At 45.3% G+C, this 72,089-nt stretch overlaps 1 protein-coding gene across 1 annotated transcript; it reads right to left on the minus strand.

Moving 5' to 3' along the window:
* Positions 1-16,438: 16,438 nt before the first annotated feature.
* LOC132591512 (uncharacterized protein K02A2.6-like) lies at positions 16,439-21,367 on the minus strand. Its single transcript, XM_060270318.1, has one exon. The coding sequence runs from the start codon at positions 20,877-20,879 to the stop codon at positions 16,809-16,811; it is 4,071 nt and encodes a 1,356-aa protein (XP_060126301.1). The 5' UTR covers positions 20,880-21,367; the 3' UTR covers positions 16,439-16,808.
* Between the last annotated feature and the right edge of the window lie 50,722 nt (positions 21,368-72,089).

Raw genomic sequence — 72,089 nt, forward strand, 5'->3', positions numbered from 1 at the left:
GTGGGGTTAAGCGGCCCTTTCGAGGGGCAAGAAGAGACTCCCAGCAGGAGCAGAAGGGAGCCTCTCCTCAAGCAACCTGCTATGTTAAGTGGGGTCTTATGGACCCTAGTTCGTACTCCCATTAAGCTGCCCACCTTGAGGGCATGGCTATGCAGGTACTCTGACATGGTTGCTGCTTCATATTTGTGGCTTGGATTTTCTGAAGGCTTTCATATCCCAGTGGCATTCCCGCCTAGGGCTTTGAAAGTCAAAAATCAGAAATTAGTAAGAGAGATGCCTGATGTTGTAAGGCAGGAAGGAACTGGCTTTGGGTAGGATAGCTGGCCCATTTGAGCGCCTTCCCTACCTGGATTTGCACCTTCCCCCTTTGTTTTTTTTTAAAATATATTTTTATTAATTTTTCCAATTAAAACCAATTATATCACATTCATTATTTCAAATTATACACATATATATCAATCAAACCGAATGTTATGCCAAATCATCTAGAAATTTTTTTTTGGGTTCCCATGCTTCAAGAAATTGGGGATTCCTCGCAACCGTCCACTGCCGTCTTTTTTCTAAAGTTCAAATCGTCTCTCCGAGTTCATAATAATCCAGATCTTTCCCTTACAGTCAAATAGATGTTTTCCTCTTTCAACCGATTATTTCCCAGCTGCTGAGATAAATGTCAAACAAAGTTTCACAAATCTTCTTTCTCCTGAGTGAGTTAATCAGTCCAGCCTCCCCATAAATCTTCTTGGTCTGGAGCGTCCCTATTGCGTCGACTCTCAACACGAAGCAGCGCCATCTTAAAAAAACTCAAATCACTTTCGTTTTCTCTCATAGATTAACGATCTTTATAAAATTTACAGCTTTTCCAGGCAGAAGAACCAAACCTCACACCATGCATAGACTCTTGGTAAATTAATGGATCTCCTTGCCCTATAGCTGAACTTAGCTTCAGGTCGCTGCTCCAATTCAAAGTGCGTCACAACTCATAAATCCTCCGAACGCGTCCAGGCACTCCTCCCATCCAACTAGAGGGGGGCTTTTCTCGTCAGCAACTCCTCATCTTCAAAAAATATGCTCAATAACAACAGTTTATAAAGTTCAACTCACACAGTCTTTTGGTTCTCTTTCACTCCAAACAAGCCAGGACATCACGTCTGGGAAGGTACGAAGTAACTCATATGAAAAAAAATAAAAAAGACTCGCTTCCCTTATCGCTCCGTCCCCATCAATTCTTCTTCCAGATGAAATACAGCCTTTAACTCCTCACCCTCAGCAGCAACGATTTCTCGGCAGTAAACAGCGCTTCTGCCCCTCCTTCTGAAGTATGTCCATAGATTTAAGCCTAATTATCTTCTTTAATCATGGAAATCCCCGCCATGCAGATTAGCGTCCGGGAGTCCTGGCCCTCGTAAGTGCTTCAGCCCAAGCTCCCCCCACTCCATAAACAGTCGGAGTGGGTCTGGGGGCATCGCGGGCCAGCGGCCCCTCTCCGTAACCCCCGGAGAGGGTAGGGGGTTGCCATTTACTCCCCTAGCAACCGCCAAATTCCTTACGAAGGTCAGAGGGATGGAAAACAGGTCCGCCATTCCTGCAGGCGGAAACCGGAACCTCTGCACCTTCCCCCTTTGGGTGTGGTGCCTATAAAGGCCCCCGGGGAATTTTGCCTAATTCATAATTTATCTTACCCACAGGGTTCATCAGTAAATGATGTTATCCCTCCTGAGTTGTGTTCTGTCAAGTATGCCACCTTTGACCAAGCAGTTAAGTTGATCAGGAGTTTTCAGAAAGGTGCACTTTTGGCAAAGCTGCCTTTTGCTTACTTCCTGTTCATCTACATGATCTTAAGTTGCTTGGGTTCCAGTTAGATGGAGCTTATTATGTGGATAAGGCTTTGCCTATGGGCTGCTCTATATCCTGTGCAGCCTTTGAAGCCTTCAGTACAATTTTGGACTGGGCTTTGCATACCAAGACAGGTTTTAGGAGCGTGACCCATTTCCTTGATGACTTTTATTAAGTTCCACAACTGATTTGGATGAATGCTTGCTATTATTGCACACTTTTAATGACCTAACTGAGGAGTTAGGTGTTCCCTTGGCGTCTGATAAAACTGAAGGCCCAGTAACAAGGTTGTCTTACCTTGGAATTCAGTTGGATACTGTGGCTTTAACTCCCGCTTTGCCTGAACTAAAATTGGTGGCTTTGCAAGACATCATTATGGAATTTTTGCCACGGGAAAAAGTTACCTTGAGGCAGATTCATTCCCTGTTGGGCCATTTGAATTGCGCGTGCAGGATGGTTGCCCCTGGTCGCCACTTTTGTGCATGCTTAGCAAGTCTTTCTGCAGGCCTGCGGTCACCCCATCATCGGGTGCGGTTGCCTAGCGAGGTCAGGGCAGACCTCAAGATGTGGCTTGAATTCCTGAGGGAGTTCAATGGCATATCCTTGTGGCAGGATACTTTGAATCTGCAATTCAATTTCCAGGTCCATTCGGATGCTGCTGGTTCCTTGGGTTTTGGGCTTTATTTCCATGGCCGTTGGTGTGCTCAGAGGTGGCCTGAGCATTGGCAGGGTACAGCCATTACCCATGATTTAACCTTTCTTGAGTTTCCCCCCATTGTAGTGGCAGTGCACATCTGGACCATGGAGTTCAAGGACCGGCGGGTCTGTTTCTGGTCCAATAATCAGGCCGTGGTGAGCATTTTGGCAAAGCAGTCATCCCACTCCAGTAGAGTCTTTGCCCTGTTACGCATGTTTGTGCTGCGGTGCCTCAAGTTTAATATTGTATTTTCTGGTTACAGGTAGGTAGCCGTGTTGGTCTGGATCGAAGTAAAATAAAAAAATTCCTTCAGTAGCACCTTAAAGACCAACTAAGTTTTTATTTTGGTATGAGCTTTCGTGTGCATGCACACTTCTTCAGATTGTGCATGCACACGAAAGCTCATACCAAAATAAAAACTTAGTTGGTCTTTAAGGTGCTACTGAAGGAATTTTTTTATTGTATTTTCTGCCCGTTTTATTCCTGGCGCTAATAATGATATTGCTGATGCCCTATCCCATTTTCAGATGGAGCGCTTCAGATCCCTGGCTCTGGATGCTCAGCAGCTTCCGGAATATTTCCCGGTTCAGCTTTGGAACCTTGGCAGCAGCTAGTCTTTCAGGGAGTAGTAGCATCTGTTTCTCCTTCCACATTGAGGTCTTATAAGAAGGCCTGGATGGACTTTTTAGCTTTTAGAGCACAGCTTTTGACAAGCGACAGTACAGGGTCGCCATCCACACAGCAGGTGTTGCAGTATTTGGCTCACCTGCGGTTTATGGGTCATGCTGTGAAGTCCATCTGAATTCAGTCTTTTGCCATTTCATTTTTCTGTAAGTCCCTCTATTCTAGAGACCCTTGTGTAAAGTTTGTGGTGTGCAAGGCTCTTGAGGGCTGGGCCAGGTTGCAGCCACCAAAGTCGCCAGGTAGGAGGTCGGTCACATTTGATATTTTATGCGCTGTGCACAGCAAGTTGAGACTAGTTTGCTGGTCTATTGATGATGTGAGACTCTTTCGGCAGCCTTTTCGATTGCATTTTTTGGTGCCCTGCATGTGGGTGAAGAGGTTCTGGATTCGGGACAAGGAAGGGCTCCCAGGGGCTTGCTTTTGCAGGACGTTCAGCTGTCTGATGCTGAGCTGGTGCTCACTATTTGAAATTCCAAAATGGACCAGTTGGGCAGAGGTGCCTTGATGAGGCTGCCTGTCACTGGCAAGCCCAGCCCTTGTCCAGTGAAAAATGCCAAGAAAAAATTGTCACTTTGCCCACCTGGGATTGCCCCCTTCCTGGTCCATGAGGATGGGTCCCTGTTAAAGAGGCATCAATTTGTTGCAGTGATGTGTAAGGCAATGGCAGCATGTGGCCTGCTAGTGAGTTTGCACCTCATTCCTTCTGTACTGGGGCAGCTACATTGGGGCCTGTCCATCGACAGGATTAAGGATCTGGGCCGCTGGAAATCTGAAGCATACAAGGGTTATGTTTGCATGCGGCACTGAGGTGCAGTTGCTAATGTTGTTTTGTTCATTCCTAGATCCGCCTACCTTGCACATCTGGATAGTCGGGCACAGCATTGTCCACTGGCCAGCAGGAGGGCGGCAGAGTCTGGATTCGGATGCAGGCTCGGACTCCCCGACCACGTGTGCATCTCCTGGGTGTCCAGATGAGGAATGCGTTGGGAGGAGCTTCTCTCGACGGTGCGGGCGAAGCTGTCTGCAGAAGGCACACCTGCGGCGATCATGGTGCAGCTGGGCAAGAACGATTTGCCGGAAGCTCTCGGCTTGAGCCTGCGGACATGAATGCAGGAGGACTTGGAAGAGTTGAAGGCAGCTCTTCCCGGACTCAAATTTTTTTGGTCGCAGCTGTGCAGAGACGTTTGTGACACATTAAAGAAAAGTTCCCTTCTATAAGGAGAGCCATGGAAATAAACAACCAATTATAACATTACTTAGGACCCCCCCCCCATTTCACATAGGGAGGTATATCCTAATACTATCCACCGCAGGCTTAGCAGAAGTCAACCATTTGTTAAATTCATGGAGATCTGAGTCCATTTGACTTAACAACCACATTATGTCATTCTCTCTAAGTATGGCTTCTTTGGCAGAGCTCCATTACTTTCAAGCTCAGGTTGAACTTTTGAACCCCAGATGCAACAGGCAATGTAGAATTACTCTTTTTCAGCTGGCAAAGATGAAGACACAAGTCTCCATCAGCATTGTCCTGGGTGTCAGCCTTTCAGGAAAAAAAAATTGTTGAAAAGATGGAGGGGAGGGAATTGGACAGGAGATGGTTAATGTGAGAGCAGGCCTATTATTAAGCAGAGGGAAGCGGGTGTTGTGACAAGTCAGCAAATTTTATTTTATTTATAGCTTGGCTGGCTGATAGGGTTGCCATATGCCCTCTTTTTCCAGGTCACCTATTTTTCATTGGTAGAATCTTCGTAGCATTAGTTAAAAGTAGAAGTCGGCAAATGTGTCCTCTTTTTTGCTCTTCAAAACATGGCAACCCTGCAGGTAAGTATCTTAGGCCGCAAAATGTTGGGTTAAGGGAACTTAGGTTAAGGGAACCAGGAGACTGCCTTAATGGTCCTGGGCAAGGAGCATATGTATCTCCTTTGTTAGGTAAATTACAGATAAATTTCCTACAATGACTAAGAAACAACTGGAGACCTTTATCAATGGCAAAATGACTGACCTATCTCCCCCTCCCATGTCTACCCCTTAGCCAAGAATAGGGCACCTGCTTAATTCACTTACCTTACCCTTCCGGTTCAGCGGCATTGCAGGCTGGTGTTGCCTCCTCTCACTTGGATCTGATGTGGCTCAGGCTGCTGGGGACTGGCCTGTTGGGGTGGGGTGGGGTTGCCAACAGCTCTCCTCAGCAGCTAGGAATTCCGATTCAAGTCTGCCTGCAGAATTGGCAAATGGCAGGCAGGCTCCTCCTTGGAGTAGGCTTGAAGGACCAGATAAGTTTCCTTCTGGTCCGCTCTCAGGATACTTAAGGTGGCCTGCCCTACCCTGAGCACCAGGGTTTTTCCTGTCAGATCTCCCACCCCTTTTGTTATGCTGTTTGGTACTTCTGACCAGGGCCGTCTCAAGCATGTTGGGCGCCCTGGCGCCGTGGTGCGGAGATCGCTCCGACGCCCCCGCCCTAGTGGGCGGGCACTGTGTGCAGCGCGACGCCCCCTGCGGGCCCAGTGCTCTGGCGCCCCGCGCCACCCAGCCTACCCCTAGAGCCGGCCCTGCTTCTGACCTTGCTATGGTATTGTTGGTCACCTTATTTAGGGCCAGGCAGGAATTTGTCCACCAAGCAAATTGGCTCTGGTCTTGCTGATCAGAAGGTTGGTGGTTTGAATCCCTGTGACGGGGTGAGCTCCCATTGCTTTGTCCCAGCTCCTGCCAACCTAGCAGTTCGAAAGCATGTCAAAGTGCAAGTAGATAAATAGGAACCACTACAGCGGGAAGGTAAACGGCATTTCCATGTGCTGCTCTGGTTTGCCAGAAGCGGCTTTGTCATGCTGGCCACATGACCTGGAAGCTATACGCCGGCTCCCTCGGCCAATAATGCGAGATGAGCGCGCAACCCCAGAGTCGGTCACGACTGGACCTAATGGTCAGGGGTCTCTTTACTTTTTTAAAACCTTAGTTTTGGTTGGAGGGTGGGCATTGTAGTCTCTGCCTGCCCCCTCCAGGTGTAGGATATCCTGTTAAATGGATCTAGGAGGTGTTGCTTCCGTCCACATGCCCAGGCGGGGGCTCAGGCCACAGCACTCCTCAAGGCAGCAATCCCCGTGGGGTTTTCCCCTATTTGATGTGAGTCTTAGGAATTCCCCGCTGCTGGGTTGACCCTTGACGTCACTTCCGGCAGCTGGGCTGGAAGTAAATGGTTGCCTAATACCTATGTCAAACCTCTTACATCTCTAGACAATAAAACTGTGGCCTGATTTGATCCTATTTCTTTGTGTCATTTATTACTGTCCAGTTGGAGAGGTGGGGAACTGTAGAGTCTGGGCATGCAATTCATCACGCCCCCAAAAGGACACAGATTTGTATAAAATGTGTATGATGCAAATTTAGAAAGAATCTCTTTAAATTGAATAGAAATACAGCCTTATTTCACTATTACAGGGAGTCCTGTGCTAACTGTATCACAGGCAACTTCAAGGCCCCTCCTGCTCTCCCTTCTTGGGTTTAACCAGGCTCAGACCGGACAGCCATTCAACCAGAGCCTTTGGTCCCCTGATGTTGCAGGAATATAACTGTCATCATCCTTTACCATTGGTTAAACTGGCTGGATGTTGTAGTCCAGTAACATCTGTGGACCTAAGGATGAATAACACTAAGAAAGGATGCCTTCAGAGAGGGCTATCACATGTAATGTAGGAGACACAGTCCACCCTACTAGGAGCTAGCTTTTAATAATAAACCACTTTAGGGCCCTCCACCCAATGGAGTGCTACAACTCTGGTGAGCAAGCCATTAACCCTTAGACTTCTTCAAGGCTTAGGGTTCTAGGCTTAAGCTCAAGAGCTCTCCCTGGGTACATATACATATAAAAGTTATGACGCTGGAATATGATCCCCTCAGGTCAAAAGGCATCCAACATGCTACTGTGGAAGAGTACAAGTAGACAAGTAGTACAAGTACAAGTAGACTCAGAGCTGATGAAGCGGCTGGGCCAAAGCCAAAAGGTTGCTCAGTTGCGGATATGCCTGGAAGTGAAAGGAAAGTCCAATGCTGTAAAGAAAAATATTGCATAGGAACCTGGAATGTAAGAACCATGAACCTTGGTAAACTGGATATGGTCAAAAATGAGATGGCAAGAATAAATATTGACATCCTGGGCATCAGTGAACCAAAATGGACAGGAATGGGCGAATTCAGTTCAGATGACCATCATATCTACTACTGTGGGCAAGAATCCCGTAAAAGAAATGGAGTAGACCTCATAGTCAACAAAAGAGTGGCGAAAGCTCTACTGGGATGCAATCTCATAAATGATAGAATGATCTCGATATGAATCCAAGGTAGACCTTTTAATATCACAGTAATCCAAGTTTATGCACCAACTACCGGTGCTGAAGAAAGTGAAATTGACCAATTCTATGAAGACATAACACCTTCTAGAAATGACACCAAAGAAGGATGTTCTTCTCATTATAGGAGATTGGAATGCTAAAGTAGGGAATCAAGAGATAAAAGGAATAACTGGCAAGTTTGGCCTTGGAGTTCAAAACGAAGCAGGAAATAGGCTAATAGAGTTCTGTCAAGAGATCAAGCTGGTCATCACAAACACTTTTCCAACAACACAAGAGACAACTCTACACATGGACACCACCAGATGGGCAGCATCAAAATCAGTTTGATTATATTCTCTGCAGCTAAAGATGGAGAAGCTCTATACAGTCAGCAAAAAACAAGACCTGGAGCTCATTGTGGCTCAGATCATCAGCTTCTTATAGCAAAATTCCAGCTTAAACTGAAGAAAGTAGGAAAAACCACTGGGCCAGTAAGACACAATCTAAATCAAATCCCTTATGAATACACAGTGGAAGTGAGGAACAGGTTTAAGGATTTAGATTTGGTGGACAGAGTGCCTGAAGAACTATGGATGGAGGCTCGTAACATTATACAGGAGGTAGCAACAAAAACCATCCCAATGAAAAGGAAATGCAAGAAAGCAAAGTGGCTGTCCATTGAGGCCTTACAAATAGCGGGGGGGGGGAGAGAAGGCAGGCAAAATGTGAGGGAGATAGTGACAGATACAGGAAATTGAATGCAGATTTCCAAAAAATAGCGAGGAGAGACAAGAGGGCCTTCTTAAACAAGCAATGCAAAGAAATAGAGGGAAACAACAGAATGGCAAAAACCAGAAATGTGTTCAAGAAAATTGGAGATATGAAAGGAACATTTCGTACAAAGATTACCATAATAAAGGACAATAGTGGAAAGGACCTAACAGAAACAGAAGACATCAATAAGAGGTGGCAAGAATACACAGAGGAATTATACCAGAAAGATATGGAGGTTTCGTACACCCCTTGAGCCAGACATTATGAAGAGTGAAGTCAAATGGGCCTTAGAAAGCACTGCAAATAACAAGGCCAGTGGAAGTGATGATATTCCAGCTGAACTATTTAAAATTTTAAAAGATGATGCTGTTAAGGTGCTACACTCACAATGCCAGCAAGTTTGGAAAACTCAGCAGTGGCCAGAGGATTGGAGAAGATCAGTCTACATCCCAATCCCAAAGAAGGGCAGTGCCAAAGAAAGCTCCAACTACCACACAACTGTGTTCATTTCACACGCTAGCCAGGTTATGCTTAAAATTCTACAAGGGAGGCTTAAGCAGTATGTGGACCGAGAACTCCCAGAAGTGGAAGCTGGATTTCGAAGGGGCAGAGGAACCAGAGACCAAATTGTAAACATGCGCTGGATTATGGAGAAAGCTAGAGAGTTCCAGAAAAACATCTACTTCTGCTTCATTGACTACGCAAAAGCATTTGACTGTACCAACCACAGCGTACTATGGCAAGTTCTTAAAGAAATGGGAGTACCTGATCATCTCATTTGTCTCCTGAGAGATCTCTATGTGGGACAAGAAGCTACAGTTAGAACTGGACATGGAGTAACTGATTGGTTCAAAATTGGGAAAGAGTACGACAAGGCTGTATATTGTCTCTGTGCTTATATAATTTCATATGCAGAATTCATCATGCGAAAGGCTGGACTGGATGAATCCCAAACCGGAATTAAGATTGCCAGAATAAATATCAACAACCTCAGATATGCTGATGACACAACCTTGATGGAAGAAAGTGAGGAGGAATTAAAAAACATTTTAAGGTGAAAGAGGAGAGCACAAAATATGGTCTGAAGCTCAACATCAAAAAAACTAAGATCATGACCACTGGTCCCATCACCTCCTGGCAAATAGAAGGGGAAGAAATGGAGGCAGTGAGAGATTTTACTTTCTTGGGTTCCATGATCACTGCAGATGGTGACAACAGTCACAAAATTACAAGACACCTGCTTCTTGGGAGAAAAGCAATGACAAACCTAGACAGCATCTTAAAAAGCAGAGACATCACCTTGCCACAAAGGTCAGTATGGTTAAAGCTATGGTTTTCCCAGTAGTGATGTATGGAAGTGAGAGCTGGACCATAAAGAAGGTTGATCACTGAAGAATTGATGCTTTTGAATTATGGTGTTGGAGGAGACACTTGAGAGTCCCATGGACTGCAAGAAGATCAAACTGATCTATTCTGAAGGAAATCAGCCCTGAGTGCTCACTGGAAGGACAGATCCTGAAGCTGAAGCTCCAATACTTTGGCCACCTCATGAGAAGAGAAGACTCCGTGGAAAAGACTCTGATGTTGAGAAATATTGAGGGCACTAGGAGAAGGGGACGACAGAGGACGAGATGGTTGGACAATGTTCTCGAAGCTACCAACATGAGTTTGACCATACTGCGGGAGGCAGTGGAAGACAGGAGTGCCTGGCGTGCTCTGGTCCATGGGGTCACGAAGAGTCGGACATGACTAAATGCCTAAACAACAACAACAACACATTCAGCATTCTCCAGAGTTTCTCCTGGAAAGTGTATTCCCCCACCATGTAATACTTTTACTTTTTAACGTAACACTTTTTGGCTTGTCATCTGGTGCTCTGTACCTTCTGAATGGTCTCCTGCTTCATTATTATTCAAGGCCACAGCAGGGAGCTCCTGCCAATGACAGAGGACAAATTGATTGTTCTGAGTAGAGTCACCAGCTTCCCTGGGGGTGGTGGCACGACGTTAATGATGGTGCTGCAGTCACATAGGAAGCATACCTTTGTGTGGCTTGGTATACACAGCTCAATATTATGATGTAAATGAGAAAACCAGCAAGATGCAAAGTGCGAATGGAAACACAGTAAGGCACAGAACAAGTGCCAATTTAATGAAGTACAACACTCAGAGAAATGGGATTGGGAAATGGGCTGGCCACCTTGTAGCAACTTTGTGTGTCAGTCAGCATGATGAAAGAGAAATAGTCAGTGGAGGCTGGTCTATTAGGGCAAACAGAAGCACTGTCCCACCAAACCTAAGTCTTGATTCCTCCAAACCCACCTGCTTAGTTACTTACAACCAATCCTAGCTGCCAGATCCCTCCTCCTTAGTCTAAGGCAGGGCAGTAAAACACACAGCCTGAGAGCAGCCTGCCGACCCTTAAGGCCTTTTTTTGTGACCCTCAGCAACATTTGATTACCCTTCCTCACTGCAGCCCTCACACAGTGTTCCCAAAGCAGGTAATTGAGGCTCTGGGCACTGGGAAGGAGGTGTCTGACAGGGTCCTCGAGTCCTCCTACATCCTTCCCAAAGTCTAGTTAGAACTTTCCTAGCTTTGGGAAGTAGGTGGAAGGGTTCTATGGCCCTGTCAGACCATTGTACCTCGTCCTCGAAGCCTGGTGCCTCACTTAGCTGGCTTTGGGAAGGCAGTGTGAGGGTTTGGGTATGTGTGTCAAATTGTGGCCTCAACCTCCCTGCATGCAACAAGGCAGTGTGTGCCCCGTGAGTTCCATGTCAAAGTACTCTTGTGGCCCATTTGGTATGAAAAGTTGGACCATCTTGGTCTAAGGCTACATCCACACCATACATTTAAAGCACTATGATGCCAGTATAAGCAGTCATGGCTCCCCCCAAAGAATTATGGGAGCTATAGTGTGTTAAGAATCCTGAGAGTTCTTAGGAGACCCTTGCACTGGCAGAGGCAGAGGAGTGTGGGGGGAGTGCACCATCCCCGGCAGTGTGATCCTGGTCGGGTTCCATCACGGCTGCCCCCCGCCCGCGCTGGGTGCCCTGCCCGCACAGATGGCGCGCCCCGTCCCCAGAACAATGCCCCACCCCTGTGGGCAGCATGCCCTACCCCCATAATGTGCGCCCCGCCCCAGTGGGTGGTGTGCCCCGCCCGAGGGACACACACCAGCCCTGCCCCCACCTGCTCTCCGCCCCCCGGTGCCAGAGCATGAAGCTCCACCACTGGACCCTTGCTCCCCTCACACAGTTGCAGTTCTCAGAGTGGTTTAATAGCCATTCCCTCTTTCCCGGGAACTATGGGAATTGGCCTATGTCAGGGATGCAAGGCCTCTAGGCTTCTTTATCTGGTCCTCAGGACTTTCCTCAGGTCACACACCCTCCTTCACCAACCCTGCTTTGCACCTTCCTTGAGCACCCAGTGGTTGGAAACATCAGTTAACTTTAACCACGCTCCATACTTGCCTGGGTGGAGAGAGATGTGAGAGTATGAAGAAGCTAGCCTACTCTCAGAAGGATGGGAGGTGGGAATCATATTTTGTGCTCTGGCCACTTTTGCTTCTGGCCACACCTACCTTCTGGCCCTCAGAATGTTGCTCAGAAGGGAATGTGGACCTTGGGCTGAAGTTGTCAGCAGACAAGACACACGAAGCAAAAGAATAAGCCAACAATTGTGTCAATTTGCCAACTTCCCTGTCTTCCATGGCACAGTGCACGTATCTCTGGGTCTTGATCGATGTGCTGTCTCTGGCTGGCGAATCCTCAATGGAACCAGAAATCTCCTGTCACTCACTGGCATATACTTTAAGAGTGACAAGTGAGATAAGGCATGATCCTGGTTTATCCAAATGATTGCAACTGACGTTCTAAATGCTCAGATAGTCAGGTTTTTTCAGGAAAGAGGAGTGCTGGTTATGTTGACAAAGGGCTTCAAGAGTGTGGGGAAGTAGCTACGGATATAAGATGAAGATATATTGAGGCTTGGAAGATGGCTGAGGGATTCAGCTGATGAAGATCAAGGAAAGAAAGAAGAAAAAAGCATAGAAGAGAAGTTCCAGAGGCTGGAAAAGAAAGACGTCCAATCAACTGGAACCTCTTAATCAACTGTAATAATGAAATCTGAAAATGGTGGGTACGTGCTTGAATTGTGCCCCAAAGTAGCAGCAGTCTGGAAGGTTTCATAGCAACTTTTCCCCACCAAACTCCAGAATTCAGACTGGTTTTCTTGTTCTAGCATACATTCAAAGAATAAAGAAACCACACTATTCTATTTCTTTTCATCTTCATTCAGGCACATGGGTGTGAGACCCACCTGCCAATGACCTGGAGTTGCCGCTGACTATCAATGGCCATTAATACCCTTAACATGCTGCCATCACTTGTTGAGAGAGAGCACAGATCCTTTTGCATGACCAAAGATTGTGTGTGTGTGTTAGGAGCAAGTGCAAATCTCATAGGAAATAATGTCTGACTGCAATATTCCTGACTTTTGCACAAAGGAAATAAAAAAGTCTTTTAATTGCTTATATGTATGATGGATAGACAGTGAGAAAAACCCAACACACATCACTTGTTTTCTTTCATGCTTTTAGATTCCTACAGACCACTCTGTCTTGGCCTTACAACTCTGGTAGCTAACTTTGCTTTGCAAAATCCCAGGTGGGAATCTAATGCCTTTTACAGTGCCAGACCTATCACCTCTTTCTGTTTTATACTCTGTCCCACTGCTAATATTTTGCTTGCCCTATGAATAGCAGCTGCAACCCAGACCTGGTGGTTTCAGTGAATTCTGAGAACTTCTCACAAAACTGTTCCCTTAATCTCCCTGCTGGATTCCCCCCCCCCACCCCGTTCAGTTGATATTCCCTAGGCTTCCACCATCCTGCTCTCAGATTAATTATTCTACACCTGTCCATATTACCATCCAACAGAAGTTCAAGACCTGTAAATCTGATGGAATTTGCTTTGCTTTACAGACATCCACAGCAGATCTTGTAGACCCGAGTCTCTTTTACTGTAACATGAATGGAAAAAAAAATTCCAAACCAAAAGCTAGCTACCTTCAAAAATTCACATTTCTCTTACTTTTGCCCTGCAGGTCTCCAAGCAAAAAACTGCATGCCTTATGGGAAATTGCACAGAAAGATGTATATTTTAGGGATCATGCCTCTTGCTTGTCTGGATGGAAGATAGAGAGGGGTGTATGATTTTTTTTTGTAGAAATTAGCATACACAAAGGTAACATTTACATTAGTTACTTCATCCACTTTTGCTTCTGGCTTGTGGCCTCCAAAGGATTGCATACCCTCCAACACATTGCAATGAAAATCCAGGACATCATTTTCTGGAACTGCACCCCTATGCAAATTACGTGACCAGCATGAGACTGTGGCCCAGAAAAAGCACTTTTTAGTTTGGGGCACTGCGCAAGATCATAGCTCTTGAAAAAACATTTTTGGGGAGCAAGATCACAGTGCGAAATCACATGAGATCATTTCAGCCAAAATGACCACAGTGCTCCTGTGGGAAAGAATTGGGGTGTCCTGGTTTTTCCTGGACAGTTGAGGGGTATGGGATTGTGGAGACAATGAGAATGTGGCCCTTGGGCTGAAAACTGTTCCTTACATCTCTCATAATAGTGGCTGGGGAAACGCAGCCAGATGGGCGGGGTATAAATATTATTATTATTATTATTATTATTATTATTATTATTATTATTAGGGCTGAAACTGTGCGGTCCTCTACTCCTTGTATTATGTTTTTTTTATGAAATACCTTTAAAAAAAAAAGCTAGGTACACTTGCCAAATTCCCCTTATCTAGCACAGCACAAACAAAAATCAGTCACCCTCACAGCAGTTACCCTTAAGGCACACACCCCTCCTGAAAAATGATTTCACCTCATCAACCTTGTGAAAAATACAAGCGTTTCCCACTGTATTTCATTTTGGCCAATCTGTACCTAACGCCCACACTAGTTAATATTTTCAAGCAAGAGAAAATGTGTGTATCAAATAGTTTTGACCTCAAATCACCTCTCATCCATCTGCCACAGCAGAAATTTGCATTTCTTTATTTTATTTTATTTTTGCATTGGAAATGTTAGATGCAAAATATCCCCTGCTGCCACTACAAGAAAATGATAAAACAGGGTGTCTGTTGGTGTCCCCAAACTGGTTAGATGTCCAGAGCCCTAACAGTGACATACTAATTTTACATGGACCACCCAAGAAGATAAAGGAGTCTACTTAAGATAAGTTTGGGTTTGCACACCCCAAAACATCCAGATTATTTGAAAGGGGGGTGGGGTTAAGGGTGCCTTCTTGATGCCCCTCCAGCAAGCACTGGGGGTTAGAAAGAACAACGTATTCCAATCAATTGTAGATCTAAGGCTGCAGAGTCCATTGTGATCCTCCCATCCATTAGCCAAAGGTCTAGGAATTGCTGGGTAATGCATATGTGAGTTTTGGTTAAACCCATAATAATAATAATAATAATAATAATAATAATAATAATAATAATAATAATGTTGTCTGGTGCCATGAGAATCATGTGACTGAAAGGCAGGACTAAATCTGCAAAATAAATAATACATAAATAGCTTTGAAAGCCGGAGGTTGCTGCAGCCTAAGGTAAGGGTGATGAATCAGTTTGTTTATAGTTTTCTCTGCTTTTAAGCCTAAATTGTTGTTGTTGTTGTTGTTGTTGTTGTTGTTGTTCATTAATTCATATATGCCCCAAGGCAATGTACAAAATATAACAAAAAACAGTTAAAAATAGCACAAAATTAATAATAACAGGAGATAAATTTAAAAACAACATGAAGAGGACATACACAGCAGGGGCCTATTCATCCATCTGAGGAAGCTCGTTAGAACAAAAATGTCTTCAATTGTTTTTGGAAAACTGGAACCCAACAAAATTACAACTTATCATCCATCACAGAGTGAGCAGCCTGGCGGCTAAATATGTGGATGACATCAAATTATTCAGGGTGATAAAAACAATTGCAGATTGCAAAGACGACCAAAAGAATGTCTCCAAACTGGATGAATAGGTGACAAAATAGCAAATGTGGTTCCATGTAAATAAAGGTAAGGTGAATGCACTCGGTATCCAAGCTTCACATATTATTTGATGGGTTTTTAGTTGGTGGTGACTGGTCTGGAAAACAGTTTGGGTATTAATAACATGGGAAGAGAAGCATGCAAGCAGGATCCAAACACATAAGCACTCTCCCCTCCTGTGGTTTCCAGAAGCTGGGATTCAGAAATATTACTGCTTGTAACTAGAGGCACAGCACAGACATCATGGCTGGTGGCCTTCGATAGCCCTCTCCTCCATGCGATGGACAGCTCAGTGTAAATGGCAGCCCAGCAGTGAAAAAGGTGGCAGCAGTGGAAATGGTGGAGCCCATTATTAGGAAGGGCGACCAATAGCAAAACCGCCAGTAATTCAATGCTGTGTTATATAAATCTATCCTGAGATCATGCTTGGAATAAAGTGTTCGGTTCTAGCTAATTCCCCTACATTTGGAAAGGGGATATTTTTATTTTTATTTTTTTTAAAGGTAAGGGTGACATGACAGGGATTCACAAAGCTATGGGCCATGTGGAAAAAGTAGGTAGAGATAAGTCCCCTCCTCACCCCATGCATTCACAAGATGGAGTGACAGCCAGCTTGGCCACCACCTGCACTATACATTTTAAGCAATATCATTCCACTGCAAGGGGTGGAATTGTTAGGGGAGGGGTAGTGCCTCTGGTGGAGGACACATGCTCTTTCTGGGGTAGTTTGTTCTCTTTTGGTTCCCATCCTGCACTCAGCTCTCACCTGGAGCTCCTAGAAGCTGTCAGCCTGTGACAGCGGCCACACCCCAGAAATGACTTTGACTGGCCAGCTAAACCAGATGAGGTTAGCTGATAGATCTCAAACCCTCCATGAGTAGGGACTTCCCCAGCATGCGAAGACAGGCTCCGGCAGATTGAGTGGATGAGACTAACAGGGGGGTCCAATGGTCAAGAAGGCAGTTTCTCCATGTGCTGTAGGGGGAAGTGAGGGGCAGGTGGGGCTCATCATCTTGAGAAGGTAGCCTGTCTAGGTGAAATATACTCGGAGTCAAGAGTGAATTTCATGCTCTTTATTCAGCTCATAGTCATCAAGGAGGAGAAGAGAAGACGAATGGCTCTTTTCCCAAAACCATCTGCTTATATACATTATTTACACAATGGGCCTTGCGTGATTGGCTACTTCAGGGCTACACCTGTGGGCCAATTATATTGTGGATTGACTTTTGCCTGCAGCCTGATTGGCTGCTCCTACAGGCCAATCAGGTAGCAGATTCACTTCTGCCAGCCGCCTGATTGGCTGCTCCAGCAGGCCAATCAGGTTGCGGATTCACTTCCACCTGGAGTTGGATTGGGTAGCTCCCGCTGATTCTGAATCCTATTGTTCTAGGATTCAGCTCAGTACATAACACCCCTCCCCTCTAAGTTCCAGTCCTGCCCGGGAAGTTGCATTCGTAGTCCCCAAGGTCTGCTGGCCGCCTCCGTGTGCGTTGTGGCCTGGGGTGTTCCTTGGTCAGGGGTTCTGGTTCTGGCTCGTGTTCCGAGGCTGCTGGCTGTGCCGGGGCTGTCTGGTCTGGCGCCACTGAACCACTAGGTTGTAGCTCTGGTTCCGGTGTCCTTCCAGCCTCGGGGCGCCCCTCTGTGCCTACTGCTTCTGCTTCCTCTGCCCACCCCTCTCGCTCTACAGGCCTCACTGCCCTGCTGTCCCCTTGGGACCCCTCTGTCCCACTCTCCTCCCGGGTTCCTCCTGGGAATCGTCGCCGTATCTGGTCGCAGTGGCGGCGCCAACATTGCCCCCCTTCCGTTAGTACCTCGTACGACACGGGACCGGTCACCTTGGTGACTGTGGCGGGTACCCATGCTGGGCCTGCCCCAAAATTCTTTGCATACACTGGGTCCTGGGCCACAAATGTCCGGGGGTTCCTGCCTTTCCCCACCACTACCTCATCCTGAGCTCTGTCGGGGTGAAGTCGGTCCAGTCTAGTTGCAAGGCGCCGGCCCATTAGTAATTCAGCTGGGCTCCGGCCCGTCGTTGTGCTTGGGGTGCTGTGCTGTGCTAGAAGAAATGCGGCAAGGCGGTATTCCCAGTCCCCTTGTGTCATGCGGCGGAGGCTGTCCTTGGTGGTCCGCACCATGCGCTCCGCTTGGCCATTGGTGGCAGGGTGGAATGGTGCTGAGCGGATGTGGCGGATGGCGTTCTGCGCTGTGAAGGTCTGGAACTCCTCTGACGTGAATGCGGTTCCATTGTCCGAGACGAGGGTGTCAGGGAGCCCGTGGGTCGCAAACAGCTTACGTAGTACCCGGATGGCTGCCGCCGTAGAAGTGGATGGTACCAGTGCGACCTCCAGCCATTTGGTGTAGGAATCCACCACTATGAAGAATGTTTTTCCCTGGAAGGGGCCAGCGAAGTCCACGTGCAAGCGTGACCATGGATGTCGGGCGGACTCCCAGGGCTGGACTGGGGCCCTTGGGGGATCCGGGCGGGATTCTTGGCAGGTCTGGCAGTGTTGGACCCAGGCCTCTATCTCTCTGTCAATCCCCGGCCACCACACATAACTCCTGGCAAGGGCCTTCATCCTCACTACCCCTGGGTGTGTCTCGTGTAGGGCTGTGAGGACCCTTTTGCGGAGGGGCTGGGGAACAACAACCCTGCTTCCCCATAACAGGCACCCCTTGTGGGCCGACAGTTCATGTTTGCGGTTTGTGTAGCCAGCGAATTCTGGCCCGGGGCTGCTGCTGGGCCATCCTCGCCACACCCAGTCCAGGACCCGGGAGATGACCCTATCTTTTGTGGAATGGTGCGCAACTTCTTGTGCCTGAATGGGTCGGTCGGGAAGCAGCTCCAGGGTCATAACCTCTTGCGCAGGCGCTGGGTCGGGGCCTGTTTCTGGTAGTGGTAGCCTGCTGAGGGCGTCTGCGTGGCCCATCGCCTTCCCAGGGCGGTGGATTAGTGCATACTGGTAGCCGGCAAGGAAAATTGACCACCTGAGGACACGTGGAGACAACACTTGGGGGGTCTGCTTCTCAGGGGCAAACAGGCCAAGCAACGGCTTGTGGTCAGTCACTATGGTAAAGGGCCGCCCGTACAAGAAATCATGGAATTTTTTTACGCCCTTCACGATTGCCAGACCCTCCTTGTCAATCTGTGAGTAGTTTCGTTCGGCTGCAGCAAGCGTCTGGGAGAAGTATGCCACCGGCACCTCTCTTCCATCCGGGAGTTGGTGTCCCAGGACAGCGCCGATGCCATAGGGAGAGGCGTCGCATGCCAGCACCACTGGCAGCCTCTCGTCGAAGTGTGCCAAGACCGAGTTCGAGACGAGCAAGTCCTTGACTGCCTGGAATGCGGCCCTTTGTCGCTGGCCCCACACCCAAGGGGCCCTTTTATCTAGGAGTCTGTGTAGGGGCTCCGCTACCGCTGCCTTATGGGGAAGGAAGGCATGGTAAAAGTTCAATAGTCCCAAGAATGACTGAAGTTCGGGCTTGCTCTTGGGCGCTGGGGCCTCACAAATGGCCCGTACCTTGTCACCGGTTGGATGGACCCCTTCTGCGTCCACCTTAAATCCCAGAAAGTCCACCTGCGGCACTCCCAGTAAACACTTTTCCCGCTTCACCTTGAGGCCCGCCGTCTGGAAACGGTGCAGGACGGAGCGGAGGCGGTCCTCAAATTCCTCTGGTGTGGGCCCGGCGATCAGTACATCATCGAAGAAGGGGGTGACACCAGGAATCCCTTTAAGGAGAGAGTCCATTAGATTCTGGAATATGCCTGGTGCCACGCTAACGCCAAATTGCAGCCGCTTTACTCTGAATGCCCCTCTGTGCGTCACAATCGTCTGAGCCTCTGCTGTGGCTTCGTCCACAGGCAACTGTTGATACGCTTGGGCCAAGTCCAGTTTGCCAAAGATTTTTGACCCAGCCAGGGTGGCGAGGACATGGCTGACCACTGGCACTGGGTATGCATGGGCCGTGAGAGCCTTGTTTATGGTGCATTTGTAGTCTGCACAGATGCGGACCGAACCGTTAGGCTTGACGGGTGTGACAATTGGAGTTTCCCAGGGGGCGTTGGGCACCGGCTCCAGCACTCCTTGCTCCACGAGCCGGTCCAATTCCTCGTCTATGCGGGGTTTCAGGGCAAACGGGACCCGGCGGGCCTTGTGCCTGATGGGTCGTACAGCGGGGTCTAGCTGTAGGGCAATGGGGGGTCCTGTATATCGTCCCAATGCCCCATCGAAAACCCCTGGAAACTCTTTGCATATGGCGTCCACGTCCACTTGTAAGCTAGTGCGGTTCACCCCGGTAACGGCTAGCCCCAGAGGTCCAAACCATGCCAGTCCCAGTAAGCTAACGTAGGGGCCCTTAACTACCAGCAAGTCCAATTGTTGCTTTCGCCCTCGATATTGCACCCTGAAGGTCCCCACCCCCATAGTAGGGACCTTACGTTTCTGGAAGTCCCGGAGGGTGAATGGGGCCGGCCTTAGTTTGGGACCCCCATTAGGGCACAGTTCCCTTAATGTTCGGGCCGAGATTATGGATAGAGTTGAACCCGTGTCCAGCTCCATGCGGCATGGGGCTCCCTCTATCTGTACCTCTATATAAATTTTCTCTGTGCTGGGATGGGGCAACTGGAATACCTGGTAGTCCGTGATCTCCGTCGAGTTGCCTTGGCGCATGGTGCCGTGTGACCTGGGGCTCCTGGGTCGGTCATCTGATGCTTGTCGACGGGTGAGTCGAGCCCGACACACCCGGGCGATGTGTCCCAATTTTCTGCACTGCCTGCACTCTGCGTTGCGGAAACGACAGGTCCTCCTCTCGTGGTTCTCCCCGCAGCTAGCACAGTTCCCTCCTTCTCGTCGAGGCTGCTGTGGTGTGTGTGCTGCTTGAGTGCGCCGCTGTACTCGGTGTACTTCCTCCCTGTCAGATTCGGATTCGTCGGTGAGGTCTTCGTGGTAGACCCTCGGTTGGGATGGCGGGGCCGGTCGTGCCTCTTGCGTTGACCTCTCGGCGGCTTCGGTTGCCAGGGCTTCCTCCAGAGCAATCTGGAACGTGAGGTCTTTTTTGGCGTAGAGGCGTTGTTGCAACATCTCGTCCCTCAGGCCACCGACGAGGCGGTCACGAAGCATGTTCTCCAATTCTGAGAAGTTGCATAACCGGGCGGCTTGGCGGAGGGAGGTCACAAACCCAGTTATGGTTTCCCCCGGGGCTTGCCGTTTTGCGTAGAAGGCATTTCGGCAAGCTACCACCGAGGGCTGTGGTGAGAAGTGCTCCTTCAGCCGTTCCATTATTGTTTTGTAAGAGACGGTAGCGACATCTCTAGGTGCAAGGAGAGCCCGGGCGATTTCAAACGTCTCCTCTCCACAGACGCTGAAGAATGTCGCCCTCTTCATGGCATCGTTGGTGACTTCTTTCGCTTGCAGGAGGAAGTTGAAACGGGCGGCGTACCCTTCCCAGTCTCCTGATGCTGGTTTGAATGGCGAGAAGCTGCTGTCGGTTGCCATTCTGGGTTCCTTGGGTCCTGGAGCTGAAGCCTGGATGCACGGTGCGATGCAGCGGTGCAGCAGGTGGCGGTGCTGCGGTGCAGTGCGTGGTGGCGGTCAGCTCAGCAGGATCCCATCCTCGTCGCCAGTGAAATATACTCGGAGTCAAGAGTGAATTTCATGCTCTTTATTCAGCTCATAGTCATCAAGGAGGAGAAGAGAAGACGAATGGCTCTTTTCCCAAAACCATCTGCTTATATACATTATTTACACAATGGGCCTTGCGTGATTGGCTACTTCAGGGCTACACCTGTGGGCCAATTATATTGTGGATTGACTTTTGCCTGCAGCCTGATTGGCTGCTCCTACAGGCCAATCAGGTAGCAGATTCACTTCTGCCAGCCGCCTGATTGGCTGCTCCAGCAGGCCAATCAGGTTGCGGATTCACTTCCACCTGGAGTTGGATTGGGTAGCTCCCGCTGATTCTGAATCCTATTGTTCTAGGATTCAGCTCAGTACATAACACTAGGAAAAGGAGAACTCTGATCCTAAATCTCCGCTGCCTTGTGGGATATCTTTGGGAGAAGAAGAAACTAGGAGTAAACCCTACAGAAATCTAGAATGGAGTCCCTAAGATGGTTGGATAGCACCTTGAATACCTCCTTCCAACATATCTTGCAGCCAAACTGGTGTCAAATGTATCACTATGCTTTCTATTCAACCACATCATTGAGGCTGAGAGGGGGGTCTTGTCATCTGGGCAGCCCAGGACCACCATATGCACTGTGCCCCAGAGAGGTCACTTTGATGCTGCTAACAAAGCAGTTTGGCTTTACTTCCAGATGCTCACTCCATTGTCTCTCAAGACCGATGCCAACAAGATTTCACTTCAATCAGTAGTCACTTCCTTCAATGAATCCTGGGAGCTGAGAGTTTTCAGGGCCCCACTAACCTCCTCCCAGAGAGGCTTCACAATCAATCCATTTTTCCAGGGAAAGAGCACAGGGTCTTTGGTATATGAGACACCTGTATCATATCTATTGCTGTCTGATTATGATGGAATGCATTCTGCTCTTTTGAGACGATGGATTGTTGTATTTGGGGTTTACTGTATTTTATTAACATCATTTAAAATGGTTTAGATGTTGATGCATTTTGCTGGAGTTGCAGCTTCTGGACATTTTGTGCCAGATACCATCTAATGGAAACTCTATCCACTTCTGCATCTCTTTTGCTGAAAGAGCCTTCACCCAGAGCTGGCTATTGCAAAGCTCTTCACCTGCACATTACTTTCTTAAAAATCTCAACAGGGGAAGTTCATCAGCCCAGCTCATCTTTCATTTTAACACCTCACTTTCCCTCTAGTGCCTCTTTACAGCCTCCATCAGTTTCTTCTAATTTTGTGATTATTCTTCCCTGGCTTGAGAAAAAACTAATCTTCTCCTTAAGCTGCCATTTTTCATATTTTTTTTCCACCCGCTATAATTACACTTTTTCTGGGCTCTTTATGCTGCTCATCAGAACAAGTGGCCTCAAGTTAATATGCCCATTGAAAAGTGCAGAAGATTTTATCTGTGCCAGCCATGTTGCCATTTGGGCCCCCACACTTGGCCAGATGGAGAAAAGCACAGAAATGGGCAACCCAAATTACTACAGAGCTGGAGCATCTCCCATATGAAGACCGGTTACAAAGCCTGGAGCTTTTTAGTTTGGGTGCAAAATGATGAGTAGGGTGGTGGTGGGTGTCATGAACTGTAGAGGTATATAAAATTATGAGCCAGTGTGGTGTAGTGGTTAAGAGCGGTAGACTCGTAATCTGGGGAACCGGGTTCGCGTCTCCGCTCCTCCACATGCAGCTGCTGGGTGATCTTGGGCTAGTCACACTTCTCTGAAGTCTCTCAGCCCTACCCACCTCACAGGGTGTTTGTTGTGGGGGAGGAGGGGAAAGGAGATTGTTAGCTGCTTTGAGACTCCTTCGGGTAGTGATAAAGCGGGATATCAAATCCAAACTTCTTCTTCTTCTTCTTCTTCTTCTTCTTCTTCTTCTTCTTCTTCTTCTTCTTCTTCTTCTTCTTCTTCTTCTTCTTCTTCTTCTTCTTTGCATTGTGCAGAAGAATAGTCAGAGGTGGCATGTTTCTGAATACTACTTGCTGAGAACTGCAGGCAGGGAGTGTGCTCTTGTGCTTGGGTCCTGCTTGGAGTTTTCCCACAGGCAACTGGATGGTAGGAACTGAATCCTGGACTGCATGGGCCATTGGCCTGACTGAACAGCCTTTTGCTCTTCTTATGTTCTGCAGCACCTGACTCAGCATGAGAAAGCTTTGTGTGTTCATCAGGAGCACCCATAGCCCTGTGTTACCGAACGTGTTTTGCAGGAATAACATCCCAGTTTCAATCCTCTGCATCTCCAAGCAGGGTAGGGTAAGACATCTTCCTGTCTATCTGAATCCCTGGGAAGCTTCTAACATCAGTAAATATGACACTGAACTAGTTGTAGCAATGGCAGCCACATATCTTACTAGACTTTTCGATATTATTTTTCAAGTTCTTACTGTTCTGATGACCCCCCCCCTGTTCTCTGCATTAATGCTGTGACTTTTTTTAAAAAAACATTTTTTCTTTTTTTTCTTTATTAGAATATGCTCTGTGACTGCTCAGGAACTGAAAGGTAGGACATTCAATGTGTCAAATCAACTGATTAAATACATAATAAATGACAAATGCAATCTACTGAACAATTTAACTGGCCAAATGTGCCATCGAAAAGATAGTGTGAGCATAAACTCTCCTCCTCCTCCTCCTCCTCCTCCAAGAAATTCTGAGCCACCAGGAGTGTCTCCATTGTTAATTTAACATTGTTAATCTGAAGTGAACTTGTTGAAACTTTAAATTGCTAATACATTTTACAGTGCGGAAAGATACCAGCAGAGAACTCTGAAGCACTAACAGAACCTCAAGGTATTCTCAGGCAGCTTTTGATGCACTGCCGAAGGAAGGCCTGTCTCTATATTCTCCCTTTAAACATATTATGGATGCAAAGTATAAGCATTTCTTAATGCAACTGGTGGTCTCACAATGCAATAAGGGTTCTCTCTGGTCCTTTCATGGTTGGGAACATATAAAATTACTTCTTGAAGCCTGCCCAAGAACTCAAACTTAATTTACACAGTATTGAAAACATTACAAAGCATAAATCAGTTCAATTTTTAAGTCCCTGTACGATATTTTCAGAATGGCCAAGTTTCCTCATTTCACATGGATTCCCTCCAAAATTCTGCCAGCACTCCTGGAAATCTTAATAACTTTGGAGAAAGAACAGGTTCTCTGTGGAGTCTCAGATTACGCAGTTTTCCTCCTTTCCAGCAGGCAGGCCTCTGATAAATATGCAGGAGAGAGGTAGGGAAATTACTTCATTTCATAGCGTCCTTATCAATTACCAACATCTAGACACCCATTTCTGCTGCCAGCAACACCCACCCCACTCACTCCTAAATGCTGGTACTTCTAAAAACCCAGCACGATGCAATCTCTTCCACTCGACCCCTCCTTTGCAGAAAGAAATCAGTAACAGAAAGTGTAAATGTGTTAGTGAAAATATTCAGTGGGTTGGCTTTTGACCCATTTCTTCAACATTAGGAATGACGCCAATGCTACATTTTACAGATGTAATGGTTTGGCTCAGATTTTGTGGATATGAATGAATGCCCCCAGATGCCCCACCCCTGGATGACCTCCAGCTCAGTCTAGGAGAGAGGAAGTCATACACCGGAGATTTAGTGCTTTTGTTGAGTTGGTTTAAGAATCCAAACTTTTGGCTGTTTATATCTCCACTTTAGCTAATATATTTCAGATACTTGGGGGGGGGGGGAGAGGAATTTAACTCTGCACACCCATTCTAGATATTGTCAAGGGTACCATACATCTTCAGAAACTGCCACGTAAGACTATGAGCTATACTTCCTTGCTCTGTTTATCTTTATCTTCCTTCCACAGTTGTTTCATCCAAGTTAGTTCCTTCTTCAGCTTGGTAGCTAAGTGGCAGAGTACCTGCATTGCATGCACAAGGTCCCAGGTAAAATTCCAAGCATCTCCAGGTATGATGGGGGGAAAGACTCCTGTGCAAAACCCTGGACAGCCACTATCAGTCAGTGTAGGCAATATGAGCTGCATGGGGGCAAGTAACAACTCTCCATGCTCTTAACAAACTGCTGTTCCCAGGTTACTGAAATTCTATGGTTTAATATCAACCATAAAAGCATAAAATATATCAGCGGCTACACTGTGAAATAAGGTCTTTCCTTGTACTCAGAAAAACTGATGGATTAATCAATTATATAAGGGCACATCTGCACTATACATATAAAGCTGTATCATACTGCTTTAAACAGTCATGGCTCCCCCCCAAAGAATCTTGGGAACTGTAGTTTGTTAAGGGTTCTGCGAGCTGTTCAAAGACCCCATTCCCCTCTCAGAGAGGATTAAGAATCAATCCCTATCACCAGGGAACTCTGGGAATTAAAGCTGTGCTTGGGGGACAAGGGTATCCTAACAACTAGCAGCACCCTCAACAAACTGCAGATCCTAGGATTCCTTGTTTAAGGGGTTCCAGATGGGACTTCAGTTCATTATTTTTCCAGTTTTAAATTCAGTTTGCTACATTTCTGTTCCAATTTGCAATTTCATTTTTTTAATAATAAAAAAGCCTCAAGAAAATTAATCAGGATTTTAGTGCAAACTTCTTCTAATAGAATTTAGTATGCAGTTGTATTTTGCAAGCTATTTTCCCCAAAATAATGTGTTTTGTATGTTATTTTTCACATGTTTTGCCCTAATATATGCAGCTTTGGGCAGACTGGTTGGTTGGGAACCTGCTTCGCAAAATTTCAAAAATTGTGAATTTCAAACAGTAGCTGTAGTTTAGTATGTGCATTGGCTTGAAAAGTGCAAATTAGGAACTTTTTCATTAGATTGCAAAGAAAACCATTTTTTCCCTCCACCCTTACAATTGAGGTGCCACAATGGCACGAGCCCTCTCTCCTTTAGTCACCCACTTCACTTCAGACAGTGAGGCCATCAGGCAGAGCACTTTTAAATGTTGCCTTATTTTTAAAATACTAAGCAACCAACCCTCCAGCCCTGTAGGCAACAACCACTGGAGGAAAAGACCAATGCAAAAAAAAACATTCTCCTTGATGTGCTATGTTTCTACATGTGGGGATTTTTCAAACATTCAAAAATGGTATTTCACAGTGCTTTTTTGGTTTAAGAAAAAAAAGAGAGGTGCCAGTACTCACTATGAAGTTGCCACAGTAAGTGCCACACTTTTAACACTTTGGGGGAAAAGTACGTACGCTTGAGTGCCCCCAGAAAAAAACCACTGGTATCTCCTATCATCAGACTGAAGTGGCACAGTCCAGAGCACTCTCCCACATTGTATAAAACTCAGGATTCCCCAGTCTGGTTCCCTCCTGATGTTTTGAACTGCCATTGGCCATCTTCTCTGACCCCAGGCCATGATGACTGAGGTTGATAGAAGTTGGACCCCATCAACATCTGGAGGGCAAGCCTGATGTAAGGAAGGGCAGTTCTCTACCCAGCTTGTGGAAAGACACCATATAACCCCTCCCTCCTGCAATATGATCCATATGGGCACATGTGTAGAAATCTTCCCTCCCACCCCCAACCTCTTGAAAGGGTTGACCTATGTGCATTGGAATGTATAATGGGGACCACTGTTAGCAATTTAAACAAATATATAGCACATTGTAATTTGTTTGAAAGTGAGGGGGGGGGAAGAGCAACTCAGCTCTCTTTATTTGCTTTCTATCCTTCACCATTCTTGAATGAAAGCATTTTACTCCACAAAGTATCCAGTTCAGCCAAGAGGCCCACATGATCAGTTACCAATGACTTCCCTTGGCATCAAAAAGCAGGATTTCCCCATAGGTGTTTAGGACTGTTCATTGTCGAATGCCTTTTTACAAGGCTGTTATTAACATTACACATTTCATGGGTGACTGAAGTCACTCAATCCCCTCCATTGATGTTTTACAATACACGAGGGCCCATTATTAATAGCCTAGTAAAATAATACACAGCCTGTAGTTATCTTAATTCAATAGCCAGTAACAGGCCAGCCTACAGAAAGCCATGTCAGACCCCTGGGTTTCCTAAGCTCTTTGGAATGTAGGAGACTTAAAAAAAACAAAACCCCAAACCTACCAGATATTAATGTTAGTTGCAGAAGGCAGCTGCAGTACAATGAAGAATTGTGTACCAACAGAGGGAATCTGTTTTCCCCTAAGTGTTAATGTAAGAATAATTCTGGAGCGAGGGGTAGGTCATGTCTAGAGCAAAAGCATATTCCTGCAGCACATGGTTAAACTCCAAATTATATTATTATTGATTTGTTTGAAAGATTCATATACCTCTCAATCAAAGAACTCTCTCCAAGCAGCGTAAAAACAAAATTATAGAAATAACACACCTAAAAAGCATAGCTAATTAACAAAGAAACAAAATGCACATAAAACCATCACCATTAAAGTGCAGATGAAATTGTTAAAACATTTAAAACATGTATAGGTTACTAAGCTGTGTCTGGGTCACATTTAATAAGATATAAGATATCTTTATTGTCATTGTCCCCTTGCGGGAACAACGAAATTACATATGGCTATTTGAGCTATTCAAGAAGAGGCAAACAAATAAGCCATGAAATGAAGATAATCTTAATTTATTTATTTTTAAAAAGTAATATTCATACCATGTGGCAACCTTTTATTTTCTCCCTCTGTTCCCCATGTTGCCACTCTGAAAATCATTATTTAATGCAGTCTGTTATAGCTCCAGAATGTCACGAGTGTATTCAATATCTTTTATGTGCTTTACAAGGTTATTAGAGAATTTATTTTCTCTTTCCCTTACAGATCGGAAGGGTGGGCAGTGATATATGAGCGCTCCCACTTTATTTATTTGCCAAACTATTCCAGATGTGATCCCATCACTTATCCAGTGACACATCGAACCTGCTATATGACCTTTACAATGACCTCTTTACAACATTTGCCTTCATGCTCTTAAACTTATAACAGCTTAGTAGGAGCTGAATTTTGCTGGGAGACAAGAGAATTGATTCTTCCATCCCTATTGCCTGCATTGAGGCTTTTATTTATTTATAAAAAAGCAAGAATTCCTCAGCTGCTATTGGAAAACGAAATCCAGGTGGACTGCTAATCCTCAGTGGTATTCCCCCAACCCCCAGTCAACTGTCTGAAAGATCTCTCAAATATTAGCCTGCAGAAAACTATATAATCTCACAAGGTTGGAATGTGACACCTTCAACTGGCTAAATTTAATAGATTATATATCTTCCCCATTGGCTATGTACTGACACTACAGAAGATGTCTAAAGATACCGTGTCATTTAGCTTTATGCACACCATGGTAAAGCTCTCACTGACATTTCACCTAAACTGCAGTTGGAAGAAAATGGGAGGATAAACAGAGCACATACCAGTTTCATACCCTCCAACATTTCTGTGTTTTAAATAGGGATGTCCATAATGATAATTATGCACGGACAGGCAGAGTCCCCCCAACCCCAGGCGACCCCCAAGTAGAATAATGACTCAAGACAATGTGCTATGGGATTAAAATTGGCCACAACTTTATTAAGTTTCAGATGTAGGGAGACCTTGGCTCAGGCGCTGGGCATTTATCCTTCCCATTCCCCAGCTGGGGATCTAGGAGACATCACGGTTATCCAGAATGTGTGGGGATTGGGTTGGCTCTGGAGAAAATATGTTCAAGCAGAGAGCCCACCCCCCCCGTTTTGCCACCATTGCAGGGGAGAGCAATGACAACCTCTCAGGGTATGGCCAATGCCTCCCCTCAAGATCCCTTTAACGGGGAACCCTAGTATCACTGCCGCAAAGGGGGAATGGGAAACAGCTCCACCCCACCCCCCATTTAGGAAGACAAACTAAAGGATTCCACCCAAGGCCTGAAACCACCAAAGTTGTGACGTTTTGCTACAGGAAAGGTGAAACCTGCCAATGCAGGGAAATTCCTTTCCGGCCCTTCAACAGTGACCCTGACGTAGCAGCACCTGCATACCTGTGGAGAAGAGGTTAACCTGCAAAAGAAGACTTAACTGGGGGAGGGGGGGTGGGAGAATCTCTGGAGCCAACTGATGCTTTGCAGGTAAGATTCACCTCCTGTTGACTTCCGGTCTGCCGCGCTGGCAGAGAGGCGCAGAAACCTTGAGCTCCGAGGTTTCTGGCTTAGCGGCGGGGGGAATTCCATGGGGGCGACGCGGACCCCCATAGAACCCCGGGTCGAGCGTCCCGGGGGCAAAAAAGCTCAGCAGAGCTCCAGGAGCGACTCCCTCGCTGCCCGGTAAGCTCGTAAGAGCCCCGAGAGCCAGCGGAGTTGCAGTCGCGGGAGCCATTTTGAGCACCAACGTTACCTCCACGAAGCAAAGCACCAAGCCTACAGCCTGCAAGCGTCGGATTCTTTCCTTTAAAAAAGAGAGATTTGGATTAAGTAAGTCAAAAATGTGTGAATTGGACTGGGTAATTGGCGCTGGGAGGAGGCTTAAAAGGGAAGTCAGCCCCCCCCCCACTTGAGTAATGGACGATGCAGTAAAGCTGTGGAAAGCTCAGAAATTTTCTTTTAAAAACTTTTTTCCTGATGCAGAGTAAGGGAAAAAGATAAAGTGTGCATAAATCTCTGCAAAAGACTGTGATTTGACAAGGGGAAACCCCCCGTGAACTTGGACTCGGGTCAAAGGAAGGACCGGCTAGCCGTCTTTATGGCATCACAATAGAAAGGAATGTGATTGTCTGTATGAGTCTGAGACTGAGAGCTGCAGACAAGTGAAAGAGGAAGCTTTAAAAATAAATCTCAAGGCTACTCAGTGCTGAATTTGAGACTGAATAATAAGAGAAAAAGTAAAGAAATAGAGGTTGGATCCAGTTCAGACGGGACTTCATTCTTTTTATATTTGGAAAATATAAAACAAGGACAACAACAATACCACTTCCTGCTCTGCCACAATTATGGAGGCGGAAAGCACCAACAGGAAGGAAGAGAAGGTTCTGGACTGTGAGAAGAATGGTACACAGTGGGACTTGATTTTGATAACAATTCTGGAAATGACAGAGGAGATTCGCAATCGGATAAGAGGACTGATGAACTAATAGAACTGAATTTTGAAATAGATGATCCATATGAATACAGGGAGGAAGAAGAGGGAGAAGAGGAAGTAGGACTAGGGAAAGGACTAGAAGAAGACGCATGCTGTGATTTGATTTTAGGCAAAATTCTGGAAATGACAGAGAAGAACTGCAATCCTGAAGGAAATGCAGTAACTACGGAAGAGAAGACTGCAGAACCAACAGAACTGAATTTTGAGATAGAGGAGGAGGAAGAAGAAATCACTGTTTCACCGGTGGGAGGGGTGGAACAGTGAAGGGATTCGATTCAAAAGTCCCCCAAAAAAGGGAAAAACAAAAAGGTTGTTACCCCAGTGAGAGAGGGGGAGAAGGAAGTAGGTGGGGCAGAAAGAGAATGAGATTGAAGATAACTTGTTGGGAATACAGCAGGGGGGACGGGCTGAGCAAAGTTTAGACTGGGGCAGAGCAGGAGTGGGGTGAGGAAGAATTGGGGTGATTTTTATAGGTGGATAAAACATGGTCTGAACTCGGAAAGTATTAAGGAGCTGGCTGAAATCTCTGGAGACATCGATTCCAAGGAAAGGGGGTAGATTTAGTTTCGAGGGTGGGAATAAAAAGGGGGAAGAAGATTTTGAAAATTAATTATGAATATTTTTGGGTAGAGAATATTGGGTAATAAAGGTAAAGAGAAGTGTGAAGGGTAAATGATTAAAAGGAAGTTTTAAATCGGGAGAAAGAATGTAATTCTAGATTTGGAAACTGCAACGATTAGTTATTAATAAGGAACTCAAGAAGGGGAAATGAGGAAGTCCGAAATGTTTAGATTAGAAATTGGATAATATGATTATGTCTTTTTTATTTTTATTTTGGTTTTTTCTATTATTCTTCCACTTTTCTATATAAAATGAATAAGAATTATTTAAGAACAAGGTCATGAATTGGGAGATAGGACGTAATTCTATGATGTTTAGCTAAGATCTGGAAATGGTAAGAGTTAATTATTAACAAGGACTGTAAGAAGGGGAAGTGAAGAAGTTTGAAGAGATAAGGTGTGATAATATTGTCATTTTTGTTTTTGTATTTCTGTATCTCTTTTTTAAACTTTTCTTTTTCTCTTTTTTCTTTTTTCTCTCTCTATGTAAAATCCAATAAAAATTATTATTATTATTATTTTTTAAAAAGATTCGCCTCCTGTTGTGTGGGCAGGGCAGTCCCTCCCCTTACCCTGGCAACGCCTCCCCAGGTGGGATCGGGCGATTGGCTGAGGTAGGCGGAGACGTCCAGTTATCTAGCCTGGGGAGGATGAAGCCAGCCCGAACTACCAGCAGCTGCACTGGGATCCAGGGGGCGGCATGCGACCACGGAAAAGACGCCCCCCATTTTATGTGGGGAGCGGTCATTACTCTTTATACCCCACACATCTTACTGGGTTGCCCCAGCCACTCTGGGCAGCTGCCAACAAATATAAAAACATAATTAAACATTAAACCTAAAAAAAAAAATCTATACAGGATTGCCTTCAGACAGCTCGGGGGTTGGATAACTCCATACCCTCCAACATTTCTCCAATGAAAATAGGGACATCCTAAAAAGCGAGACATTCTGGGGTCAAATCAGAAACTGGGACAGCTTCTCTAAATCAGGGACATCCCTGGAAAAGCACACACATGCCTATGAATGCTTTATTAACTTGTGTGGCCAGGAACTCCAACTGAATAGGAACCTGCTGTATACTGCACCATACCATTGGTCCATTTACCTCACTGCTGTCTACACTGACTCTCAGCAGGTCTCCAGGATTTAAGATGAAGTTCTCTCCCAGCCCTGCCTAGAGATTCCAGGGATTGAATCTGGGACCTTTGCATGCAAAGTGGATGCTCTACCATTGAGTTATAAGCCTTCCTTATAATGAAAAGTTTTAGGCAACTATAATACCAGGTGTCACCACCATTTCAGCAGACATTCCTCTTCCCTGATCTTTTTCAAGGAATCATCCTTCATTTTGTTATTTCCTACCACACATTGCCAGACATGAGAACTTTTTGAAATTCAGTTCAGCCACTGCCCTTGCAAGGAACGAATAGACTGACAGATGATGCTGAAACTGAAGAGGGGAGAGAAAAATAGACAACGGGGGGGGGGGGGGAAGGGAAAGTAAGCAACAAATATCCACCCATGAAAGGAAATAACTCACAATAAACATTGCAGCAAATAATAAACCATTGGAAGAAAGTTTGACATGGCGTTTGGAATGAATCCAGCTATTCCCACAGCATAGCACCCTCGTGGGGGAATAAAACTGCTTAGAGCTGCAAAACTAATTGGATTAATTGGCCAGATTGATTAAAAAAATATTGTCCCTTGATTAACCTGGAGGCACAATTCAAATGTTTTAAGAATTATTTTTATAAGAATCACTTTTTTAAAAAAATGCAGATTGCAAGGGGCAGCTCAAAAGTAACACCCTTCTTGTAAAGAAAAACAGAGTGATAATGGAGGGGAGTGGATATTCTTAGATGGATGAGATGACGTACGCATGCATCCTCTAAAAAACAAAGTATGCATTTTGCTTCTGAAGTATTGCTTGAGCTTATGTGCAAATTTATTCTGATTAATCAAATAAACAGCTCTAAAATTCATATGATCTATCAACAAAGATTTCGTCAAGTGATGGCTCCTAATAATACATTGCTGAAATGAATTACAATAAGCAGGAACCATTCACCAAGTGGCTTATGCTAGCTTCCCAGCAAGGTTGTTGCTGCCATTTAGTGGGAGTGGGAGGTGGTGGGAATGCCCAATGTGGTGCAGTGAATTAGCAAGAGTGCTAGGTTGGCTCTGCTGGTGCGCACGAACAGCGGAAATCTCCCTGTTGCTCTAGAAGAGTCTCAGAACCACACCTCTTGGGAAGATAGTGTAGTGCCACCATCCCACCCAACGAGCCACATCTCATAATAATCATGGACAAGAGTCACTCAGTCTGAAGCTTCATTGATAGCAGTGATAGGACTGCCATCTAGCTTTGAAGGATGATAAAAGACTGGGGGATGACCCAAGACTCTTGGGCTTGATTTGTGGAGAAAGAATTTTGGTGCAAAAAAAGAGAGTCTTGTCCCCCGAAATAGTCACTGTGCATTTTTCTGCAATGTTTTGCTGCTGCTTGTTGTGATTGAGCCAACCAGCTTTGGACACATGCCAACACCATAAAGCCAATTCAGACTGATGGCAGTGCTTCCTGTCATCTTCTGAATGTGAGGGCATTTTCATCCTGCTTTGCAGTCTTTCCTAATGATCACAGAGATCATTGGGGTGCGGGGGGGGGGGACAAACTTTTTTAAGAAAAAAAATCAGTTCAGAAATCATCCTCAAATCACCAAACTGGATAGGGTGCTCTACAGCATTTACAAAAACCTACTCAGTGTAGCTTAGCCCCTCTCAATGTAGAAGTGCTGTGAAATATAGATCCCCTGCATCACAGCTGCCTTAATGCTTTCAAAGTGCCATTTGGGAAGGCGCATCTATGTTGCCCTAACTTAAAGCCGTTGCCTCTTCTAAAGCACTGAACTGAGCCAGCTCCAAACAGGCCTCCCTTATACATGACTTCCTCTCAGGTGTTAATTGCTACTCTTCCTGAACTTTTGCCGAACTATGCTGATTAACTCACTTCAACCTTTTCTCCTCACCCTCCTATCGAAAGTTGGCATTCGCTGATATAATATCTTGGAAATGTTAACTGTTGCTGGAAATGTTTCCTATAGAGAGCTCTTATTGAGAATACTGCCATTTGGATGGCCTGTGTGACCCAATTTGCTATGAGCTCCTGACAGGCCATAACACAGCCAAGGAGGCAACAGTCAAGAGGGTGCTCTATCGTGCCTTGTTACAAGAAGTCCAGTGCTCTCAACTGTGCCGTCAATAAGAACACAAGGGTATAAAATAACAGACTAAAAGTGCACAGTAATAGATATTAATCTTAGAGATGATGGGAAGGGTGGTTGAACTTTTGCTCAAAGAACATTTGAGTATTTTGAGCAGACAGCTCCGTTCTGAGGATTCATAGCCAAAGTTTTCATTACATTTATTCTGTCTGTATTCTACCAAAAAACAGACAAACCTGGGGGTTGAGTTGGATGCATGAAAAATCACTCAGCAGTTCGTATCATTACTGTTTCTTTATTATTATTATTTATGTCACAGTGGCCGGAGCGGACTACTTCAGAGTAACGACGCTACGCAGCTCTGCATTTTATTCTTTTATTGGTGCTGCGTATTTACAGTGCTAAAGTCATTGCTATTTACACGGAGTGATGTGATCAGTCGGTTTCAGAACCTCCTAATGGCTTTTGGCGCGTCTTTCTCCAACACAAAAGCTTTGGCAGACCCATCCTCTTTCCCCTCCTCTTTCTGCGTAGTTCTGGCGTTGGGGGGATGGGTCTCCCTCCCTTATTCGCCCCTTCCTGTCCCGCCTGGGACCCTGGCTCCTCTACCTTGCCTGAGCCTCGGACCCGACTTCCTGCTTCCCTACTGGAATCGGAACTCTCTCTGCTTTCCCCTGTGCTCGGTGATTGGCTTGAACTCAGGAGGGGAGGGACTTCGCGATATCCCCTGTCCCTCACATCCACCCCCCTCCCAAGCTCTCCTTCACCCCTCCCCAGGTCCCCCCCAGGTGTCGGTGACGACTGGAAGCCTAAGAACTCAGTGCTTTCCGAGCCCGTTGGTGTGAACACCTCCCCCCAGTCCTGCAAGCCCCCCCTTCCGCCTGGGAGGATGGGAATCCCAAAAAGTCCGTGGCGTCAGAGCTGGTGGGGGTAAAAATGTTCTGCCAATCTGCTCCTTCCTCTGACTGGGTGGATCTCGGTGACACCCATACCTCATCCTCTGGTTCCTCAAACTCCGCTTCCCAGCGCCATGGTGAACTGCTCTCCCGTGCTTCCTCCCCCTCCCCCTCCCTTTCCATGTGCCAGGGCTTGGGTCTATGGGGAAAGAGGGCGTGAAATTCTTCTACCAGGAATTCCTCCTGTATCTGAGTGGCTGGGACCCATTCATTCTGGGACGGTGGAGCATCCTCCCATGCCATGAGGTACTCCAGTCCCCCCACCCCCCACCTTGAATCCAGGATGGCCGTGGCCTCATTGAGTTGCTCCCTGCCTTCCCTCTCCCCCCCTCCCTCAGGGGTTTGTTCGCTGTCTCGGAGCCTGCTGCTTTCCCTGTACGGCGACAGCAGCGATCTATGAAACACAGGGTGCACCCTCATGTCCTCTGGCAGTGCCAGCCTGTATGCCACCGGGTTTACCTGTTGCGTGACCGTGAAGGGGCCCAACCTTCTGGGCGCCAGCTTTTTGCATCGCCCTCTGATGGGAAGGCCCTCCGAGGACAACCACACTTTGTCCCCCACCCTAATGACCTCCCCCGGTCGCCTGTGGCGATCTGCCCCCTTCTTGTACGCTTCCTTGGCTCTCTCCAAGTGTTCTCTGAGCTGCTGGTGCACCGTCTCCAGTTCCTCTGCCCAATCCTCAGCCTGTGGGCCCTCCTCCTCCTCCTCCCCCTCCCTCTCTGGGAAAGATCTGAGGTCACGCCCGTAATTGGCCTTAAAGGGCGACACCCCTGTGGAGACGTGCACCGCATTGTTGTAGGCAAATTCTGCCAGTGGCAGGCGATCCACCCAGTCCGTTTGCCGCTGGCTGACGTAGCATCTCAGGTACTGCTGCAGAATGGCGTTGACCCTCTCCGCCTGTCCATTGGTCTGCGGGTGTCTAGCCGTCGACAAGCTGACCTCCACCTGCAGGAGGTTCATGAGCCGCCGCCAGAACCTGGAAACAAATTGGCGGCCACGATCCGAAATAACCCTTAAAGGTAATCCATGCAGTCTGAATACGTGATCCACAAACAGTTTGGCTGTCTCTTCTGCAGAGACCGCCCTGGCACACGGTATAAAGTGGCACATTTTGGACATGAGGTCCACCACCACCAACACTGCGGTCTTGCCCCTGGATGAGGGCAGGTCTGTGATGAAGTCCATGGACACTACTTCCCACGGCCTGTGCGGTGTGGCTAAGGGCTCCAGCAAACCTGCTGGTGGCGCTCTGACCACCTTTGCCCGCTGGCAGGTGTCACAGCCCCTTACATAATCCCTCACATCCTCCCGCACCCCTGGCCACCAGAAGTGTCTCATGACTAGGTGAGTGGTTTTATCCCTCCCAAAATGACCCGCCGTTGGGTTGTCGTGCATCTGCTTGAGGACCGTACGTCTGAGCTGGGTGGTGGGCAGGTACAGTGCACCCTTGTAGAAAAGCAGCCCCCTGCGTTCTGCAAAGTCTTTTGCCTGCTCCCCCCCCCTTCTCAGTTCTCTGAAGATGCGGTTGGCAAATTCATCCGCTGCCGTCAGTGCTGTGAGTTCTGCCTCGCTTACCACTGCTGCTCCGCAGGACCAAGCTGACGGGGGGAAGATGTGCCTGGGTGCCGGTGGCGCCTCCTCCTCCATGTACTCTGGCTTGCGGGAGAGGGCATCCGCCCTGACATTCTGCTCTCCCGGGATGTAGTGTATGGAGAAGTTGAAGTTCGAGAAGAACTCTGCCCACCGTATCTGCCGCTGGTTGAGCACCCTGGCAGTTCTCCAGAACTCCAGGTTCTTGTGGTCTGTGCACACCTGGATGGGGTGCTTGGCGCCCACCAGGAAGTGTCTCCAGTGCTGGAACGCAGCGTGGATCGCCAGCAGTTCCCGATCAAACACCGTGTAGTTTCGCTCTGGCTGGGTCAACTTCCTGGAGAAGAAGGCACAGGGTCTCCACTCTCTGTTGGCGTCCAGTTGCAACAAAATGGCGCCCACAGCTTTATCAGAAGCATCTGTCTCCACGCGAAGGGGCGCGTCCTGAACCACGTGGAACAGGTTCTGGTCTGAGGCGAACACCCTCTTGAGGCTTTCGAACGCTGCTTGCGCCTCTGGTGTCCACCTGAACTTCTGCTTGCCTCTTAGGCAGTCAGTGATGGGAGCCGTAACGCGAGAGAAGTTCTTGATGAACTTCCTGTAGAAGTTGGCGAAGCCTAGTAGGCGTTGGGCATCTTTGCGCGTCCTGGGGCTGTGCCAGTCCAGGATGGCCTGCACCTTGTCCTTGTCCATCGCCAGCCCCTTGTCTGACAGCTTGTAGCCTAGGAAGTCCACCTCCTTGGTGTGAAACTTGCACTTCTCCAGCTTCACATACAGGTGGTTCTCCTTCAGGCGCTGCAACACCTCCCTGACATCCTTCACATGCTGCACTGGGTCATCGGAGTAGATAAGGATGTCATCCAGGAAGACCAAGCATTTCCTGAAAAGGAGGGACCCCAGGACGTGGTGCATGAAGGCCTGGAAGCATGCTGAGCCCCCTTGCAACCCGAAGGGCATCACGAGATATTCAAAGGAGCCCAGAGGCGTGAACATCGTGGTTTTCCATTCATCGCCTTCCCGGATCCTGATCAAGTTGTACGCCCCCCTCAGGTCTAGCTTGGTGAAAATCTTGCCCCTGCGTGCCGCTGTCAGGAGATCATCCACTCTGGGCATGGGGAAAGCCACTGGCTCTGTCACTGAATTCAGTCGTCTAAAATCCACCACCAGACGGCGCTGTTGCGTGTCTTTCTTGTCCACCCAGAAGACCGGGCTGCCCCCTGCTGCCTTGCTTTCTCTGATGAACCCCCGCTTGAGGTTCTTGTCGATGAAAGCGCGCAGATCCTCCAGTTCCTGGTCTGACATGGCGTACAGCTTGGCTGGGGGTATAGTTGCCCCTGGCACCAGGTTGATCTGGCAGTCAAAAGGCCTGTGTGGGGGTAGGTGGTCGGACTCCGCTTCGCTGAAGACCTCCTGCAGGTCCCAGTACGGCTTGGGTATCGCCTCACCCCCTTTGACGTGCATGGTGGCCACCGTGGCTATCGGAGGCCCCTCCCCTGGTTGGTGCTGCATGCAATGTTCCAGGCAAAAGTCCGATCCAAAAGTGATGCATCTTTGGTGCCAACTGATGGAGGGGTCGTGGCGCGCCAGCCAGCTCATGCCCAAGACGATGGGGGGGTCTGAGATGGTGGTGATGTTGAATGCCAGTGTCTCTGAGTGCCTCCCCACCGTCATTCTCATGGGGGGGGGGTTTGATGAGTGATGGCCCCTCCCAGCAGCTCTCTGCCGTCAATGGTTGCCACGTGCAGAGGAAAATCCAGCTGCAGAAGCTGGATCTGGTGCTCTTCTGCAAAGTTTCTCGAGAAGAAGTTCGCTGACGCCCCACTGTCAATTAAGGCGAGGACTGTCAGGGGATAGCCATTTGGGAGCGTGAGCGTCACTTCTAGAACCACTCCTGCTCTGGGAGGGGTGGGCTGGCTCTGCTCCTCTCTGTGCGGGTGGGTGGGCTGGGGCTGTTTTCTGCTGACTGTGCCTGGCTGCTGCCCCTTGTCTCCTGCAGCCAGGCTTTCCCGTTTCCCTGCTGTGGTGCTGCGTCAGTGGGGGAGGGCACAACCGTTCCCGCCTTTCCTTGCCACTCCCTGCGATGTGGGCAGTCTCTGACGAGATGCTGGGGGGAGTTGCAGAGAAAGCAATTCCCACCCCTTCCCTCCTTGCGTCTTGGCGCCGCTGGGGTTTGAAAAGCCCGCGCGCGCGCGCTATCAATCTGCATGGGTTCCTGGTCCTGACTGGCCCCAGGCGTGGCTTGAAAGGGTTGTTGGGGGAGTGGCTTCTCCTGCGACCGTGGGAACCAAGCCCGCTTTGCGCGCGTTGCTTGCTTGTCGCTCCACCGGGATTCCTGTCTCACCCCCACCGCCAGAGCCGCTTTGCTCAGCTGATCCATATTACTGGGCTTTGGACCTCTTGAGAGCTCATCCTTCACCTCCTCATGCAAACCCAAGTAGAACGCCGCTTGCATTGGGGGCGACTCAAGTTCCCACCCCAATCTGTGCACCAGCATGGTGAATTTCGCCCAATACGCGCGAACTGTCATATTTCCTTGGCGTAAATTATGCAGTTCCTCCTTAGTCTGGTCCATATGACTATCGGACGAATACATCGTTTTCAAACCTTCTAGAAATAGTTTGACATTCTTCATGCAAGGATTCTTTGTTGCGATTAACGGTCTCAGCCACTCCCTGGCTGCCCCGGTAAGGTGCTCCACAATAAACGCTACCCTGTGCTCATCATCAGGGAACTCAGCGTGGTGCAGCTCAAGAGCATACACAATCTCAGTCTCAAAGCCCTGATATTCCCTCGGGTCTCCATTGAACTTGCTTACTAGGGTCCCGGCTCTCCTTCCTGGCAGCACTTGGACTTGGGGTGCCCCTCCCGCCTTGTTTTTCTCTGCATCCAGCTTGTTTTGGAGGTCTACCGCCACCGCCCTTAATTCCTGCTCTCTTTCCTGTAGCGCTCTCACCTGTTCCGCAAGTTGTAGCCGGTCGTCCTGGACCTTCCTAGTCTCTTCTTTAGCTGCCTTCAATTCCCCCTGCGCCTGCAGCGACAGCTGCTGCAGTTCTTGCTGGGCTTGCTCCGCGATCTGCCGCCATTTCTCCGCCTCTGACACGCTCATCCCGGCAACTCCAAAGTAGCCCAAAAAGGATTAGGAGGTTGCTGTCACAGTGGCCGGAGCGGACTACTTCAGAGTAACGACGCTACGCAGCTCTGCATTTTATTCTTTTATTGGTGCTGCGTATTTACAGTGCTAAAGTCATTGCTATTTACACGGAGTGATGTGATCAGTCGGTTTCAGAACCTCCTAATGGCTTTTGGCGCGTCTTTCTCCAACACAAAAGCTTTGGCAGACCCATCCTCTTTCCCCTCCTCTTTCTGCGTAGTTCTGGCGTTGGGGGGATGGGTCTCCCTCCCTTATTCGCCCCTTCCTGTCCCGCCTGGGACCCTGGCTCCTCTACCTTGCCTGAGCCTCGGACCCGACTTCCTGCTTCCCTACTGGAATCGGAACTCTCTCTGCTTTCCCCTGTGCTCGGTGATTGGCTTGAACTCAGGAGGGGAGGGACTTCGCGATATCCCCTGTCCCTCACAATTTATTATTATTATTAATTATTATTATTATAGTCTGCCTTAAATGGAAAGCCTGGACTTTGAAGTCATCTTATTTTATTTGTTATTTGTATTATATTTACTGTTTTTAATTAGGTTTTGTAATTTTGGATTATGCAGAATGCTTTATCTGAGTGGATGTAGCAACCGAGTAATTTCGTTGTTCCCGCAAGGGGACAATGACAATAAAGATATCTTATCTTATCTTCTCCCAAAGGAGCCCAAGGCAGCAGACAACAAGTAGCAAAAACAAACAAACAAAAACAATTGAAAACAATTAAAACACATTTAAAAACATGAAAAACATTGTCAGCTTTACCCTGGCCCCTGGTCCTAGTGGTTCTTTGAACCCCAGATGGTGTCTTGTATTCAGAGCACCCCCTGGTGGGAAACTAACTCAAAGAGTTCCCTGATGCCCCCTTTCATCACAGGACCTGACTCTGGTGGAATCTACACCAAACCATGTGCCCCATGATTTCCGAGCTTACTACTTTGTGGGGTATGTACCCACATGTCCGACCTGAAGATTCTCATGTGTTTGACGTAAGGTTTCCTACCAAACATCTGCCAACTTCACCGTTGTCGCCAACTTCACCGTTGTCGCAGTTAACTCCCAGATGGCTTGTTCCAAAGAGCTCCAACACTCATATGTGGTCTGCTTGCCAGCCAACGTGAATAATTCTCTTGTTGAAATGGACAGGACAATCAAATCCATGGCCCTCCTGTTTGCAGCAATCCATTCCACTGTCAGAGGTGCAGGGGCTTCATCTTGGATGATGTGCCACACTCCAACCCTCCTCAGTTGGGCTTCGCATGCCACTGCCCAGCTTCCATAATTATGGGCATCCAAATGCGGACAGGAGTCCCCCCCCCCAGCATACTCCAAAAGATCCATCCCAGCTATTAGCTGTAGCCAGGAATCTGCTCCATAGAGCTTGCCCAGCTCTCCGTATCTCAGAGCTGTTTATCTAGCAGCCATAAATCAAGCAGCCTGCATTCCGTTCAGCTTCAGCCATTATATTAGCTTGGCGCAGGCATCAAAGGTCTTCTGCCGCGGCTTGGGAAATGCTTCGTTTTCACGTACCTCTCTCATCATCAGTGTCCTGCAGGAGTCAGCAGCAGCCAGTGTAAATGCTGTGGAACTGGGCCCATAACCGATTGTTAGCAGAAACCATGGGAGACATAGGGCAGCAGGCTGGCCTCAGCTGATGCAGGCCCTCCCAGTACCAGCCGGCCGGGTGTCTCCACCCTCCGGTGCAGCCAGCTGATATCGATCTAGACTCCAAGAGCCTAGATACGCTGTAACAGAATCCACGTAGCTTGAGCGGCCACAGAGAGAGAGAGAGAGACAGTTGACATATTTACAGGCATTTATTAAGCATATCTTAGGAGAGAGAAAAACATGTCCTCTCCTTCTTCATCAGCACAGCACAGCAGAGCAAAAGCAATAGCAATAAACAACGGAAGTGCAGACAGACATGTGCCATGCAACAGCTACATACCTGTCCTTAAGGTGGAACTGAATTCCCAACAGCTAGAGTGTGAAATGAGTGCAATTGTGCGGTAGTTGGAGCATTCTTTGGCACTGCCCTTCTTTGGGATTGGGATGTAGACTGATCTTCTCCAATCCTCTGGCCACTGCTGAGTTTTCCAAACGTGCTGGCATATTGAGTGCAGTACCTTAACAGCATCATCTTTTAAAATTTTATTAAATATACATTTGAAACAACATATGGATGAGAAATACTTAGAACATATATTGCAAGCATTACTCATTAGCTTGCTCTTATTATTCTGTGTTTTCAAAGTTGATTTACTGAAGAATGTTCAGTTTCTGATAATTGGTTCTCATGAGAAACTTACAGATTCTTGCTTCACACAATTAACTCAAGGCTGTGTCAATTTACTCTTGGTAGAACGCCAAGGTCTGCATGGCCTGGCAACAACTCTCTGATTGGTTAATGACCAGCACTGAACTCTGTTATCTAGGAATGCTAGCACAGTTGTTTCTTGTTGGGTGTTAGGAGTAGGAGTGCTGCATATGGTTGGAGAGAGAGAGAGTAAGGATTTATTTTGCTTTGCTTTGTATGCAGAAACTCTACTGGTTTTCTTTTCTTTTAATAAATCCTGTAAATAGTTATTCTGCATCTAGCCGACTAGTCATTTCCACCTCAACTAGCTTCTGCGCTGTGCAGGAAAACTCTGCTACGTTTGGGCTAAAGCCACTAGAGCTATGCCTGACGCTTCAAAATTCTAAGAAAGAACTCATTTTACTGGTTTACTGTAATCAACTCATTATTATTTACTGTAAAATAAGTTATTTAGTATTTCACTCACCTTGTGGTTCTTTTTTTTGTTAGCTGTGTCATGTTTTATGATTTATGTGTGTACAATTTTCTAACAAGGAAATAAAATTTTAAAATCAAACAATGTGCACATGTCTGTGAAGTGTTCCCATGTCTACCTATGTCATAGTAAGTCATGATGTGCAATTATTTTGTTTGGTGGCAACGGATGCATCTGGGCTTGCTTGATATCTGATTGGAACACCCGTGTTTGATTTTCAGATGTGCCAAAATAATATAAGCATGTGCCAAGTGTTACAAACCAATTCATCATTTGCAGATGTTTATTGTTTCCTTTTGGAACAAAAAACAAAACAAAACAAAAATAAACAGACTTGACTAATCAGTCTGAAACTAATCAGTTTGCTTTTAAGAGGTTTTGTGCACTCATTGCATTAATGTGCAGCTGACATTGGCTTTTGGACAACTTTACACAAATTATGCGATCCAAGGTGGCAGTTTTCAAAGCACTGTAAGACATTCAGATTTGTCCATGCTTATCTGGAAGGACTACAGTGAAGATTGGAATAATCCAGTTTCTGTTTTATCTCCACCATCCTTACCACCAAATCCCACAATAGCAGTCTCAAGCCTACAATACTGAAGGTGCTTTTTGTGTGTTACAGAATTAATTGGATTAGATCAAGTTAAGAGGCTTGACCAAAATGTCCCACTGTCCAGTAGGAAGGTCACAAACATAAATGCTGTTTCTTTTGCAACAAAATGTTTGCATCTCATCTAAGGTCCTTCGATGATAGTGAATAAGCTTCTCTGTACGATGCAATACACATGGAGTACAGATGGGTGGGGAACTCCAGGACCAATTGTGACCCTCAGTCCTCTCTATCTGGTTCTTCAAATTCTGCCCAGGCCACTTTCCTAACTGGCCATGTTTTGCTCTCTAAGTGTTTGTGCCTGACTGGAATGTGTTCTTGAACTCTAATAAAAGGAGGGTGAATATGTGTACAAATGGGAAAGTTTACATCAATTGTTCTGCCCACTTTTGCCTCTGGGTCCATCTACCACAGCATGCATGCAGCCCCCAGAAGATTGCCAAGAAAGGAAAGTGCCCTAAAGCTGGAAAGTGTCCCCTACCCTTGTTTTAAGAATTGAAAAGTACACTGTCAGTTCATGTGGTTCAATGGAGCGGGTGAGCAGGTCTGAACAGCACCTCGCATAAACTCAGCATGTGTTTTGTCCCTGCAACATGCCTAGAGTCATTGAGAGACACCCAGAAGTTCTGTAGCAAACACATCTGCAGACAGAAAGTTTGAAAGCCACAGATGTCACCCAGAGGCGTAGCAAGCCCAGGTAGTACCCAGTGCAGGATTTTTATTGTCACCCCCCACACGGCTCTGGTTTCTGGTGAAAAGTGAAAAACATGAATTGCAAAAAAAACCTAGAGCTTACAGAACAAAACCGACTACAGATACGAAAGAAGCATTGAAAGAACAATTAAGAACAGTTGAAAAATCTCATGCAACAGAAAATAAAAAAATGTTCTCCAGTGGGGGGCGCTGAGTGTCAACCCCCCCTCCAGGGTCACACCCGGGGCGACCTGCCCCTTGCTACGCCACTGATGTCACCCACCAGAAACCAGAAGCTTCAAAACACAGCCAACATTTTGTTTCAAATAGTGTCTCCTACTTTCCCAAACCTCCCTGCTATAACATTGCAGTATCACTCTCTCCCCCGCCCCCGCCCCCACTGTGGAGAACAAATGTGGTTCATTAGACTCATAAATCCAGGAGGAAGGAAGCCTCTTCGAGAGCTTATAACCAACACAGCAGTGGGAACACCTGCGAATTAGCAAGCCTCTGCTTTCCTAAGCAGTTTTCGCATCTGTTGAGGTGGGGGAGAATTACTATAAAGAGCAAAGACTGTATGAAGCATAAGCCAAGCAAAAATAAATAAATAAATCCTGCCTAGGTTTCCTTGTAGAGAATCACCAAAAAACTGAGGTGCGAGATCTTGGCAGTCTCCATTAAGTTTCCTCTTCAGCCAAGACAGCCCCCTGGCTTAATTGTATATTGGTTTTCCAAAGAGGGTTGGATGACATTTGGTGCACAGCTGACCTCAGCTGCCCTGCAGCATCCCAATGACTTCAGCTGATCTAACAGCGATGACTTTCAAGTTGGGTTCATAGCTGCCAAGTTTTCCCTTTTCTCGCGAGGAAGCCTATTCAGCATAAGGGAAAATCCCTGTAAAAAAGGGATAACTTGGCAGCTATGGTTGGGTTCCAGGGAACTCTGGGTTTTTCTTAGGATGCTGGTCAGAGAGACTCCAAGAGAGACTTCCTTTGTGTTTGCAGGTTAAAGTGAACTTAGTTCATTCATGCTTCCTGAACCGATATACCAATCAAAATGCAGCTGTTGTTTGAAATTCACACTTTGATTTTTACAATGCACTTTTGCATATAGAAATGTGTCCATGAAAATGGAGAACACATTAGGGCAAGGGGTGTAAAAATGCATGTATAAGGAGAATTCAGACACAAACATATGTACAAATTTCCATGACAACTTCAACAAACAAGCCTTCAAACTGATGCAGAAATGGTGCAAGTTGAATTAAAGATTGGAAAAAGGAAAAACAGAGAGAAACTGAAATTGCCGGATTTGTTCATTCCTTGTCCATCAAAGAAAGTATTGGTAATGATGGATTGTTGTTGTTGTTTAGTCGTTTAGTCGTGTCCGACTCTTCGTGACCCCATGGACCATAGCACGCCAGGCACTCCTGTCTTCCACTGCCTCCTGCAGCTTGGTCAAACTCATGTTTATAGCTTCGAGAACACTGTCCAACCATCTCGTCCTCTGTCGTTCCCTTCTCCTTGTGCCCTCCATCTTTCCCAACATCAGGGTCTTTTCCAGGGAGTCTTCTCTTCTCATGAGGTGGCCAAAGTATTGGAGCCTCAGCTTCAGGATCTGTCCTTCCAGTGAGCACTCAGGGCTGATTTCCTTCAGAATGGATAGGTTTGATCTTCTTGCAGTCCATGGGACTCTCAAGAGTCTCCTCCAGCACCATAATTCAAAAGCATCAATTCTTTAGCGATCAGCCTTTTTTATGGTCCAGCTCTCACTTCCATACATCACTACTGGGAAAACCATAGCTTTAACTATACGGACCTTTGTAGGCAAGGTGATGTCTCTGCTTTTTAAGATGCTGTCTAGGTTTCTCATCACTTTTCTCCCAAGAAGCAGGTGTCTTTTAATTTCGTGACTGCTGTCACCATCTGTGGTGATCATGGAACCCAAGAAAGTAAAATCTCTCACTGCCTCCATTTCTTCCCCTTGTATTTGCCAGGAAGTGACGGGACCAGTGGCCATGATCTTGGATTTTTTGATGTTGAGCTCCAGACAATATTTTGCACTCTCCTCTTTCACCCTCATTAAAAGGTGCTTTAATTCTTCCTCACTTTCTGCCATCAAGGTTGTGTCGTCAGCATATCTGAGGTTGTTATATTTCTTCCAGCAATCTTAATTCCGGGTTGGGATTCATCCAGTCCAGCCTTTCGCATGATGAATTCTGCATGTAAGTTAAATAAGCAGGGGGATAATATACAGCCTTGTCGTACTCCTTTCCCAATTTTGATGGATAGACTTCCCTGAAAGACCAGTTGCCACCACCATCTTCCTCTGCAGTTTACACAACAGTGTTGGGTAAATCCTGGCCACATTCTCAGTTTGTGTAGGCTGACAAATTAGGCCTTGCAGACTTGAGGATATATCCAGCTACGTTTTACTGAAAGACGACTCATTGACATTAATGGACCTAAATTAATCATGTTCCTTAATCCCAGTGGATTTACTCTAATTATTACTAACAAAGGACAAACCCTTGGCTGGTTCCCTGCATGAACTGACTCTGCCACCCTAGATTATATGTCACAAAGTGCTATCGAAATGTATAGTGGTTTTGCAACAGACAATTCACTGTGGATGGAAGATCTGAACTGCAGATTTGAATAGCATTTTGGGTGGATGTGGAATATGCCTTTTCACAACCACAAAGCTGAGGGCACTGGGTCTATTTCATTATTTTTAACATTTATATATTGCCCTCACAGTGCTATTTATATAATAAATGATATATGTATAGATACATACCATGATATGCCTACATGAAGGGACCCAGGTGGCGCTGTGGTTAAACCACTGAGCCTAGGGCTTGCTGATCAGAAGGTCGGCGGTTCGAATCCCTGTGACGGGGTGAGCTCCTGTTGCTTGGTCCCAGCTCCTGCCAACCTAGCAGTTCGAAAGCACATCAAAATGCAAGTAGATAAATAGGAACTGCTACAGCGGGAAGGTAAACGGCGTTTCCATGTGCTGCTCTGGTTTGCCAGAAGCGGCTTTGTCATGCTGGCCACATGACCTGGAAGCTATATGCCGGCTCCCTCGGCCAATAATGCGAGATGAGCGCACAACCCCAGAGTCGGACACGACTGGACCTAATGGTCAGGGGTCCCTTTATCTTTACATACCATGATATGCATACAATGAACAAAAAAATCAAAAGAGTTCTAGAAATGTGAGCCATAATATTAAGCAATGCACAGTAATAATAATAATAATAATAATAATAATAATAATAATAATAATAATTTATTTATACCCCGCCCTCCCCAGCCAAAGCCGGGCTCAGAGCAGCTAACACCAAATATAAAACAACTGATTAAAATACAACTCAATGACAAGACTACATACATCATAATTAAATTTAAAATTTAAAATGCAGTCTCATATAAAAGGGAAAAAGAAAGGGAAAATGGGGGAGGTTGGCTCCAGGCCAAATGCCAGGCGGAATAACTCTGTCTTACAGGCCCTGCGGAAAGAAATCAGGTCCCGCAGGGCCCTGGTCTCAGGAGATACAGCGTTCCACCAGGTTGGGGCCAGTGTTGAGAAGGCCCTGGTTCTAGTAGAGGCCAATCTGATTTCCTGCGGGCCCAGGACCTCTAAAGTATTACTATTTATGGACCTTAAGGTCCTCCACAGGGCATACCGGGAGAGACGGTCCTGTAAGTACGAGGGTCCTAGGCTGTAAAGGGCTTTAAAGGTCAGAACCAGCACCTTAAATCTGACCCTGTACTCCACCTGGAGCCAGTGCAGCTGGAAAAGCACTGGGTGACTATGCTCCCAGCAGGCCCGGCTCTAGGTGTAGGCACAGTGGCGTGGGGCCGGCAGGGGGGGGGGGGCGCTGCGAGGCGAAGCCGTGCAGAATCCGTGCTGTGCACTGCGAGGGCGGGGGCGCCGGAGCGATCTCTGCGCCTCAGCGCCAGGGCGCCCGACCTGCTTGAGACGGCCCTGGCTCCCAGCATGTATGTAATAAAGCATACATAGTGGTACATAATACATAATGAAGGCATACTGTACAGCAGAGTTAAAACGATGCCCAATGTCATCTCATCAATAAACTCCTGCAAAAATACAGTTTCATAACCAAATTATTACCTATTTATTTTGGGTGCAACTATAAAACATAACATATATTGAATAACAGCAACCTCCTAAAACATATTGGAGGATAAAACCAGCAACAGGATATCCAAGGGTCAAAAACTGTGTAGAAGTGCAGATAATTTTTTTCCTGTACCAAACCTGCTCTTAAAACCCCATTCCCCAGCCTAACCTATTGTTACCTAACCTATTGTCCAGGCCAGAACTCTTGCAAGGTGAAAGCTCTGCACGGAGTTTGCAATAACTATATAAAATAAATAATAAATAAAAAACATTCCTTCCAGGAGCACCTTAGAGACCAACTAAGTTTGTCATAGGTATGAGCTTTTGTGTGCATGCACACTTCTTCAGATACCTACAAATAATAGTCTATTTTACCTTTTTTCTTTTTCTTTACTAGAACCCTGAGATTCACCAGCTGAAGCCAGGTGCAAAATAGTGAGTCCTAAGGTGGAATCAATTACGGTTCTCACTCACCCTCACTCCCTTTTTCTAACATATTTAGAGAGAAGGTGGAACTGCTCTACGCCTGCTTAGCCTCTGTCTTCATCCAATAGGAAAGCAATGCCCAACCTGCTGACCTGCATAATATACAAGCACCAACCTAAACCTGAGTTACTACACATCAGAGAATCAAAGCAACTGGCAGAAAGCAGTTTTGTTTTCGCAGTTGTAAAACAATCGGGAGGCAGAAATTCTTGTCAATCTCATGGAAGACATAGGGACATCCTAAGGAAAAGTGGGACATTCTGGGATCACATCAGAAAATAGGACAGCTTCTCTAAATCAGGGACATCCTTGGAAAATAGGGACACTGGGGGGGGGGGGCTAAGATAAGCAGGGAAGATAAGCTACCTGGGTCTTCTTCCTCCACCAGGTTGGGCATTGCTTTCCTAAACAGGCGTTGAGCAGTTCCACCTTCTCTCTAAATATGTTAGAAAAATTGCACGCACACTCTCAGCAGTGTGCAGCTGTTTGCACACATTATAACTAGAAGAGTTTCTTGGGAATTTCATGTGACCACACAAATGAATGGGTTTTGCTCTTAAAACTTTTAGAAAAGCCCCATGCCATTGCTCACTCATAGCAGGACAGAGTTCCTTACAGACATGGCCCCATCTCAGCAGGCCCTTTATGGAAGTTCATGTGACCATGTCATATTTTAAGACAGTCCAGCTGAGATGAGCTCTTGTCTGCAAGGAGCCCCACACAGCCAAGAGCACATGTGGGGATTTTCTAATATGTTTAAAGAACATTAAACACCTCTTGGCCACTTCATTTTGTATAAAAGTGGTTGAGAGGTTGAAATGTTTAAAGTTGTTGCTGTTGTTGTTGTTGCTGTTGCTGTTGCTGTTGCTGTTGTTGCTGTTGTTGTTGTTGTTGTTGTGGCTGTTGTTGTTAAATGGTCCAGAGAATGATAGCTTTGCTATAAGAACACAAGCACATGCAAAGCATAGTCTCCTGTTTTTATTATGTGCGTCAGTGCTGTGAAGCAGTGCACCCATGAATGTGTTTACATGCTGGCATGCAATTTTGCCACTGTTGTGATTTATGGATAGTGATGCTGTGTTCCAACCCTGTAAATTTTTACAACAAGCATGCCTGAGTTATGTGTGAAGTGCTGGATCAAAAAACAAACAAACCCTGAACAACTCTCTACAAGGATTTAAGTGCATATGGTTTCCAAGTCCTGGAAATATTGCTCTAATGTGCCTGTGTGATGTTTTACAGATTGTGAGTTCAAATCCATTAATCAGCAGATGTCTAATGAGTCTGACAAGAGCATACCAAACTGAGGATAAGGAGGAGAGGAAGAAGAAAGCCAGGCCAGATATAGTTTGAGGAGAATTTAATGAACAAATAAGTGACCTTTGCATTGAAGGAGGATAAAGATTTCATGCCAGATTTTGTCATGTGACAAAGACACATGAGAGCAGAAGCAGCAAAGCAAGCTGGGAAGTGCTGGGACTGCACAATCATTTGGGCCTACTAAGGTTATTCAGGCCTAACTGCTGAGTCACTCTGACATGTGACTCATTCTCCTTATAAGTAGCAGCCATTTTCTCTCATAGCCGCCAAGTCTCCCGTATTCCCTGGGAAATCCCCGTTTTCCCAGCTGTTACTAGCTGAAAAAACAGATTCCCCCCCCCTGGTTTATTCTGGCGCGACGGCCATTTTGGAACTGGGCGGAGCATGCTCAGAAGCGACTTTTGATGCTGCTCTGCCCAGTTCCAAAATGGCTGCAGTGTGACTTCTGACGCAGCGGCCATTTTGGAACTGGGCAAAGCAGCATCAAAAGTCACTTCTGAGCATGCTCCGCCCAGTTCCAAAATGGCGGCAGCGCTACTTCCGGCCTGCTACTTCCGCCCGGTCCCTTATTTCTCCGACAGCAACTTGGCAGGTATGTTCTCTGTGTGTGCTCAGTAAGGTTTCAGTCAGAATTGTGTTACTATGGAACAAAGTCTGTACTCAGTATGTGATCTCTTAAACGTTTTTGGAACTATGCTATGAAGGTGTTTATTTTAAGCTTAGTAAAGATTTCATTGCTTCAATGAAGAACTCTGCGTCATTAATTAACTCTGCTTGAAAGGTTATGGTGCCCAGAGTCTTATGGAGGGCGAATTGCTAAAGCTGGAGGACCAGGATGCTGTTGGTGAGGATCTCGAGGGGACTGAAAGTCCAGTGGTGAGGCCGCGTACCGAAGAAACAGACCCGGTGCAGCAAGGAGTGAAGCCATGTCAGCTCAGCAACCTGCACAGTTTATTAATCTTGGCAACACTGTCCAGATGGAATGTCTGAATGATAAGAACTATTTGACTTGGGCTCTCAAGCTCGAATTAGTTCTAAAACGTGATAAACTTTGACACTGTGTTTGGGGGCACTACCCTTTGATAAAGATCATGAAGAAGATGATAGAGCCAGAGCGCAAATTTTGTTGGCTCTAGAGGAACCACAGGTTTTACACCTTGCAGATTTAGACTCTGCCAAACAATATTGGGATTGTCTACATCAGATACACCTGTCTAACACAGCTGGTTCAATAATTGGACTAACTAGGAGACTGTACAGAACTGTACTACCTGAAGGTGGGTGTTTAACCACACACCTCCAGACTTTGCGCACATTATTCCTCCAGTTGCAAAGGAGAGGTAAAAGATTTCCAGATCTGGATTAAGTCTATATCCTACTATCCAGTCACCCAACAAGTTATAATATTGTGATAGCCTCTTTTGAAAGTATGAGGCAAGAAGATTTATTGATGGCATATGAAACAACCTGTCTACAGGAGGAATCTGAAAAGCGCATGGAAAAGCTGAGTGAGAAACCCAATCGGGGAAATTCCAGTTGCCCTGCTAACCAGAGACCCAGATTCTCAGGAGGAGATGGGGCCAAAGAATGCTCCACGGATCATGCCATGTTGGCAAAGAATTGCTATCGATGTAACAAGTTTGAACACATGAAGAAAGATTGCCATGTGAAAATCCCAGGAAAAGCGAGCGATTCATGTGAGACAGAAAAGCGGACGCATTTCGTCTTGGCCGCCGCAAAAAAAGGAAAGAACATTTCCCCAGACAGCTACATTTTGGACTCTGGCTCTGCCAGAATCATAATGAACAGCCCTGACTGTTTTACAACTCAGCAAATTACCAAAAGGCAAAGACAGCATTTGTCTTGCAGATGGACAGCACTGCCCAATTTCAGGTATAGATACATGTTATCTGCCATGTCTAGATGCAGAATTGAGCGATGTGTTATTTGTTGAAGAATTAGAATTTTCTTTATTGTCAATTTCATGCCTTTCCAAGGTTGGTTTTGCATTTATTTTTGAGGGCAATGAGTGTTTTATTAAAAAAAACAGGGCATATAACCCTTATCCCCAAACAAGGAGGCGACCCAGAGACGTTGTCAAACTACAGACCCATATCGCTCCTCAACTGCGATTACAAGATATTTGCTAACATCCTAGCAAACAGATTAAAGGGGGCAATACAAAAAGTTATACACTCAGATCAAGCAGGCTTCCTTCCAGGAAGACAAATATCGGATAATACAAGGAATATAATAAACACAATAGAATTCCTGGAAGTGAACAATGAAAGAAAGGCAGGTCTGCTATTGCTAGACGCTGAGAAGGCGTTTGACAACGTCTCATGGGAATATATAAAACAGCAATTAAAAATAATGAAAGTGGGAGAAAAAATTAGAGCAGGTATAGAAGCCATATATAGTCAGCAAACGGCAAGGCTTTTAATAAACGGAAATGTCACAGATCAAATCAACATCTGTAAAGGAACAAGGCAAGGGTGCCCTTTGTCCCCTTTGTTGTTTATTCTTGCACTAGAACCCCTTCTGCAAGAGATTAGGATCAATGAGAAAATAAAAGGAATTAAGGTAGGAGAAAAGGCATACAAGGTAAGAGCGTTTGCTGATGATGTAATATTGACAATCCAGGATCCTCAGGAAAGCATTCCAGAGGCCAAAAAAAAAATTATAAAAGACTTTGGGAAAATAATGGGAATGAGAATAAATTGCCAAAAAACCAAAATAATAGTTAAAAATTTGAGACAAAAAGAAAAGGAAGAATTAGAGAAGGAAACTGGATTAGAAATAAGAAATAAATGGAAATATTTGGGAATTTGGATCTCAAATAATAACCTAAATTTGTTTGAGGACAATTACCAAAAAGTATGGAAAGAAATTAAAAGAAATATGGAGGCCTGGAACAAGCTACATCTATCCCTCTGGGGGCGCGTATCAGCTGTTAAAATGAATATCCTGCCCAAATTAATGTTCCTGTTTCAGATGATCCCAATTTTAGGAGGGTCTAAGTGCTTTAAGGAGTGGAGGAGGGAAATTGCCAGGTTTGTCTGGTGTGGTAAAAAACCCAGAATAAAACATCTATCATTAATTGATAAAAAATCAAGAGGCGGATTCGCACTACCCGATCTCGAAATGTACCACGCAGCGGTGGGATTGGTGTGGCTAGGAGAATGGATAAAACTAGAAAGAACAGATATATTAGATCTAGAAGGCCACGATACGAGATTCGGATGGCATGCGTATCTGATTTACGGAAAAATAAAAGCGCACAAAGGGTTCCTTAACCACGTGATAAGGAAATCTCTCTTTAGGCTGTGGATTAGATACAAAGGGATACTGGAGCCCAAAATACCACTCTGGACCTCTCCAACAGAAGCCATTGCGGTTAAAAGGAGGAATATGAGCAATAAGTGGCCCACATACAGAACGGTAATGGAGATAGTAGAAGGGAAACCAGTATTGAGAAAGTACGAAGAAGTCAAAAATCAACTTACGTGCTGGCTACAATATTTCCAACTGAATCAGAAATTAATTGTAGATAGAGAGACAGGGCTAGCGTCAGAAACGTCAAGGTTTGAAAAGATAATAATAAAAGCTAGGAAGAAGAAAATTTCTCTAATGTATGATTATCTTTTAGAATGGGAGACGATGGAAGAACAAACTAAAACCCCAATGATTAAGTGGGCCCAAGATCTCGGATATAACATCAATATAGAACAATGGGAGAGATTGTGGGAGAAAGATCTAAAATTTACAGCATGTTATAACCTAAGAGAGAATTGTATGAAAATGATATACCGTTGGCATTTAACACCATGTAAACTGGCTAAAATGTAGGGGGGTATAAATCCGAGGTGCTGGAGGTGCAAGAAAGAAGACGGCACGTACTACCACATGTGGTGGTCCTGCAAAAACATAAAAGAATATTGGAACAAGATATATGAAGAACTAAAGAAAATGTTTAAAATAACATTTAAAAAAATACCCGAAATGTTCCTTTTAAATATCTTACCACCAGAAATAAATAAGGAAATAAGATCTATATGTTTATATGGTGTGACCGCTGCTAGAATTTTGGTAGCTAAAAATTGGAAGAGCGAGATGCTGCCCACGGTAATAGACTGGCAAACACAAATGTTAAATTATATAAGGATGGCAAGGTTGACAGACTCAATGAGAGATATACCCGTACAAATGACAGCGAAAGAGTGGAGTGTGTATAAGAATTATCTCAAAACATGTTACCCAAACAGTCCTCTACTCACGGATATTGAATGATGCTTGAGAAAAATAGAAATGATTAAAATGATAATGAGGAGGAAAAAGGGATACCATTAACATAAGCCTGTGAAACATAAGATATTGGAAAGTGTGCAACAAAAGGGACGGGAAGTATCTGTATGTGGATGTAATGAGTGCATTTGTTTTGTATTTATATTTGTTTTGTAAACTTGCGAGGATAAGTTTCGATGAAATATTGTGAGACATGGTTTTTCTTTCTTTTTTTTCCTTCCTCTTTACTTTATTGTTGATTTACTGCTTTTTATCTTTATTTTTTTTCTTACCCTATTATCCTTTTTTATGTATATGTGTATTTGTTGCAGGGTTATTACTTCTACAAAAATGGTGAATGGTTTCTACTATTTACAGCATTCTCCATCCAGTGATAGCATCACAGAGAAACCTAAAGCTGAAAAAATGACATGTTAATAACTGAACTATGTCAGCAAAACTCTAATTGCCTACATAAAAACTGCATCCATGCTTTGCACAGAAAAACGGAGCATGCAAGTTTTAAATATCTGGTGAACATGCAAAAAATATGTAAAGATTTAAAAGTTAACCAGTGCAGCGCATACCTTGATTGTGCTATTTGCAAACAAGGAAAATCAAAGTTGCAACCAATACCAGGTAGAAGTGATAAAATTTCTACACATGCTCTGCAACTTGTTCATTCTGACTTAATTGGTCCTTTTCCAGAGAGTGAGGGAGGATCTAGATATGGCCTAATTATTGTGGATGATAAAACAAGATATTCATGGCTTTATCTATTGAGAACCCCTTCATGGATCAATGCCTTGTCGTGGCGAAGGGGCTTGAATAACTCAGAGAAGCTATGAGCTATGCCATGCAGGGCCACCCAAGATGGACAGGTCATAGTGGAGAGTTTTGACTAAACGTGATCCACCTGGAGAAGGAACTGGCAAGCCACTCCAGTATCCCTGCCAAGAAAACTCCATGGACAAAGACAACAGGCATATAAAAGTTATGACGCTGGAAGATGAGCCCCTCAGGTCGGAAGGCATCCAACATGCTACTGAGGAAGAGCGGAGGACAAGTACAAGTAGATTCAGAGCTGATGAAGCGGCTGGGCCAAAGCCGAAAGGACGCTCAGTTGCGGATATGCCTGGAAGCGAAAGGAAAGTCCGATGCTGTAAAGAAAAATATTGCATAGGAACCTGGAATGTAAGAACCATGAGTGGAGGTAAGCTGGATGTGGTCAAAAATGAGATGACAAGAATAAATATCAACATCCTGGGCATCAGTGAACTAAAATGGAAGGGAATGGGCGAATTCAGTTCGGGTGACTATCATATCTACTACTGTGGGCAAGAATCCTGTAGTAGAAATGGAGTGGCTCTCATAGTCAACAAAAGAGTGGCAAAAGCTGTACTGGGATGCAATCTCAAAAATGACAGAATGATCTCGATACGAATCCAAGGCAGACCTTTTAACATCACAGTAATCCAAGTTTATGCACCAACTACCGGAGCTGAAGAAAGTGAAATTGACCAATTCTATGAAGACCTACAACACCTTCTAGAAATGACACCAAAGAAGGATGCTCTTCTCATTACAGGGGATTGGAATGCTAAAGTAGGGAATCAAGAGATAAAAGGAACAACTGGCAAGTTTGGCCTTGGAGTTCAAAATGAAGCAGGGCAAAGGCTAATAGAGTTCTGTCAAGAGAACAAGCTGGTCATCACAAACACTCTCTTCCAACAACACAAGAGACGACTCTACACATGGATATCACCAAATGGGCAGCATCGAAATCAGATTGATTATATTCTCTGCAGCCAAAGATGGAGAAGCTCTATACAATCAGCAAAAACAAGACCTGGAGCTGACTGTAACTCAGATCATCAGCTTCTTATAGCAAAATTCCAGCTTAAACTGAAGAAAGTAGGAAAAACCACTGGGCCAGTAAGATACAATCTGAATCAAATCCCTTATGAATACACAGTGGAAGTGAGGAACAGGTTTAAGGATTTAGATTTGGTGGACAGAGTGCCTGAAGAACTATGGATGGAGGCTCGTAACATTATACAGGAGGCAGCAACGAAAACCATCCCAAGGAAAAGGAAATGCAAGAAAGCAAAATGGCTGTCCAACGAGGCCTTACAAATAGCGGAGGAGAGGAGGCAAGCAAAATGCAAGGGAGATAGTGAAAGATACAGGAAACTGAATGCAGATTTCCAAAAAACAGCAAGGAGAGACAAGAGGGTCTTCTTAAATGAGCAATTCAAAGAAATAGAGGAAAACAATAGAATGGGGAAAACCAGAGATCTGTTCAAGAAAATTGGAGATATGAAAGGAACATTTCGTACAAAGATTACCATAATCAAGGAGAAAAGTGGTAAGGACCTAACAGAAGCAGAAGACATCAAGAAGAGGTGGCAAGAATACACAGAGGAATTATACCAGAAAGACATGGAGGTCTCGTACACCCCAGGTAGTGTGGTTGCTGACCTTGAGCCAGACATCTTGGAGAGTGAAGTCAAAAGGGCCTTAGAAAGCACTGCTAATAACAAGGCCAGTGGAAGTGATGATATTGAGAGTCCCATGGACTGCAAGAAGATCAAACCTATCCATTCTTAGGGAAATCAGCCCTGAGTGCTCCCTGGAAGGACAGATCGTGAAGCTGAGGCTCCAATACTTTGGCCACCTCATGAGAAGAGAAGAATCCTTGGAAAAGACCCTGATGTTGGGAAATATTGAGGGCACTAGGAGAAGGGGACGTCAGAGGACAAGATGGTTGGACAGTGTTCTCGAAGTTACGAACATGAGTTTGACCAAACTGCGGGAGGCAGTGCAAGACAGGAGTGCCTGGCGTGCTATGGTCCATGGGGTCACGAAGAGTCGGACACGACTAAACGACTAAACAACAACAACAACATCTATTGAGAAACAAATCAGAATGTGCTGATGTTTTTAAGTCCTGGAAGGTATGGGCAGAAAAATGTTTTCAAAGGCCAGACATTCAACTCTAAAGCAACTGAGGAGGCGAATATTTAAGTAATCATTTCCAGACATGGCTTAAATGCCATGGAATAACGCATCGCCTCACATGCCCAAATAGTCCCTGGCAAAATGGAGTTGCAGAGAGACAAGTATCATGCAAGTCATAAAGGACAGCCTGGTAACTGATGCTGGATTGCAAAATGACGCAAAGCTCTGGGGAGAAACTCTCCTGATTACAAATTTTCTACTGCCACAGGTGATATTCCCTACAGAATGCTCATTGGGAAGGAACTGGATTATGCAGGTTTACATGTGTGGGGGAGTTGGGCTTTTGTTCATATCCCCAAGTCTCTGAGACGTAAAGGTGAGCCTAAAACCAGAAAACTACGTTTCATTGGCTATCAGGGTTATTCTACCAGGCATTATCGTTTTGCTTTGGGACATGGCTGAGTAGTCATTTCACAAAATGCCAAGTTTGCTGAACAGGATAGGTGGGAACAGGCCATCTTAAGCATATCTGGCGCCGTGGTGTAAAGATCGCTCTCTGTGTGTGCTCAGTAAGGTTTCAGTCAGAGTATGGAACAGAGTCTTTACTCAGTATGTGATCTCTTAAACGTTTTTGGAACTATGTTATGAAGATGTTTATTTTAAATTTAGTAAAGATTTCATTGCTTCAATGAAGAACTCTGCGTCATTAATTAACTCTGCTTGAAAGATTTGGCATATATACACTTGAAATTAATGAAGTATGTTTTAGGACTCCCTCCCCATGGAACTTTCTTTTTCTTTATATTAGCTAGCGATAAGATTAGCAGGGATGCAGCTGGATTGTGGCCATTGACTTCTTGTTGACAACAGAGTGATGTAATTTCAGAAGTGAAATTGGATCATAATTAATGCAATAGGGATAAATAGAAAGAGACATGTACTAAAGGATGTGTCACCTCCGATATGGGATTCAGCTCCAGGCTTCTCCATGCTGCTCTGTGCTCCTGAATGGCAAAGAGGAATAAATGAGTAAGCCATCCATCGTCACTGTCATTCAGACTTGTGAATTCTTAGTTTGAAAGAGTGAGGCTCAACATTTCTCATTTGACATGCACCACAAAATCTAGCAATAACCTCCCTGAACAATGCTCCAGAAGTGTGACTAGTGGGATAATGGATGGCAAAGGTTTCAAGAATGGTCAGATAGCTCAGAATTCTCCCTGCTGGTTTGGACAGTGTGCATATTGGGGATTGCCTTGCAACATCTTGTAAACAAAAGACAACACCAAGGAAAGCCCAGCTAGGAGAGACCAAAGGATCATGTAGCCAACCATCCTGTTTTCACAGTAGCCAACAAGAGGCTGTAGCTCAGTGGAGGAAGATATGCTTTGTATGCCAAGGGTCCCAGGTTCAATCCCCAGTGTCTCCTCGGGTAGTACTGGGAACGGACCCTGCCTTCGCCTGGTAACTGGAGACCAGAAACATGATGCCTCTGATTTGGGAGGTAACGTATAGCCACCATGAGTAAACCTGCATTCACACCACAGTTTTAAAGCACTATGGTGTCACTTTAAACAGTCATGGCTTCACCCAAAGAATTATGGGAATTATAGGAATTTGGTTAACAGTGCAGAGAGTTGTGAGGAGACCCCTGCTCCTTCCCAGAGTTCTTAGAGTTCCCTCTCTTAGGGATTGTTGAACCATCCTTATTATTTCTGTATAATGAGAAAGCACACTTTGGGAGGGGGAATAGGTCAAGCCATTTAAAACTTCAGAGTTCAGCCACAGTGCATTCCCTTTTCTCCATAAACATTAAACTATGTCTTGATCTCTGTCCCTCATCCCAGAAAATTCTGTATAAGTCTCTGTGCCCCATTTGTAGCTCAGCGGTACCTCTGTTTCTCATGCAAAAGGTCCCTGTTTCAACCCCCAGCATCTTCAGGTAGGGCTGGGAGTCACCCTAGCTGGAATCATTAGAGAGTTTCTGCCAGTCAGTGTAGATAATACTGAACTAGGTCATAGCTGCCAAGTTTTCCCTTTTCTCGCGAGGAAGCCTATTCAGCATAAGGGAAAATCCCTTAAAAAAAGGGATAACTTGGCAGCTATGAACTAGGTGGATTGTCCCAGTGAAAATGAGAGCACTGACAAGCTTGAGTAACATGTGGAAACAATTTCTTAAGTTTAATCCTGTTACATCACAAGGAGATTTCAGCTGCTGCTAACTTAAACTCCTACAATGGCTTATCTAAAGAAAATGTTCATTCTCTCTCTCCATCTGCCTTTCTCACTTGTTTTACAAGCAATGGACCTGTGTACAAAAGCTTATAAAAAAAAGGAGCAGGACTGCATTGCAAAATGTGTTTATAGCACTCTGAATTTCCCTGGAGGAGTCATCTCCTTCCTGTTGGCCAGACACAGCACCTTGAAACGGCTGCCAACATTTTAAGAGTTCCTTTTTGGCTATATTCTTCTTTTCATAGCAGTGTTTGTGGCTCCAGACCAGGTTCATAAGGGAACAAAGTGTAAAATTAATCAATGGGTTGATGCACTGTTTAAAATAAAAACATTCCAGCCTCTGGCTCCATTTTCTACTCCTTCCAGCCAAATGAATGCGTGAGTCTATATGAAATGTAATTTAGTTTGTTCCTTTGTTGCCTGTTGATTTTTCTCTAATTCATTTTCCTCTTTGCCTCTTATTAACTCTCCTTCTGTCTGGCTAGTCTTAACCCTCAAGTGCTTTGGAATGACTTCAAGTCAGAGACCGTGAGCCACCAGCAGGGTCTTGAAAATGGTTTCGATGGAATTAGGAAGGAGGACGCATAAATAAGTGTAGAGCAATTCTAATGATTTTACATCAGAAGAGGCCAACTGGCAGCCACAGAGCCAGATCTGGCCTCCAAAGTAGTATCATCTGGCTCTTGGCTGTTGCTTCTGAGCCACGAGGGCAGGACAATGTGAAAGTGACCCAGAGGCTGCAAGAACTAGATGCAGAGATGGCCACCAACTTGGATGGCTTTAAAAGAGGTCTAGACAGATTCACAGAGGGTAAAACTATCAGTGGCTACTGACCATGATGGCTATATTCTACATCAGAGGCAGTATGCCTCTGAATACCAGTTGCTGGGAATCAAAAGTGAGGCAAATGCTGTTGCATTTGGTTCCTGCTTGTCGGCTTTCTGTAGTTAGGCATCTGGTTGGCCACTGTGAGAATAAGATGCTGAAGTAAATTGGTATTTGGTCTGATCCAGCAGGCTCGTCTTGTGCTCTCAGTTGTTAAATTTAAGTAGGAAAGCAGGCAGGTGGAAGCTGGCCATGGGAAGACTGAGGGTTGAGGGGCAGTGTCCCATTAGCTTTAATGAACCAGCCTCCACTCCTAAGCAGGGCTGGTCCGTGCCATGGGCCTCTTGGTTCCATGAGGATCTGGCATAGTTTGGCAGTCCTAGATGGAAGAGGTGAAGAGGCAGGAAAAGAAGCATGTGGAGGGAAGGCCTGAAGACTGCTACTGAAGAATGGAGGTGCTATCCTTGTAACTCTAAATGTCCATCTTCACGTGATGGAAGCAGGTCTGCTGATTCTCTGCCCCAGAGCATTTTTTTTGGGTGGGAGGAAGACTTTGAGCAGCCAGTTGGAGGTGCAGAGCAAAAGAGGGTGGCAACAGAGTTGGTGTCAGAAGGGCAGCACACAATGTTATCAAGAACCAGGTGGGATCCGATGCACCAGCCCAGACACAGCACACATTTGCATGTGCTACAGCCTTGTAAGGCCAGAGAGTCTCATGAGCTGTGCCTGCCATGTCTTTAAAATCTTGGCAAGAAGGGGTGGACAACTGTTGGGGCATCTTCATTGCTTCCATTCAGTTCTGCATCTCTTGCCTTGCCCTTGGAATCATGCATTCTGTACCCTGTGCGCACTGCTAAGCCTGTGCCAGTTCTCTGCTGTATTCATATGTAAGAGCCGCTGTCATGTTTTGGGATGGGAGTGTGACAGTGTGGTGTTTGAACTGACCAGCCCCAAGCCTGCAAACCTCAGAAGTTTTCCAGAACTTGACCGCGTTGCCCTAATTCTTTGCAGTAATTCATGAAAAATATGTCACTTGCTTTGCTGACTGTGCAGAAATCAATGCATACGGTAGCAACAATGTCTTCTCTTAGCTGTAGCTCATTAAGAAATCATATTTTAATTCCTGTTTAATTACAATTCAATTACTCCCATTTATTACTAGTAATCCTAAGTGAGGTAAAAGGAGGGCTGTATTAGAAATTAATGAAAATGTTACCAAGGTTCATTCGGAAATCACACAATAATTCCAATTTAATTATATCGCAATTACCTCCACTTATTGTAAAGGGAAGTGTGAGAACAGTCTAGGTCATTGCAGAAAATTCCTTCCTAGAAACCACTGGAGGTTGGCCCTTTTTATTGATTAACTACCCCAGTGCTCCAGTTTTCATTACAGAAGATATTAAAATAACAACTTGCTGTGCAAACCAGCTGAATTCATATGCAAGACACAAATGATAACTAGCAGCCTCAAACCCTGACAGACATCACAACACCCCCTAGACCACCCCCTACAGGGATGTTGGAAAATTCAGGAGCAGAACTTACTGCTGTTTGCTTAGTCATCCAGTATCAGGAATAGAAATCAATCCAGAAGATATGATTAGTATTTGCTGCTGCTGTTGATTTCACTACACTAACGATGCACAGCTGATCATGTTTCCTTTCCCAGTTGCAGTGTGTTTTATTTGCAAACAAATGAAGGTGAAATAATGTAATGACAACCAAAGTTATATAATCAGTTATATAAATTATGTGAATTACATTGAGGTTGAATCCTGACAAGACAGAAGTACTGTTTTTGGGGGACAGGAGGTGTGGAGGACTCCCTGGTCCTGAATGGGGTAACTGTGCCTCTGAAGGACCAGGTGCGCAACCTGGGAGTCATTTTGGACTCACAGCTGTATATGGAGGCGCAGGTCAATTCTGTGTCCAGGGCAGCACCCTATCAGCTCCATCTGGTACGCAGGCTGAGACCCTACCTGCCTCTGGACTGTCTCGCCAGAGTGGTGCATGCTCTAGTTATCTCTCGCTTGGACTACTGCAATGCGCTCTACGTGGGGCTACCTTTGAAGGTGACCCGGAAACTACAACTAATCTAGAATGTGGCAGCTAGACTAGTGACTGGGAATGGCCACCAAGACTGAAAGACCTACATTGGCTCCTAGCACATTTCTGAGCTGACCTTTAAAGCCCTAAATAGCCTCGTTCCTACATACCTGAAGGAGCGTATCCACCCCCATCGTTCTGCCCGGACACTGAGGTCCAGTGCTGAGGCCCTTCTGGCGGGTCCCTCGTTGTGAGAAGCCAAGTTGCAGGGAATCATGCAGAGGGCCTTCTCTGTAGTGGCACCCGCCCTGTGGAACGCCCTCCCATCAGATGTCAGTGAGAAAAACAACCACCAGATTTTTAGAAGACATCTGAAGGCAGCCATATTTAGGGAGGCTTTTAATGTTTAGTAGATTGCTGTATTTTATTTTTTCTGTTGGAAGCCACCCAGAGTGGCTGGGGAACCCCAGCCAGATGGGCAGGGTATAAATAATAAATTATTATTATTATTATTATTATTATTATTATTATTATTATTATTATTACTATAGCAGACAGTGAGATGAATAATGTAGTTTTTGGCAGGAACGGCATTGCAGTGGAATGGAAACAGTGCTGCCTGGAACAAATGCAGGGCAGAATGGAAAATATTGTCTTCAACATCCCAGCATTCAGCCACTCTGCCATTCCATGCTTCACCATTCCTGATATGTTAGAGCAATACACACACACACACACACACACACACACACACACACAAACTAGCAACAGGCTGTCATAAATAAAAGAGAGAAATCCTTTGAGCATGTGGAGTGTCACATTTAAAAATCACTTAAATCCTTGCACTAGTATGACTACAGGAACAAATAATGTTTTTGCAGCCCTGAATTGGGACACCTTTACATGTGAATAAGCACCAATTTGCTACAAAAAAGATATGTATTAAAGTGGGACTGCCTCTGAAGACAGTTTGGAAAGTTCAGTTGGTGACAACTCAGTGGCTAGGTTGTTCACTGGGGCAAGGCGTTTTGAGCATATAACACGAATCATGGTCTGACTGCTGCTAGTTAGTTTCTGGGTCCAATTCAAAGTGCTGGTTTTGACTTATAAAGCCTTAAATGGCTCAGAACTGCAGTACCTCAAGGACTGCCTCTCCCCATATGAACTGACCTGAACCTGTGATCATAATCTGAGCCCTTCTTTGTGTGCCTCTTCCATTAGAGGTCTGGAGGGGGGCAACATGAGAACAGGCCTTTTCTCTCCCCAGGGAGACTTGCCTGGTGCCTTCATTGCATATATTTAAGCACCTGGCAAAAACATTGATCCCTCTAACTCAGCATCATCTACACTGACTTCCAGAAGCTCTCCAAGATTTCAGGCAGGAATCTTTTTGCTGCACTTTCTGGATACCATGGACTGAATCTGTGCCAGATGCTGTGCCAACAAGGGACGGCCCTTCCCCAAGGCTTTATAAAAAAATAACAAAAAAGGGGAAAGGCTGATGATGCCAGACCTGTTTGCTGCTGCCCCATGACCTACTGCTTTCTGGGCTGTCATTTTGGGCTATGGAACCCTGGATTTCAGCACCACCATCCGATTCTAGTTGTATAGCTGGCTGTGAACTCCATCTTAATTTCCTAAAATAATTAGAAAATTAGTTCTTTACTCTCGTTTCATCTTGTATTTCTCAGCATCAGATAACTGTACATTCAGGTTGTTTTTAAAGGTGCCTATTATTTTGAAAAATGCAGGTGCACAGAAAGGGAAAGGAATATCATAATTGCTACCTTTCTGCAAGAGTTCTGATGCTTAATCTTTAATGTTTCATAGAATAAGCTCTCTATCTCTTGTGCAGTGATTATAGGGGACATCGCTCTCTGCCTGCTACAGAATCCATTGTTGACAGATACTCAACCTGGGATATAAATTAAAGTTTCTTTAGCCTCCAAGAAATTTGAATTAGGATTATGCCTGATTTCTTTCAAAAGGAAGGCTTGTTGTGAGGGCTGCCATTAATATTAATCACCAGTGTGTCATATATTCATAACCGATTGCAAATGCTGAATGGAGTACAAGTTTTCCATAGCAACTCAAGGACTGTGCTAATTTAACTTCTAAACAAAGTGCCAAAATGATAAGATGCTTTTTGGCTTGCCATGGCCTTTTTTGTCATCTCTAAGCAGAGCTATAACAAGACTTTTCTGTGTCCAGTGGAGAAGTAAACATACCCCTTCTTTGCTGTTCCACACCAGTGGCATAATCTAGATTAGAAGTAGTCAATGCAGTGCCCTCCAGATGTTGTACAATACAACTCTTTGACTATTGGCTGTGTTGGCTGAGGCTGACCTAGTCCAGAACATCCGCAGGCACCATGTAAACTATATTTGGCCTAAATGAACCCTCAGTATTATCAACAACGGCCTTCAATGGTTCTCCAGGATTTCAGACAGGAGTCTTCCCCAACCCAAACTGGGCACACCAGGGGTTAAGTTTGAGACTATTTGCAGGCAAAGCTTGTGCTCTTTCACAGAGCTATGACCCTGGTCCAGTACAATAGGAACCTGTCTTATACAAAGTCAGACCACTGTCCATGCTGACCAGAGTTTCCAACAATGAGTCTCTAGAATGGTGGCCAAACTCTCAGTACTACTTATTAAGGTTGCATGGCTGAATCCTTCCCCATATTGAGAGAACACATATGCCCTATTTGAGTAGACAAGTGTAGAGAGAGCGAGTGAAGGCAAGACAGCTGTGGGTTTTTTTCAGGGAGAAAAACACATTAGAATGCAGAAATTTAATTACTGTAATAATTGCAAGTTCAAAGGAAAGACATATTTTAAACTGTGGTTTATAGCAAACTATAATTGTTACTTTAAGTGTTGTCCATGGAGAGAAGTTGATTTTGTTAAATTAACCCCAAATAATAATCCTTGGCAGTTTGAAGTTGTCCCCAACTTTACAAGTTCCAAAAAGATGTAATTTTGCAAGTGTGTTTAACTGAGCTCTCTCTGTGTATGCCTCTGTGTTTATTGTATATCTTACCTCACTGCTGCAAGAGAAAGCAGCAGTCTGACATATCAAAAAACTTGTCCCCATAGTTCCTGTTTGTTCCAATGTGGGGTTTTTTGGAGCAAAATTGTAGTGGACTGCTATGAATCACTTGGGATTGGGGCACAGAATTGTAAAGAGACCCACAATCCCCTCACAGAACTACAATTCCCAGAGTTCCATGGGAAGAAAGATTGATTGTTACACTACTCTGGGAATTGAAGCTCTGTGAAGAAAGTAGGGTTTGCCTAGCAACTCTTGGCACCCTTAACAAACTACAGTTCCCAGAACTTTTTTGGGTGGGGAGAACCATTGCTGTTAAAGTATTAAACCACTGTTTTAAATATATGGTGCAGATGTGGCCTGACAGTAGGTAACCTTCCTGATTTGGAAACTGACATCTCCCCTCATCTAAGCCCAACATTTAAGCTCCTACCACATATTGGCTTTCCAGGTTCAGTTTGTTTGCTCAACATCTTTGAGTTCAGTGGGGCTGCGCAGGACAAACATTTTACTCTAAAAGCAGGGGTGATCAAGGTGACGCTTTTCAGTTGTTGTTGGACTACTGGTCCCATAATCTATGTTGGCTGGGACTGATGGGACTTTGAATCAACAATCTAGAGAGCAACATGTTGGATACCCCTGCTCTGGAAAGTCAAAGTAAGAAACAACTCCCCCTCCCCTTAATATACAGGGAACACTGTCAGCACTTGTAAATAATGAGCAAGAGTGATAATTGGTCTCACAGAGGAAACTCTTCTTAGCAAAGATTGATGCTGTAAGCAAATGGGAACACTTGAGAAAAACACTTGGATCTAGTCAGATGCTGATGGAGGAAAGAAATCTCTTTGCAGGAGTGATAGGGGTTACAAGTCAACATAAAATGAGCCAGGGTGGTTATTTTAATGTAAAGTAGAGGGACATTGCTTTTCAAAGCGAGAGCTTGCGAGTTTTCAAATTGGTCCATATTCAAGCTGTTGAAATCTAATTCTAGTATTTACTACTCAAAATCACTTCTGAGCAATCTGCAACAGGAATTTCTCTGACATTCAAAAATGTGAGGGGTATGTGTGTGCACTTTACCAGAATAATCTACAATGCCACTACTGAAAACTAGCAAGGAGAAATCCTATCCACATACCCAACACAACTTATTAGACTCTTTATGTATAGCAAATTAACAGATGTAAACACACCACTTGAGCTAGGGCCAGCCCATGACATTTTGCCGACTGAAGTGACACTTTCCTTCTAGATACAGAAGCCATCAAGATTGGTGGTTGAGTCTTACTTCAACACTGGCCATGAGCCAATGCTTTCCACCACACCACAGCCACCAGGGAGTGGGACTGGAGATGCTAGTAAATTTTTCTGCCTCCAATGCAAAAATCACTTGATCAGCCTTGGGTCTTATGGCCCTTGATTTGGATAGGCACCATATGCCTAGGCTACTGCTTGGAAACAAGTCTTCTAAGAACCCCAGTGATTATACTGGGGCCATTATGCCTCATCCAGGAACAGGGTACCCATGTTTTAGCAATTGGACAAGGGAGAGTCACTATTGCATAATATATACAGGAACATAGGACTCAATCTTACACTGAATCAGACCACTGGTCCAACTAGCTCACGATTGTCTAAACTGTCTGGCAGCAGCGTTCCAGAGATTCAGAGCTTTCTCCAAGCCTTACCTGGATATGCTTGGGATTGAACAGAGCATCTGCTTTGCATTCAGATGACCTTGTCCAAAAGCATCCATGGCTGAGGATGAAAACAGTTCTTTGAGTCCTAAAACCAACCTGGATCCTGTAATCGCCATCTGAGGCCCCTTTTCCATGTGCCTCCTCCAGGGAAGGTCTTTTGGATGGCGACACAAGAACAGGCCTTTTCAGTGGTGGCTTCCTGGTTGTGGACTGCTCTGCCCAGGGAAGCCTGCCTGGTGCCATCATTATTTTTAAGTGCCAGTCAACATTTTTACTTTTTATCTGGACTTTTGGTCCTTAACCTGAAGAGTTGCAGGTATCTGTGAACCTCTTTTAGTGGAGCGGGATCATAAAGACCTGTCTTTTGACTGGTTGTGTCTGTTAAAATTTGTTTGAGTGTGGATACTATTTGCGTAAGTTGCTTTGGGTCACTTTCATGAGGAAATAAATAAATAAATAAGACCAGACCAGACGTTGGGAAGTTATTCCAGAGTCCCATTTGAATAATAGCTTTGATGTATAGAAATGTTCTTAGTTTCAATGTACACTGCATGCCTTCAACAGAATCTGAGCTCCCTGTTGCAAATGGTGCAGCAAAGAATGCAAAGACCTGCTTAAACATAGTGGGAAATCAGGTTGCCATTTTTCCCCTGCTGTCCTCAGCAGCTGTGCCTGTGCTCTTCAAAATGCCTTGATGAGCAGACAGGAGTATGTGGTATAAGTTTATCTTCCTGCTGTGAAAAGCTTCAGCTGCTTTCTTAAGAGCAAGCTGGAGCAAGAAGCACAAGTGTTGTGCCCCTTACTGCTGCCCCAGAGTCAGTTGGTACTCTTAAGGGGAGAATGGAGGCAGTTTTGTACTCCCAAATTACAATAATGTCAGAGACATGTTTCTTAGTGGCCTCTGCAGTTTCGTTGTTCTCTTTACAACAACACAGAGGACAACGCTTTCTGAAGAGACATATCAAATGGTACTTGGGCTGGGTGTTCCCCCTGCCTACAGTGATGCTAATTTAATATGCAACCAGAACTTAAAAACTAATCAATAATGAAACACAATCCTTGATTAGAGGAGGTGCTTGCTGGTTCCAGCATAGAAAACTTTGCAACCAGCTCGTCTCTGATGACAGCCTTATATTTATTTTAAAACTCAGAGTTGAAACATTATCTACCTCTGTGTTGTCACTTGCAATTATTTTTGGAACTAAGACACAGCATAGTGGATGGGGGGGAGGGGAAGATGAGAAAATGCAACACTTATATGAAAAGCAAATTCATATCTGATGAAGAGTGACAAAATTTGGGAGCAATCCAAAGTGTCCCTCCCTTTTCCTATACATTTTTAAAATTTTTTAAAAATTGTTAATGAATTTATGCAGAAGTATGTCTGAGTGAGGTCAATGGGACTTACTCTCAGGCAAATGTGTTTAGGATTGCACTTAGACTTGGTTGACCAAAAGAACCTCATCTTTGAAAAGACAGTGAGATCTACTATAGTGGGGTAATTATTCTTCTTCTTCTTCTTCTTCTTCTTCTTCTTCTTCTTCTTCTTCTTCTTCTTCTTCTTCTTCTTCTTCTTCTTCTTCTTCTCCCCCCCCCTCCTCCTCCTCCTCTTCTTCTTCTTCTTCTTCTTCTTCTTCTTCTTCTTCTTCTTCTTCTTCTTCTTCTTCTTCTTCTTCTTCTTCTTGTCTTTCTCCCCATGAAATTCTGGTAAATATAGTTCTCTAAGCAGGGCCTAAAGATCTCTAAAAGAGAATCTTTAGTAACCTCATCACTTTACAATACCTGTGATTCCATACATTTTCTGTGATTCAATTTCTGTAATTCAGAATTCTGATACCAAAATGACCTGAGAGATCCAATGCTTCTCTTAACTTCTTGTGGGAGGGAGACCCCACTCCTAATAAACATTTTCGTATGCAGCTTTTTCCAACAGGCACATTTTTGGGGGACATGCAAGAAGGTATTTCAGCATGTTATTTTTATGAACATAAAACATGCAGTTTTATGCACGCTTTACCCCAATGTATGGTTTTTCACATAGTACTTATATATTCATTGCAAAAACAGATATTGCATTGCAAAATTTGGAGAAGCATAGATTTCAAAGGAGGGCTGTGTTTTGGTTCACACATTTTGCAAAGTACCTTTAAATGCAAACCGGACAGACTTTCTCCCATGTCTGTACCTCCCTGCAAACTTTGTGTAAACAGATTGGGATGAATGCTCAATAAACAGCTATAAAAGAGAGTGACCACCCTCTTTTCCCCACTACAGATTTGAAGAGTTTTCTTCTAATGAGGCTTCTTTGAGCTTGTCTATATTTAAAGCTCCGGAGGGCAGGAGTGGAGATGTTGCCATTAATACCACTTCCTAGCCTTTTGTCTCAAGTCAGACATCCATGTGTATTATAGTTTCGAGAGATCTTCCTTGCTGCACTCCAAGCTGGCAGGATTTCCTGTGCCGTTGCTCTCCTCCTGCTCTCAGTGGTGTGGGTGACATTTCAGTAATGCTCACCCCATTCTTGGGGATAAGTGGTGTGTCTTTGGGCTATCTATTCTCCTAGACAACCCACATCACTATCCGTCATACTCAGAATGATGGTTCACTTTTATCATTCACTGACTGCACGACTTCCGACTCAGCACCTTTTAGCTCAGCAGTCTCTTCCCGCCCACCAGTGATAAGCCATCTGAATCATTCTTCTGAGGGTTTAGATCCAGAGATGTGTCGCACTAAGCATCAGAAAAGATGTAAGACTGGGATAAGCACAGTGGTATAGTGGTAAATTCTGAAGTGCAGGTGCTCATAGCACAACCTTTATAGACCACAACTCCCATCAACTGCAGAAAGCATGGGCAGTGGCCAGGGATGATGGGCACTGTAATTCAGCAACATCTGGAGAACCAGAGGTTACCCACACCTACCCTATAGCCACCACCCCACTAGGACTATACAACAAAAATGAACTTTGGACCAATGTTGATGTTATGGTTTCAGTAGCAAGCCATGACTTTTCCCAAAACCATGCCCACCTCTGCTTTGCTGAACATCCAGTCTGATGAAAAGTTTTGGTGGGCTTGGAAGCTTGCTCACAGTTTTGAAACATTTTGGTTGCTTATTTAATATTCATTTATTTCATATATTTCTATCCCACATTTATCCTAAGTTGGGATTCAAGGTAGTTTACAGCTTTTTTAAAAAAATGTCATTACATACAAAACAAACCAGTTAAGAACAATAATTAAAATGCACCAAAACACATTAAAAACAGTTTGCCTTGGGATCAGCAGCAACTGCAACTTAATTTCCAAAGGCCTGTGTGAATAAGAAGGTCTTAACCTGCAGATGGATAGATAACAAAGTGGTAGCCAATCAGACCTCTCTTGGGAGGGCATTCCACAATCTGGGAGCAGCCGCAGAGAAAGACATGATTTTTCATACCCCACCTCCTAGAAACACATTTAAAAGGACATGGATTTTTTAAAAACAGCCAAATACCTGGTTAGGGAGAATTGTTTTCGTCTGGTGCCTAAAGTTTTTTAATGAAGGCGCCAGGTGAGCTTCTCTGGTGAGAACATTCCACAGACAGGGAGCCACCACAGAAAAGGACCGTTCTCCTGTTGCCACCCTCTGGAGCTCTCGTGGAGGAGGGGCAATAAAGGCCTCAGATGATGAATGCAGGGCCCAGGTCAGTTTGTATTGGGAGAGTCAGTCCTTGAGATATTGCGATCCTGAGCCGTTTAAGGCTTTAGAGGTCAACTCCAACACTTTGAATGGGGCCCAGAAATTGATTTGCAGCACAATTGGGTCAGGATCGGTGTAATATGCTCAATCTTGCCCCAGTGGCTGCTGAATTTTGCACCAGCTGAACTTTTCAAACAGTCTTCAAAGGCAGCTCCAGGTATAACATGTTGCAGTAATCTAACGTAGACAACAGTGCAGAGACAACAAAAGTTAGGCTATCCCTGTCCAGATCGAGGTGCAGCTGGGCCACCAGCTGAAGCTGATAGAAGGCACTCCACTCCACTGAGGCCACTTGATTCTCAAGAGACAGCGTTGGATCCAGAAGTCTCCACAAGTACCCACCACTTCAGAGGGAACATAACCCCATCAAGAACAGGCAAACTCCCAGCCACCCAGTCTGGGGAACTGCCAACTATCAATGTCTCTGTCTTATCTGGATTGAGGTTCAGTTTCTTGGCCCTCATCCAGTCCATTACCGAGGCAAGACAATGGGCCAGCACATCCCCTGCCTCACCTGTAGATGTAAAGAAGAAGTAGAGCTGTGTCTCATCAGCATATTGCTGACAATGTACTCAAACCGTCTGGATAACCCCACACAGAGGTTTCATGCAGATGTTAAACAGCATAGGGGACAAAAACAAACCCTGAACAACTACACATTTAAGGCTTCACCCTCTGAAAATGTCCACCCAAGTAGGATCAGAACCATCACAAAGTGCTTCCACCCACCCCTAACTTGAACAGCCTCTCCAGAAGAATACCACTGAGAGCTCAAGGAGAATTAACAGGGACACATGTCTCCTATCTCTCTCACCATACAGGGTAACCAAAGCAGTTTCTGTGCCTAAGCCTCCGACTGAAATGGATCTAGAAAATCAGTTTCCTCCAAGAACACTTGGATCTGGTCCACAACCACCCACTTAAGGAGGGAAGATTGGCAACTGGCCAATAGTTACTAAGATTTTTAGAATGCAGGAAGGGTTTATTGAGGAATGGTTTACCACTGCCTTCTTCAAGCAGGCTAATCACCTGCACCAATCACTTCCTTGGGCCAGCTAGGTTCACCTTCCCTGCTAATTTTTATCAGCCAAGATAGGCAAGAGTCCAGACTGCAAGAGGTCATCCTGACTGATCCAAGCACTGATCCAAGGCATCCTTGAGCCTTACTGATTGAAGCTCATCCAACACAGCAGGACTAGATAGTGCTCTGGACACCCCTTGAGATTCATCTGCTGTAACAGTGGAAGCAAGGGTGTGGTGGATGCAAGAGATTGTATTCTCAAAACGTTTTTAAGACAAGATAAGATAAAATAATCTTTATTGTCATTGCCCCCCTGCGGGAACAACGAAATTACTCGGCTGCTCCATCCACTCAGATAAGGCACTGCACATAAATTTAAAATAACTACAAAACATTAATTAAACAATACAATACGAAATGGCAAGTAAAAATAAGATGACTTCAAAGTCCAGACTTTCCATTTAAGGCTGAAATTGCTCTAGGGAAGAAATTGTTCTTGAGACGGCTCATTCTTGCCTTCATTATTCTATATCTCCGTCCCGATATATCGGCACCTG

Source organism: Zootoca vivipara, chromosome Z, assembly GCF_963506605.1.
Source record: "Zootoca vivipara chromosome Z, rZooViv1.1, whole genome shotgun sequence".
NCBI classification, from domain to species: domain Eukaryota; kingdom Metazoa; phylum Chordata; class Lepidosauria; order Squamata; family Lacertidae; genus Zootoca; species Zootoca vivipara.

Coding starts and splice junctions, on each gene's coding strand:
- LOC132591512 (XM_060270318.1), bottom strand. CDS start 20,879: ATGGCAACCGACAGCAGCTTCTCGCCATTCAAACCAGCATCAGGAGAC.